At 48.4% G+C, this 72,089-nt stretch overlaps 1 protein-coding gene and 2 non-coding genes across 8 annotated transcripts; all 3 read left to right on the forward strand.

The window, feature by feature from the left end:
- Positions 1–17,458: 17,458 nt before the first annotated feature.
- Positions 17,459–59,649, forward strand: CHD4 (chromodomain helicase DNA binding protein 4). 6 transcript variants are annotated; one of them, XM_063962423.1, is made up of 40 exons: positions 17,459–17,586; positions 18,949–19,111; positions 34,074–34,192; positions 34,361–34,546; positions 35,098–35,216; positions 35,319–35,563; positions 35,800–35,924; positions 36,013–36,148; positions 36,228–36,412; positions 36,492–36,728; positions 47,860–48,054; positions 48,201–48,409; positions 48,813–48,944; positions 49,027–49,123; positions 49,205–49,396; positions 49,618–49,818; positions 49,904–50,041; positions 50,143–50,264; positions 50,384–50,557; positions 50,647–50,788; positions 50,921–51,052; positions 51,342–51,459; positions 51,766–51,890; positions 51,968–52,202; positions 52,288–52,463; positions 53,292–53,472; positions 53,565–53,651; positions 53,769–53,857; positions 54,120–54,253; positions 54,338–54,482; positions 54,970–55,135; positions 55,444–55,526; positions 55,626–55,770; positions 56,009–56,056; positions 57,043–57,168; positions 57,566–57,674; positions 57,958–58,090; positions 58,344–58,542; positions 58,865–59,028; positions 59,138–59,649. In XM_063962423.1, exons 2-40 carry the CDS (start codon positions 19,069–19,071, stop codon positions 59,153–59,155), a joined length of 5,610 nt encoding a protein of 1,869 aa, XP_063818493.1. In that variant the 5' UTR covers positions 17,459–17,586; positions 18,949–19,068; the 3' UTR covers positions 59,156–59,649. The 6 variants fall into 6 exon arrangements, with proteins under 6 accessions (XP_063818493.1, XP_063818497.1, XP_063818495.1 ...); XM_063962427.1 differs by having other exon boundaries at positions 59,141–59,649; XM_063962425.1 differs by having other exon boundaries at positions 58,344–58,539.
- LOC134899993 (small Cajal body-specific RNA 11) lies at positions 53,032–53,172 on the forward strand. Its single transcript, XR_010173517.1, has one exon. It is a non-coding gene; the product is annotated as a small Cajal body-specific RNA 11 (non-coding RNA).
- LOC134899994 (small Cajal body-specific RNA 11) lies at positions 55,229–55,366 on the forward strand. The gene has a single exon (XR_010173518.1). It is a non-coding gene; the product is annotated as a small Cajal body-specific RNA 11 (non-coding RNA).
- Positions 59,650–72,089: the final 12,440 nt, after the last annotated feature.

Below are 72,089 nucleotides of genomic sequence, written 5' to 3' on the forward strand. Positions count from 1 at the left end.
GGCCAGGGCCTCAGCCGTTCCTTGCCACTCCGTGTGGTAAATGGCATATTGGCAAGTTTACGCTTCTCCTCCGACAATTTTATTTTAGGTTTTGGAGTCCTTTTTTTACTGATATTTGGTGTTTTGGATTTGACATGCTCTGTACTATGACATTGGGCATCGGCCTTGGCAGACGACGTTGCTGGCATTTCATCGTCTCGGCCATGACTAGTGGCAGCAGCTTCAGCACGAGGTGGAAGTGGATCTTGATCTTTCCCTAATTTTGGAACCTCAACATTTTTGTTCTCCATATTTTAATAGGCACAACTAAAAGGCACCTCAGGTAAACAATGGAGATGGATGGATACTAGTATACAATTATGGATGGACTGCCGAGTGCCGACACAGAGGTAGCTACAGCCGTGGACTACTGTACTGTGTCTGCTGCTAATATAGACTGGTTGATAAAGAGATGTAGTATGTATGTATAAAGAAGAAAGAAAAAAAAATCACGGGTAGGTGGTATACAATTATGGACGGACTGCCGAGTGCCGACACAGAGGTAGCTACAGCCGTGGACTACCGTACTGTACTGTGTCTGCTGCTAATATAGACTGGTTGATAAAGAGATGTAGTATGTATGTATAAAGAAGAAAGAAAAAAAAAACACGGGTAGGTGGTATACAATTATGGATGGACTGCCGAGTGCCGACACAGAGGTAGCTACAGCCGTGGACTACTGTACTGTGTCTGCTGCTAATATAGACTGGTTGATAAAGAGATGTAGTATGTATGTATAAAGAAGAAAGAAAAAAAAACCACGGGTAGGTGGTATACAATTATGGATGGACTGCCGAGTGCCGACACAGAGGTAGCTACAGCCGTGGACTACCGTACTGTACTGTGTCTGCTGCTAATATAGACTGGTTGATAAAGAGATGTAGTATGTATGTATAAAGAAGAAAGAAAAAAAAACCACGGGTAGGTGGTATACAATTATGGATGGACTGCCGAGTGCCGACACAGAGGTAGCTACAGCCGTGGACTACTGTACTGTGTCTGCTGCTAATATAGACTGGTTGATAAAGAGATGTAGTATGTATGTATAAAGAAGAAAGAAAAAAAACCACGGGTAGGTGGTATACAATTATGGGTGGACTGCCGAGTGCCGACACAGAGGTAGCTACAGCCGTGGACTACTGTACTGTGTCTGCTGCTAATATAGACTGGTTGATAAAGAGATGTAGTATGTATGTATAAAGAAGAAAGAAAAAAAAACCACGGGTAGGTGGTATACAATTATGGATGGACTGCCGAGTGCCGACACAGAGGTAGCTACAGCCGTGGACTACTGTACTGTGTCTGCTGCTATTATAGACTGGTTGATAAAGAGATGTAGTATGTATGTATAAAGAAGAAAGAAAAAAAAAACACGGGTAGGTGGTATACAATTATGGATGGACTGCCGAGTGCCGACACAGAGGTAGCTACAGCTGTGGACTACTGTACTGTGTCTGCTGCTAATATAGACTGGTTGATAAAGAGATGTAGTATGTATGTATAAAGAAGAAAGAAAAAAAAACCACGGGTAGGTGGTATACAATTATGGATGGACTGCCGAGTGCCGACACAGAGGTAGCTACAGCCGTGGACTACTGTACTGTGTCTGCTGCTAATATAGACTGGTTGATAAAGAGATGTAGTATGTATGTATAAAGAAGAAAGAAAAAAAAACACGGGTAGGTGGTATACAATTATGGACGGACTGCCGAGTGCCGACACAGAGGTAGCTACAGCCGTGGACTACCGTACTGTACTGTGTCTGCTGCTAATATAGACTGGTTGATAATGAGATGTAGTATGTATGTATAAAGAAGAAAGAAAAAAAAACCACGGGTAGGTGGTATACAATTATGGATGGACTGCCGAGTGCCGACACAGAGGTAGCTACAGCCGTGAACTACCGTACTGTGTCTGCTGCGACTGGATGATAAATAATGATATAAAAAATATATATATATCACTACTGCAGCCGGACAGGTATATATTATATAATGACGGACCTGCTGGACACTGTCTGTCAGCAGAATGAGTTTTTTATAGAATAAAAAAAAAAAAACACCACACAAGTCACACGACGAGTGTTTCACTTTTTCAGGCAATCACAATATAGTATACTACTAACTATACTGGTGGTCAGTGTGGTCAGGTCACTGGTCAGTCACACTGGCAGTGGCACTCCTGCAGCAAAAGTGTGCACTGTTTAATTTTAATAATATGTACTCCTGGCTCCTGCTATAACCTATAACTGGCACTGCTCCCCAGTCTCCCCCACAATTATAAGCTGTGTGAGCACAGTCAGATATATACATAGATGATGCAGCACACTGGGCTGAGCAGTGCACACAGATATGGTATGTGACTGAGTCACTGTGTATCGTTTTTTTCAGGCAGAGAACGGATTATATTAAATAAAACTGCACTGTCTGGTGGTCACTGTGGTCAGTCACTACTAAACTCTGCACTCTCTACAGTACTCCTAAGCTCCAGTAAATCAAGTGTCTCTGTCTCAAATCAATCTCACTCTCTCTCTTCTAATCTAAATGGAGAGGACGCCAGCCACGTCCTCTCCCTATCAATCTCAATGCACGTGTGAAAATGGCGGCGACGCGCGGCTCCTTATATAGAATCCGAGTCTCGCGATAGAATCCGAGCCTCGCGAGAATCCGACAGCGTCATGATGACGTTCGGGCGCGCTCGGGTTAACCGAGCAAGGCGGGAAGATCCGAGTCGCTCGGACCGTGAAAAAAAACATGAAGTTCGGGCGGGTTCGGATTCCGAGGAACCGAACCCGCTCATCTCTAGTATATAGTAATGTGAACTAGGGGTACTGTATTGCATAATGTGTACTGGCAGTCCTACAATGTGACATACTACGGTCTATAAAATAAACAAGGGCAGTTCTATGGGGGATAACATTAACTAAGTCACTACTATAGTTCAGTACGTAAACTAAGGCACTATTATGGGGCATATAATGAATAACTGCTGCAGATAGGTGTCTCTATAGAAGCATTGGGACAGAAAACTTCAAAATGTTGCTATGGGGCTCACAAATTTCTGGCTACGTCCCTGTCTATACATAACTAGACTTGGATCCTGATTACTGAGAGCAGCACCTATAGTCTCAGGCCCCGGTTAATGAGAGCAAAACCTATACATGACTAGACTCAGGTCCTGGTTACCCAGAGCAGCACCTATACATAACTAGACTTGGCTCCTGGTTACTGAGAGCTGCACCTATACATAACTAGACTTGGGTCCCAGTTACTGAGAGCAGCACCTATAGTCTCAGGCCCTGGTTAATGAGAGCACCACCTATACGTGGCTAGACAAGGGTCCTAGTTACTGAGAGCAGCACCTATACATAACTAGTCTCAGGCCCTGGTTAATGAGAGCACCACCTATACGTGGCTAGACACGGGTCCTAGTTACTGAGAGCAGCACTTATACATAACTAGTCTCAGGTCCTGGTTATTGAGAGCAGCACCTTTAGTCTAAGGCCCTGGTTACTGAGACCAGCACCTATGCATGACTGGACACCGGTCCTGGTTACAGAAAGTAGCACCCATACATAACTAGACTTGGCTCCTGGTTACTGAAAGCTGCACCTATACATAACTAGACTTGACTCCTAGTTACTGAGAGCAGCACCTATACATAACTATACTCTGGTCCTGGTCACTCAGAGCAGCACCTATACATAACTAGACTCTGGTTCTGTTTACTGAGAGCAGCACCTATAAGTAACTAGACTTGGTTCCTGGTTACTGAGAGCAGCACCTATACATAACTAGACTCGGGTCCTGGTTACACAGAGCAGCACCTATACATGACTAGACTCGTGTCCTGGTTACTGAGAGCAACACCTATACATGACTATACTCTGCTCCTGGTCACTCAGAGCAGCACCTATACATAACTAGACTCTGGTTCTGTTTACTGATAGCAGCACCTATAAGTAACTAGACTTGGTTCCTGGTTACTGAGAGCAGCACCTATACATAACTAGACTCGGGTCCTGGTTACTGAGAGCAACACCGATACATGACTAGACTCAGGTCCTGGTTACTCAGAGCAGCACCTATACATAACTAGACTCAGGCTCTGGTTACTGAGAGCAGCACCAATACCTGACTAGACAGCGGTCCTGGTTACTGAGAGCAGCACCTATCCATAAATATACTTGGCTCCTGGTTACTGAGAGCTGCACCTATACATGACTAGACTCAAGTCCCGGTTACTCAGAGCAGCACCTATACATAACAAGACTTGGGTCCACCTATAGTCTCAGGTCCTGGTTACTGAGAGCAGCACCTGTAGTCAGCCCTGGTTACTGAGACCAGCACCTTTACATGACTAGACACCGATCCTGGTTACAGAAAGTAGCACCTATACATAACTAGATTTGGCTCCTGGTTACTGAAAGCTGCACCTATACATAACTAGACTTGGCTCCTAGTTACTGAAAGCAGCACCTATACATAACTATACTCTGGTCCTGGTCACTCAGAGCAGCACCTACACATAACTAGACTCTGGTTCTGTTTACTGAGAGCAGCACCTCTAAGTGACTAGACTTGGTTCCTGGTTACTGAGAGCAGCACCTATACATAACTAGACTCGGGTCCTGGTTACTGAGAGCAACACCTATACATGGCTAGACTCAGGTCCTGGTTACTCAGAGCAGCACCTATACATAACTAGACTCAGGCTCTGGTTACTGAGAGCAGCACCAATACCTAACTAGACACCAATCCTGGTTACTGAGGTCAGCACCTATACATAACTAGACTTGGCTCCTGGTTAGTGAGAGCAGCAAATATAGTCTCAGGCCCTGGTTAATGAGAGCATCACCTATACGTGATTAGACATGGGTCCTGGTGACTAACAGCAGCACCTATACATAACTAGACTTGAGTCCTGGTTACTGAGAGCAGCACCTATACATGACTAGACTCTGGTCCTGGTTACTCAGAGCAGCACCTATACATAAATAGACTCTGGTTCTGGTTACTGAGAGCAGCACCTATACATAACTAGACTTAGGTTCTGGTTACTGAGAGCAGTACCTATACGTGACTAGACATAGGTTCTGGCTACTGAGAGCAGCACCTATACATAACTAGACTCGGGTCCTGGTTACTGAGAGCAACACCTATACATGACTAGACTCGGGTCCTGGTTAATGAGAGCACCACCTATACGTGAGTAGATACCGATCCTGGTTACTGAGAGCAGCACCTATACATAACTAACTCAGGTCCTGGTTAATGAGAGCAGCACCTATACATAAATATACTTGGCTCCTGGTTATTGAGAGCCGCACCTATACATGACTAGACTCAAGTCCTGGTTACTCAGAGCAGCACCTATACATAACAAGACTTGGGTCCACCTTTAGTCTCAGGTCCTGGTTACTGAGAGCAGCACCTGTAGTCAGCCCTGGTTACTGAGACCAGCACCTTTACATGACTAGACACCGATCCTGGTTACAGAAAGTAGCACCTATACATAACTAGACTTGGCTCCTGGTTACTGAAAGCTGCACCTATACATAACTAGACTTGGCTCCTAGTTACTGAAAGCAGCACCTATACATAACTATACTCTGGTCCTGGTCACTCAGAGCAACACCTACATAACTAGACTCTGGTTCTGTTTACTGAGAGCACCACCTATATGTGACTAGACTCGGGTCCTGGTTACTGAGAGCAGCACCTATATAACTAGACTCTGGTTCTGTTTACTGAGAGCACCACCTATATGTGACTAGACTCGGGACCTGGTTACTGAGAGTAGCACCTATACATAACTAGACTCAGGTTCTGGTTACTGAGAGCAACACCTATATATAACTAGACTCGGGTCCTGGTTACTGAGATCTGCACCTATACATAACTAATAAACATATACCAAATAAGCCAATTATGAAAATTCAGTACAGGCGCTATAGATATAGAATATCCACACTAATATATTTAACTTATTTTTGCAGCTCTCACACAGTGATCTGAAACAAATGAAAAGATAAATAAAATGAATATATAGACTTGACTATATAAGAGAGCGCGAAAATAATATAATATGAAAACAATTTATTATGATTAATAAGTCCAATTGGTAAATAGATAAAAATTTGTTATAATAATAAAACCACATCACATCACTTGAACCATTATAAACCAGTAGACTTATGTCCATGACCAGTCCCAATTTAAACGTATTTATAGATGTCCAAAGATTCTTACATGGACAAAGATGTAAATAAATGTCCCGGACCAATGAATGGCTCCCTGTATTGAAGAATAAATGTGGATGTATACCTTATTGAGGGTACTGGCCTTTTAGATATAGTGGAGATATATGCCCGAATAGAGCTTGACACTCTGCTGGATATGATTTAATAATCCTCCTCATCCATGTAGTGCAGTCACAGCCCCCGTGATTGGTACATAAAATATCTCACCGCTAGCATTTTTGTGCCTCCCGTCCTTTGAACTCCAAACGGTGCACTTGTAGCCGTGGAATGCAGGGAGACGCTGCCAGACCCTATGGCACAAGGGCTGAGGCAGCGATGTAGAAGACGGTGAATCCCGGACTGGGGCAGCGCAGCCGCAAGCAGCACGGGCAGTCTGCAGATGATTCGTCCCTGACTGGGACAGAGTGGCCGGCAACGAAAAAGGTGATCTGCAAGGAGGTGGATCCCAAAGCTGGGATGAAGCAGCTCTCCGCGGCACAGGTAATCACCACAGTGGCAATGCCGGTTTTGAAAGCTGGTAACAAGTTGGGTGAAGTGGCTATCACCTTTACGCGTTTCTCCGACGTAGCTGGCTGTCGGTTTCCTCAGAAGGTAATCCTGATACTAGGGAGTCCCAGGTATTTAAAGGCATTATCCACCAATCGGTGCTGATTAAGCCCATATGTTAATTATCAACAGGTGCTCCCTCATCCTGCAGGTCAACCCCATGCAGGTGTATAACAGGAATTTTAATTAGAACGTGTGGTTTTCATTGTATCAATGGTTAAATAGTACAGAAATTTACATACAATGCACATTACATAGAATTATACATATAACCATCTAAACCATTATGAATAAAAAAAGGGGAAACAATACATTTCCATCCTAAATGATAATATGTGTATCACGGAGAGAAATAGAAACAATTTAAATGGGTCTTTTTTCAGGGTTAAGTACAACTTCCAGCATACTCATAATTAGTGGAGCTGCTGTGGCTCAGCACACTAATGGCCAGTACCAGTGAGCACTAAGGTGCAAGTTCGAATCTCACCTGTGTACCATTTTTAAAATATATATATATATATGTTTAAAAAAGAGAATACACTTTTTTCTATGGTTAATATCAATTATTATCAAGTATTAATTTCTTCTTTTATTATTTTAGTTGCTGTTATTGTACATCTCCCCGAATTTGGCCCAACATCACTTATACAATAATTGCTACATATAATCCTAATGATAAGTGAACAGAGAATATATATGGGAGAACATAATTAATGGTTGCGCTCCCATTATGCCAATGCAAAAAAATAATAAGATACATAGTAAAAAATTAAAATACTAACGTAACAATCCCTAGAGAGGAAATGTTATGTAAATGGATTCAATCTTGTCAAAGTCGAAAAATATTGCAGTACACACATCACGTACAAACAACACACAGATGGCCTCCGCGCGTGTACTTGTTCTGCTGTGCGTGCACATATTTGCAATTTGCGTATGGTCGCTCCCACGGTCGTGCGCATCAGCGCGTGGTATGGGTATTTACGGTAGAGTTTGTGAACGCATGGAGAGCTATCAAAACACATTACATATTTAATCCAAATAGTGCACAATGTACACATAGTCCCCCTGCATCACATCAGAAATTAACATCAGTTTAAATGGTAACAGAACAAAGGGATTCACCTTTACAGGATAGGAGGGGACAGAACAAGGTTACAAGGTGGTGTTTGGTATCCAGCTGTAGGGTATTTTAAGGGAGACATTCCAGTGTTGGTTTGAGGAAGATCGCATGTTCCTGCGGATAGTTATGTGCAGAAGCAGAATATAGATATAAACTGTATTTACTGTACATTATGTATGCGGCGGGAATCCAGAGGAGACCACCCACAAGAGCAGTTGGGAAAGACATCGCCTACCTATTCAAACCGACCTATGACCTCTCCTGTACTGTAAAAGAGCATTCCTGTGTCCAATGGACAAAGGGATTACAGTATCCATTGTATTGCTTTTGGAAGAATTGTATAAATAAAGCCTGCTGCAACCTGGTCACACACAAGACTCACAAAGTTATATATTTGATGACCAAGTACCGGGCCGGGAAGCGCAAGCGAATCTACTCCAGTATGTACCATTGAATGTAGCCATTTACTCTGTTATTTTGTATTGTATTATATGTATTGTAACCCCCTTTCAGCAATAATCCACTGTGGTGTCGGAACCCAGCGGTTAATTCACAATTGGTGTCATGTCTTCATTGCCCTGCTAAGGTTTAAAGCGTATTATCATTGCATTGCATTACTGTAAAGGTTTAAAGTGTATCTTTGGGTGTACGCGCGCTGTGTGTACTTTGTACCCCCAGCGCGGCGTTTGTACGCTAAGTCCGTACAGTGTGACGGGACTCCGTACGCAAACAGTGTATAAAGTACGTAGCGTGTGTACTAGGTTTAGCGGCCGCAGCGGCTCCATGGTAAAGCGTATTCTAAGTGTAGTCCTAATTCTGTAGTTTTGCTGGGGTGCGCTCCCTGGGTCACTACGGGTAATAGTCCTTTGTGTGGAAAGGGAAAGTTCTCCGCACTGGACAGTTGATCAGCAGTACTTCCTTGGTACAATAAAGTACAATGTCCTCAAAGAAAGAAATAATAGATAGTGAAGTCCCGTAGGGATCAATTTGATTATCAAAAATTTCAATCACATAGGGATATGATGTAAAGGAAATTTTAATCCGCCTCGGTGTGGCGGACCTACGTACCGGACTTAATGGGGTGTCAACAGTGTCCACCCAATTACGCTTGTAGTATCCCTTCCTTTTCAAATAAGGTTCTTTCCTAGTCCACCTAGTCTCAGTGTTTGGTCACTTCCATTGATCTGGAGAATTTCAGAACAATCCCGTGATCCCAATATTGTGTTTTTCTAAAAAACCAGGGAAAATTCTATTTTTGGAATCTCTGATCAAACCGCTTCACCAGAAATCAGGAAGCACATAAATTCCAAGTGCCTGCAGTGATCCTATCTCTCCAGTGCCAAACAGTGAGAATCGATTCTCATCTCATATCGATGACATATTTAGTCTGACAATCTATACTACTTTGTGCTTCAAACTGAGTCCCGTGTGTGTGTGAATATACATAAGTAGCTCCATTCATGATAAATTGGCACGTGATGCACCTCTTTCTCCTGTATTTAAAGCACCCAATCGATTTTACAGATTTTTGTAACCAGGAATTTTTATTACTATTATTATTACTGTTGGTAACCAAATTGGAGCCCAGGGATCTATAATGACTAGGCGCTAAAAAGATTTGTAAATTTGATGCCTTCTTAAAAGTAACATACGGTTTTTCTTCCAAAATAGTGGACAGAATCCTATCTGTTTTTAATATAGGATAGTTTTTATTAATGATCTTCTTAAGTTCTCTGGAACACATATTGAACTTGGTAATGAATCTGGGTTGTTGTAAATCAGTGTCAGGTGTATATTCCACATCTAATTTAGATGCCAAAAGTGATTCCCTATCTCTAGAACGAGTTTCCATTAGAGCTTCTTCCACTAATTTAGCTGGATACCCCTGCTCTCTAAAAGAGGTAGCAAGTTCTGCGGCCTGTGTCTCAAATTGTTCTAACTGAGAACAATTGCGACGTATCCTAAGATATTGGCTTTTAGGTATATTATTAAGCCATGGGCGGAAGTGACAACTTCTATAGTTCAAAAAATTATTGGTATCAACCTCTTTACGGAAGGTGGATGTGACTAAGCTATCATGCTCAATTCTAATATCTATATCCAAAAAATTAATATGTGATGAGTGCGCAGTACTGGTGAACCGTAAACCAAAATCATTAGAGTTAAGATATGTGTGAAAGGAAACCGTGGATTGTAAATCTCCATCCCAAATAAAAAACAGGTCGTCGATGTAGCGACCATATAGCACCAGGTTCGCCCCAAAGGCCCCCCCTTATATAGTCAAGTCTATATATCCATTCTATACATAACTAGACTTGGCTCCTGGTTACTGAGAGCTGCACCTATACATAGGTAGACTTGGGTCCTAGTTACTGAGAGCAGCACCTATAGTCTCAGGCCCTGGTTAATGAGAGCACCACCTATACGTGGCTAGACACGGCTCCTGTTTACTGAGAGCAGCGCCTATACATAACTAGCCTTGGGTCCTGGTTACCGAGAGCAGTACCTATACATAACTAGACTCGGGTCCTGATTACTGAGAGCAACACCTATACATGACTAGACTCAAGTCCTGGTTATTCAGAGCAGCACCTATATATAACCAGACTCGGGTCCAACTATAGTCTCAGGTCCTGGTTACAGCGAGCAGCACCAGTAGTCTAAGGCCCTGGTTACTGAGGCCAGCACCTATACATGACTAGACACCGGTCCTGGTTACAGAAAGTAGCACCTATACATAACTAGACTTGGCTCCTGGTTACTGAAAGCTGCACCTATACATAACTAGACTTGGCTCCTAGTTACTGAGAGCAGCACCTATACATAACTATACTCTGGTCCTGGTCACTCAGAGCAGCACCTATACATAACTAGACTCTGGTTATGTTTACAGAGAGCAGCACCTATAAGTGACTAGACTTGGTTCCTGGTTACTGAGAGCAGCACCTATATATAACTAGACTCGGGTCCTGGTTACTGAGAGCAACACCTATACATGACTATACTCTGGTCCTGGTTACTGAGAGCACCACCTATACATGACTAGACACCGGTCCTGGTTACAGAAAGTAGCACCCATACATAACTAGACTTGGCTCCTGGTTACTGAAAGCTGCACCTATACATAACTAGACTTGGTTCCTAGTTACTGAGAGCAGCACCTATACATAACTATACTCTGGTCCTGGTCACTCAGATCAGCACCTATACATAACTAGACTCTGGTTCTGTTTACTGAGAGCAGCACCTATGAGTGACTAGACTTGGTTCCTGGTTACTGAGAGCAGCACCTATATATAACTATACTCGGGTCCTGGTTACTGAGAGCAACACCTATACATGACTATACTCTGGTCCTGGTTACTGAGAGCAGTACCTATACATAACTAGACTCAGGTTCTGGTTACTGAGAGCAGCATCTATACATAACTAGACTCGGGTCCTGGTTACTGAGAGCTGCACCTATACATAACTAGACTTGGCTCCTGGTTACTGAGAGCTGCACCTATACATAACTAGACCTGGATCCTAGTTACTGAGAGCAGCACCTATAGTCTCAGGGCCTGGTTAATGAGAGCACCTCCTATACGTGGCTAGACACGGCTCCTGTTTACTGAGAGCAGCACCTATACATAACTAGCCTTGGGTCCTTGTTACTGAGAGCAGCACCTATGCATGACTAGACACCGGTCCTGGTTACAGAAAGTAGCTCCTTTACATAACTAGACTTGGCTCCTGGTTACTGAAAGCTGCACCTATACATAACTAGACTTGGCTCCTAGTTACTTAGAGCAGCACCTATACATAACTATACTCTGGTCCTGGTCACTCAGATCAGCACCTATACATAACTAGACTCTGGTTCTGTTTAATGAGAGCAGCACCTATGAGTGACTAGACTTGGTTCCTGGTTACTGAGAGCAGCACCTATATATAACTATACTCGGGTCCTGGTTACTGAGAGCAACACCTATACATGACTATACTCTGGTCCTGGTTACTGAGAGCAGTACCTATACATAACTAGACTCAGGTTCTGGTTACTGAGAGCAGCACCTATACATAACTAGACTCGGGTCCTGGTTACTGAGAGCTGCACCTATACATAACTAGACTTGGCTCCTGGTTACTCAGAGCTGCACCTATACATAACTAGACCTGAGTCCTGGTTACTGAGAGCAGCACCTATAGTCTCAGGGCCTGGTTAATGAGAGCACCTCCTATACATGGCTAGACACGGCTCCTGTTTACTGAGAGCAGCACCTATACATAACTAGCCTTGGGTCCTTGTTACTGAGAGCAGCACCTATACATGACTAGACTCTGGTCCTGGTTACTGAGAGCAGCAGTTATACATAGCTAGACTCAGGTTCTGGTTACTGAGAGCAACACCTATACATGACTAGACTGGGGTCCCAGTTACTGAGAGCAGCACCTATAGTCTCAGGTCATGGTTACTGAGAGCAGTACCTATACATCAGTAGACTTGGCTCCTGGTTACAGAGAGCAGCACCTATACAAAACTAGACTTGGATACTGGTTGCTGAGAGCAGCACCTATAGTCTCAGGCCCTGCTTAATGAGAGCACCACCTATACGTGACTAGACATGGTTCCTGGTTACTGAGAGCAGTACCTATACATAACTAGACTCGGGTCCTGATTACTGAGAGCAACACCTATACATGACTAGACTGAAGTCCTGGTTACTCAGAGCAGCACCTATATATAACTAGACTCGGGTCCACCTATAGTCTCAGGTCCTGGTTACTGAGAGCAGCACCAGTAGTCTAAGGCCCTGGTTACTGAGACCAGCACCTATACATGACTAGACACCGGTCCTGGTTACAGAAAGTAGCACCTATACATAAATAGACTTGGCTCCTGGTTACTGAAACCTGCACCTATACATAACTAGACTTGGCTCCTAGTTACTGAGAGCAGCACCTATACATAACTATATTCTGGTCCTGGTCACTCAGAGCAGCATCTATACATAACTAGACTCTGGTTCTGTTTACTGAGAGCAGCACCTATAAGTAACTAGACTTGGTTCCTGGTTACTGAGAGCAGTACCTATACATAACTAGACTCAGGTCCTGGTTACTGAGAACAACACCTATATATGACTAGACTCAGGTCCTGGTTACTCAGAGCAGCACCTATACATAACTAGACTCAGGCTCTGGTTACTGAGAGCAGCACCAATAGCTGACTAGACACCGTCCTGGTTACTGAGAGCAGCACCTATACATAACTAAACTCGGTCCTGGATACTGAGAGCAACACCTATACATAACTAGACTTGGATCCTGGTTACTGAGAGCAGCACCTATAGTATCAGGCCCTGGTTAATGAGAGCACCACCTAAACGTGACTAGACATGAGTCCTGGTTACTGAGAGCAGCACCTATACATAACTAGACTCGGGTCCTGGTTAATGAGAGCAGCACCCATACATGACTAGACTCAGGTCCTGGTTACTCAGAGCAGCACGTATATATAACTAGACTTGGGTCCTGGTTACTGAGAGCAGCACCTATAATCTCAGGTCCTGGTTACTGAGAGCAGCACATGTAGTCTAAGACCCTTTTTTACTGAGACCAGCACCTATGTAATGGTTACTGAAAGCAGCACCTATACATAACTAGACTTGGCTCCTAGTTACTGAGAGCAGCAAATATAGTCCCAGGCCCTGGTTAATGAGATCATCACCTATACGTGATTAGACATGGGTCCTGGTGACTAAGAGCAGCACCTATACATAACTAGACTCGAGTCCTGGTTACTGAGAGCAGCACTTATACATGAGTAGACTCTGGTCCTGGTTACTCAGAGCAGCACCTATACATAAATATACTCTGGTTAGTGAGAGCAGTACCTATACGTGACTAGACATAGGTTCTGGCTACTGCGAGCAGCACCTGTACATAACTAGACTCGGGTCCTGGATACTGAGAGCAACACCTATACATGACTAGACTTGGATCCTGGATACTGAGAACAGTACCTATACATAAATAGACTTGGATCCTGATTACTGAGAGCAGCACCTATAGTCTCAGGACCTGGTTAATGAGAGCACCACCTATATGTGAGTAGACATGGGTCCTGGTTACTGAGAGCAGCACCCATACATAACTAGACTCAGGTCCTGGTTAATGAGAGCAGCACTCATACATGACTAGACTCAGGCCCTGGTTAATGAGAGCAACACCTATACATGACTAGTCTCAGGCCCTGGTTACTGAGAGCAGCCCCTATACATGACTAGTCTCAGGCCCTGGTTACTGAGAGCAGCGCCTATAGTCTCAGGCCCTGGTTAATGAGAGCACCACCTATATGTGACTAGACACGGGTCCTGGTTACTGAGAGCAGCACCTATTCATAATTAGACTCGGGTCCTGGTTACTGAGAGCAGTACCTATACATAACTAGACTCAGGTTCTGGTTACTGAGAGCAGCACCTATATATAACTAGACTCGGGTCCTGGTTACTGAGACCAGCACCTATACATGACTAGACACCGGTCCTGGTTACTGAAAGCAGCGCCTATACATAACTAGACTTTGCTCCTGGTTACTGAGAGCTGCACCTATACATAACTAGACTTGTCTCCTAGTTACCGAGAACACAACCTATTGTCTCAGGCCCTGGTTAATGAGAACACCACCTATACGTGACTAGACATGGTCCTGGTTACTGAGCGCACCACCTATTCATATTTAAACTCAGGTTCTTGTTACTGAGAGCAGCACCTGTAGTCTCAGGTCCTGGTTACTGAGAGCAGCACCTGTAGTCTAAGTCCCTGGTTACTAAGACCAGCACCTAGACATGACTAGACACTGGCCCTAGTTTCTGAGAGCAGCACCTATAGTCTCAGGCCATGGTTAATGAGAGCACCACCTATATGTGAATAGACTCGGGTCCTGGTTACTGAGAGCAGCACCTATACATAACTAGACTCAGGTTCTGGTTACTGAGAGCAGCACCTATACATATCTAGACTCGGTCCTGGTTCCTGAAAGCAACACCTATAGTGTCAAGTCCTGGTTCCTGAGAGCAGCACCTATAGTCCCAGGCCCTATTTAATGAAAGCAGCACCTATACATGACTAGACTCAGATCCTGGTTACTGAGAGCTGCACCTATACATGACTAGACTTGGGTCCTGGTTACTGAGAGCAGCACCTATAGCCTCAGGCCCTGGTTACTGAGAGCAGCACCTATACATGACTAGACTTGGGTCCTGGTTACTGAGATCAGCACCTATAGTGCCAGATCCTAGTTACTGAGAGCAGCACCTATACATGACTAGTCTCAGGCCCTGGTTACTGAGAGCAGCCCCTATACATGACTAGTCTCAGGCCCTGGTTACTGAGAGCAGCACCTATACATGACTAGACTTGAGCCCAGGTTACAGAGAGCAGTACCTATACATAACTAGACTAAGGTTCTGGTTACTGAGAGCAGCACCTATATATAACTAGACTCGGGTCCTGGTTACTGAGACCAGCACCTTTACATGACTAGACGCCGGTCCTGGTTACTGAAAGCAGCGCCTATACATAACTAGACGCCGGTCCTGGTTACTGAGAGCTGCACCTATGCATAACTAGACTTGTCTCCTAGTTACCGAGAACACAACCTATAGTCTCAGGCCCTGGTTAATGAGAGCACCACCTATACGTGACTAGACACCGGTCCTGGTTACTGAGAGCACCACCTATACATAATTAAACTCAGGTTCTGGTTACTGAGAGCAGCACCTATACATGACTAGGCTTGGGTCCTGGTTCCTGAGAGCAGCACCTATAGTCTCAGGTCCTGGTTACTGAGAGCAGCACCTGTAGTCTAAGTCCCTGGTTACTAAGATCAGCACCTAGACATGACTAGACACTGGTCCTGGTTACTGAGAGCTGCACCTATACATAACTAGACTTGTCTCCTAGTTTCTGATAGCAGCACCTATAGTCTCAGGCTATGGTTAATGAGAGCACCACCTATACGTGAATAGACTCAGGTCCTGGTTACTGAGAGCAGCACCTATACATAACTAGACTCGGGTTATGGTTATTGAGAGCAGCACCTATACATAACTAGACTCGGTCCTGGTTCCTGAGAGCAACACCTATAGTGTCAGGTCCTGGTTCCTGAGAGCAGCACCTATAGTCCCAGGACCTATTTAATGAAAGCAGCACCTATACATGACTAGACTCAGATCCTGGTTACTGAGAGCTGCACCTATACATGACTAGACTTGGGTCCTGGTTACTGAGAGCAGCACCTATAGTCTCAGGCCCTGGTTACTGACAGCTGCACCTATACAAGACTAGACTTGGGTCCTGGTTACTGAGATCAGCACCTATAGTGCCAGGTCCTGGTTACTGAGAGCAGCACCTATACATGACTAGTCTCAGGCCCTGGTTACTGAGAGCAGCACCTATACATGACTAGACTCGGGCCTTGGTTACTGAGAGCAGCACCTATACATGACTAGTCTCAGGCCCTGGTTACTGAGAGCAGCACCTATACATGACTAGTCTCAGGCCCTGGTTACTGAGAGCAGCACCTATACATGACTAGACTCGGGCCTTGGTTACTGAGAGCAGCACCTATACATGACTAGTCTCAGGCCCTGGTTACTGAGAGCAGCACCTATACATGACTAGTCTCAGGCCCTGGTTACTGAGAGCAGCACCTATACATGACTAGACTCGGGCCCTGGTTACTGAGAGCAGCACCTATACATGACAGACTTGGGCCCGGGGTACTGAGAGCAGCACCTATACATGACTACTCAGGCCCGGGTTCCTGAGAGCAGCACCTATGCATGACTTGACTCGGGTGCAGGGAGCTATGTCAGTCCTAGCTGTACAGAAGCACATTACTAGGGGAAGTAGCTATAGTATAGAGTATGTAGCAGTGGTCCAGGTGGTAATGAAGGATGCAGCAGTGAGGTAGTATCTGCCTCAGGTACCGGTGCCAGGCAGGTAGTAAGGGATGCAGCCCTGTGGCAGTGACTATGGCCAGGTCCCAGGGGTTTGGCACTGAGGGACACCTGGCAATGTGACTGAGGTGCTGTGTGTGACAGGGATGCCTTGTTATTATGGGATGCCAGGGATGAGACTGAGAGCATATTATGGGATGTCAGGCTCACTCTCCCCCCCACCCCACTTATTATGGGATATCAGGCTCCCTGAAGTTATTATGGGATGTCAGTGGACTATTATGGGATGTCAATCTCCCTCAGCTTATTATGGGATGCCAGGGCTGACTTATTATGGGATGCCAGATTCCCTCCTGTTACTAGGGCCCGTGCTATGCGATGAGGGAGACAGAGGGACTATTATGGGATGCCAGGCTCCCCGGGCTTATTATGGGATGCCTCAGCACGGGGAGTATTATGGGATATCTGACCAAGACGCGTTATTATGGGATGTCAGCAGGCCGCCCATCTCTAAGGGCAACGCTCTGGTCGCCGTGGTAACGGGGCGGGACGAGGGAAGGGGCGGGGCCTTCACCATCATTGCCGGTGTACAGGAGGAGAGGGAGCGGGAGTATATACCGTCAGGAGGGAACGTGCGGCTTTCTGTGCCCTGTATATACCGGCCCGAGGTGAGAGCCTGCCCGGGGGTGGGACGGGCACCCATGGGTGCGCTGCGGAGGGGCTGGGGGGTGGCGGCAGGGGCACTATAGGGGTCTGTGTGTATCCCGGCCTATTGTGTGCGCGCTTATAGCCTTGTGTATGTCCTGGGGGGGGGGAGGGGGAGCATTGCTCTCTATGTATGTGTGTGTGTATATGTATGTGTATATATATATATATATATATATATATTCCAGACCTATGCTAGCTGTCCCATGGCTGTAGAGCTATAGACCTACCCTAACTATCCCATGGCTGTATGTAGGTGGCCCATAGTGTGGCTGGCAGGGCCAGGGATTCCCCACAGGGAAGTCTGTCTGCAACTTCTGGCTCCCCAATGCACCCTGGAAGTTTTTCTCCCTATTGTCAGGCCTGTCCCGGGTCACCGCTATTGTGCTGTTGCTGCTCTGGCGGACTACTGATCCCAGCCAGCCTGACAAAGGGCCTGGGATATGCCTTTCATGGCTCCGGCAGCAGCGTCCCACGTACTCGCTATTGATGCCCCGAGCTACCTTAGCTTGGGATATAGGGATGTGCTTCTGCTCCAGCGGACTACTACCCCCAGCCAGCCTGACAAAGGGCCCGTGAGCTGCTCTCATGGCTCCGGCAGCAGTGTCCCATGTCCTCACTATTGATGCCCCGATCTACCTTAGCATGGGACATTGGGATGTGCAGCTGCTGCTCCGGCGGACTACTGACCCCAGCCAGCCTGACAAAGGGCCCGGGAGCTGCCTCTCATGGCTCTGGCAGTAGTTGTCCCACGTCCTCACTATTGATGCCCCGATCTACCTTAGCATGGGACATTGGGATGTGCAGCTGCTGCTCTGGTGGACTACTGACCCCAGCCAGCCTGACAAAGGGCCTGTGAGCTGCCTCTCATGGCTCTGGCAGTAGTGTCCCACGTCCCTCACTATTGATGCCCCCGATCTACCTTAGCATGGGACATTGAGATGTGCTGCTGCAGTGCCGCTCTCCCAGCAATATACTGGGTTGTTTGGGTTATGTTTGCTAAATGTCATTCTCTGTTACTGTGTGGCAGATTATAGGCTGCCGGTGCTTCATTACATGGTGCTTGGCGTGAGAGTAGTAGTGTGGTAACTGAAGATGCTATATGTGTTTAGGTGTGTGTGTGTATATATATATATATATATATATTATATATATATATATACACACACACACACACACACACACACACACACACACACACACACACACACACACTCTCTCTCCCTGGGACCTCTTGCTCTCTGTGCCCATGCGTGGTTCTGCATTGCTTTGCTCTGTGTATCTGTATGAGTCTTGCCATTTACAGCTCGTTGTCTCCATTGCAGCCTCCTCTCATGTGCCAGGCAGTGATCTCTCCGGCATTCCTTGGATATTAATTTCTGCTTCATTGTGCCGTTCGTTCTCCTCAATGGCCTCCGGACTGGGACCCTCCTCCCCGGGCAGTGATGGTTGAGATTGAAGTGATGCTGAACAGCGGCCTCCATCCAGGTAAGGATCTGCGCGTGATACATGCAGTGTAACGTGCTTGGATCAGAATGCCAGAAATTGGTTTCTTGCTACCGACTATACCTGATTGGAGATGCAAATCAGGGAACCCCCCCATATAGTTGCATCTTAAGAGCTGCAGGAATGCTTGTTTACTGGGAGAGGCCGAGGACTGGGATGGACATCGGTGGTAGTGAATGCTGGATGATTCTACCCTAGGGTGTCGCTACTCCTCACCCACTAAAACCTTAGCCACTTTTTGCCTAGCTGTGTAAGTCCAGAGCTTTGTGTCAGGTGAGTGACTCCCTATTAAATCTGTGGACCATAGTGCAGCCTTCGGTATGGGCAATCTAGGACTCCACTGATTCAGACATAACTTGGAACCTATAAAAGATCTAGAAGTTTTATATGTCTTGTAGAACAAATGTTAACTATTACAACATTTGCTGTTAGGGCATTATTCAGCTTCAGTCGCAATTTTGCTAACTCTGAAATCGTCGATTAGGCTCAAGCTATGACACAGGCAAACGTTTTCTGAAGTCCAACTGGAGATGGGGGGTTTTTTTGCTGAAAAAAATCTATCAATGCTTGAGTAATGTGTTTGACACTTCTCTGTCCTGTGACTGGCCAGCCTAATCAGCCATTGCTTTCATTATAAATCTGTGTACGGTTATGTAATATGCCACATAACCCTGGTGTGTAATATTCAGCTTGAATCCCCTCTTTGGGGGTTGCCGGTTCAGTGTGAAGTTCCAATGTGCAGACCTCTGTCCATTGCATCGGAGAAATCTCGCTCGTAGTTGTGCTCGCATTATGAGGAATGAGCTAAAAACAAATAAGATGTCTATGGGTCGATTCAATTTCGGCAACTTATGAATAGCGCCGGGAATTAGCTCCCGATGCTATTCAATTCAGCTGCTAGTTACCCGCAATTGTCGGGAATTCTTCTCTCATCCCGGGGGATGAGAGAAGAAACCCGACAAAAGTACTGCCTCGCGGCCGGCGCGAGGCTGATTCTGTCGGGAAATCAGCCTTGCGCCGTGGAGTTAAGTCGGAGAATGCCCGTTCTCCCGACAATTCAACCTGTTTAGTCGGCGAGAACGGGCCATCGCCGACTTAACTGGAGCTGAATTGAATAGCGGCGGGAGCTAATTCCCGGCGCTATTCATAAGTTGCCGAATTGAATCGACCCCTATGTCTAGAATTAGCCCATGAGACTCTTGAGGTATCTCTCAGCTAATTGTCACCACCACCTACGACTTTTCATTATACAGATGTGTCCTCATGCAAATAGCTTCAATGGGTGATATTCAATTGTTATATCGCGCCTAATGTGACGGAGGAAAGCGGGGCAATATTAAATTTTTGTTTATTGCAGCTATCGCGCCCATAGAGGTTAAACCTGACTAAACTTAATGGGTGTGACCGGGGGAGGCAAGGGTGGCGAGTTGAAATGCTGGCACCATCACGCCCAAACGTAGCAACAATTGAATTGCTCCATCGAGCGCCATTTTATGGCTGCCAGTGCAAAACAATTGAATAGCTGCCAATATTTCATGAGACACCTGGTGCATGTGAGCTGCAGGTCCTGTGCGACTCTGATACTGGTGGCCATCTTTCCGTGTCTTCACCTGAAACGCCAACAGGAGACTACGCTGATTAATTTTGTGTGACACAGGTGTGTGTTTGGGACGGCGTCTGTTTATGAAGCACAACCTAACTTAGTGCGGGGAAAAAGCTGCTGCATTGTAGCACTTCGTATACAGATTCAGGCTCAGTCACACACAGATATATGTGTCGCATATCAAATTAATCAGCGCAGGCTGCTGGTGCGTTCTAAGCATTGTGACTTGTACACATTTTCAAGTGAAAGGATGAGCAAGACACCTGGCCTAGCAGAGTGGTATGGACCTGGAGCGACAAGCTGGGGTGTTTGCAGCAATGATGTACGAGAGCACATTTTTTATACTGTGCCTGAGTGCTGTCCTTTATCTTGCCTGGTCGGGAGAAGTTGTTCTCTCTTCTATGTTGGGTGTATATGGTTCTGTCTGTGTAACGGGGGGGATATATACACCTATATGATACTGATGTAGATTGGGTTTGTGGGCTGATGCTTGTGTCTATATAGGTGTCTTGGCTGTGTACGTAACGTGTTTTGTGAATACTGAATTTTCCAGGCCTAGTAATTGCTGCTGTGGTCAGTGTGTGTATGTTCTTGTTACAGCTCTTTCGGAAATCAATGGCACTATATAAATACAGATAATATCTACTTGTATGTGGCTTGGATCAGTACTATAAAGAGACACCCTATCTGTAACCTGAAAGATGCAGTATTAGGGCCGTCTGCAGAGTATATTGTGTTTTATGATCTCTCTGGTGAATGATCCTTCTCGTCATTTAATAGTATATTGAGATTATAAGAAAAGTTAGGATTTGATAACCGCATAAAGGACAAATAAATGATACCTTTAATCTATTTACAACCTGGTAGTTAAGGTGTTATTGACTTGTAATATTACCGGAGGAGGCGTCTGGGGTTCCCAAATCCATACACGCTTCCTGGTTTTGGCGAATGTGAGGTACAGCTGCGGTATGGGTGGTTTTTGGGTGCTGCCATCTTGTCAAAGTAAAAAAGTAAAGCAGCCATTTACTGTCCTGTCCTAAAGAAACAAAAGCTACCCCCCCCCCTTGCAGAGCTGCGTGTGCAGTATGGGCGGGAGGGGCTGTCAGACACGGGGAAGCCCCCACCTCCCTCTGCATGTGCTTTTCTGCATCTCCTCCTCACATACAGGAACACTGGGCCGCAGGCCTGGATGTCGGCCTGTTCTCCGGCTCAGTGTCTTTCTGTCCTATTCTCCTAAAGGTACTGCTCTGCATGTACCTCTTTCTCCAGTATCTGTCCATGTCTCCTCCTCCTGTGCTCCCCCCTCCCCCCCATATGTGAGCTGCTGTCCCTGCCTTTCCCGGGCTTTTGTTCTACCCAGCAACTGCACAGTGACCTGAGGGCTGTCACATGTGACTGTCTCACCATATGCACTTAGCAGAATGCTGCAGTGTGACCGTCTCCCCATATACACCTGGGATAATACTGCACGATGACAGTCACCCCCATATACACCTGGGATAATACTGTACGGTGACCGTCTCCCCATATACACCTGGGATAATACTGTACGGTTGACAGTCTCCCCCATATACACCTGGGATAATACTGTACTGTGACAGTCTCCCCATATACACCTGGGATAATACTGTACGGTGACCGTCTCCCCATATACACCTGGGATAATACTGTACGGTGACCGTCTCCCCATATACACCTGGGATAATACTGTACGGTGACCGTCTCCCCATATACACCTGGGATAATACTGTACGGTGACCGTCTCCCCATATACACCTGGGATAATACTGTACGGTGACCGTCTCCCCATATACACCTGGGATAATACTGTACGGTGACCGTCTCTCCCCATATACACCTGGGATAATACTGTACTGTGACAGTCTCCCCATATACACCTGGGATAATACTGTACTGTGACAGTCTCCCCCATATACACCTGGGATAATACTGTACTGTGACAGTCTCCCCATATACACCTGGGATAATACTGTACTGTGACAGTCTCCCCATATACACCTAGGATAATACTGCACGATGACAGTCACCCCATATACACCTAGGATAATACTGCACGGTGACTGTCTCCCCATATACACCTGGGATAATACTGCCATGTGACTGTCTCCCCCATATACACCTGGGATAATACTGCCATGTGACTGTCCCCCCATACACACCTGGGATAATACTGCTGGGTGACTGTCCCCCCCCCCCCCCCCCCCCCCCCCATATACACCTGGGATAATACTGCCATGTGACTGTCTCCCCATATACACCTGGGATAATACTGCCAGGGTGACTGTACCCCCCATACACGCTTGGGATAATACTGCCGGGTGACTGTACCCCCATACACGCTTGGGGATAATACTGCTGGGTGACTGTCCACCCATACACGCTTGGGATAATACTGCCTGGGTGACTGTCCCCCCCCCCCCATACACACCTGGGATAATACTGTACGGTGACCGTCTCCCCATATACACCTGGGATAATACTGTACGGTGACCGTCTCCCCATATACACCTGGGATAATACTGTACGGTGACCGTCTCCCCATATACACCTGGGATAATACTGTACGGTGACCGTCTCCCCATATACACCTGGGATAATACTGTACGGTGACCGTCTCCCCATATACACCTGGGCTAATACTGCATGGTGACCGTCTCCCCATATACACCTGGGCTAATACTGCATGGTGACAGTCTCCCCATATACACCTGGGATAATACTGCATGATGACCGTCTCCCCCATATACACCTGAGATAATACTGTACGGTGACCGTCTCCCCATATACACCTGGGATAATACTGTACGGTGACCGTCTCCCCATATACACCTGGGATAATACTGTACGGTGACAGTCTCCCCATATACACCTGGGATAATACTGTAACGGTGACCGTCTCCCCATATACACCTGGGATAATACTGTACGGTGACCGTCTCCCCATATACACCTGGGATAATACTGTACGGTGACCGTCTCCCCCATATACACCCTGGGCTAATACTGCATGGTGACCGTCTCCCCCATATACACCTGGGGCTAATACTGCATGATGACAGTCTCCCCATATACACCTGGGATAATACTGCATGATGACCGTCTCCCCATATACACCTGAGATAATACTGTACGGTGACCGTCTCCCCATATACACCTGGGATAATACTGTACGGTGACCGTCTCCCCATATACACCTGGGATAATACTGTAACGGTGACCGTCTCCCCATATACACCTGGGATAATACTGTAACGGTGACCGTCTCCCCATATACACCTGGGATAATACTGTACGGTGACCGTCTCCCCATATACACCTGGGATAATACTGTACGGTGACCGTCTCCCCATATACACCTGGGATAATACTGTACGGTGACCGTCCTCCCCATATACACCTGGGATAATACTGTACGGTGACGTCTCCCCATATACACCTGGGATAATACTGTACGGTGACAGTTCTCCCCATATACACCTGGGATAATACTGTATGGTTGACTGTCCCCCCCCCCCACCCCCCCCCCCCCCCCCCCATACACACCTGGGGTAACACTGTATGGTTGACTGTCCCCCCCCCCCCCCCCCCCCCCCATACACACCTGGCGGGTAACACTGTATGGTTGACTGTCCCTCCCCATATACACCTGGGATAATACTTGTGGGTGACTGCCCCCCTCCCCCCACCACCCCATACACACCTGGGATAATACTTGTGGGTGACCGTCCCCCCCCCCCCATATACACCTGGGATAATACTGCCGGGTGACCGTCCCCCCCCCCCCCCCCCCCATATACACCTGGGATAATACTGCCGTGTGACCGTCCTCCCCCCCCCCCCCCCCCCCCATATACACCTGGGATAATACTGCCGGGTGACCGTCCCCCCCCCCCCCCCCCCCCCCCATATACACCTGGGATAATACTGCCGGGTGACCGTCCCCCCCCCCATATACACCTGGGATAATACTGCCGGGTGACCCGTCCCCCCCCCCCCCATATACACCTGGGATAATACTGCCGGGTGACCGTCCCCCCCCCACCCATATACACCTGGGATAATACTGCCGGGTGACCGTCCCCCCCCCCCCCCCCCATATACACCTGGGATAATACTGCCGGATGACCGTCCCCCCCCCCATATACACCTGGGATAATACTGCCGGGTGACCGTCCCCCCCCCATATACACCTGGGATAATACTGCCGGGTGACCGTCCCCCCCCCATATACACCTGGGATAATACTGCCCGGGTAACTGCCCCCCCCTCTCCCCCCACCCCATACGCACCTGAGATAATACTTGCTGGTGACCATCTCCCCATATACACCTGGGATAATACTTGTGGGTGACCCGTCTCCCCCATATACACCTGGGCTAATACTGCATGATGACAGTCTCCCCATATACACCTGGGATAATACTGCATGATGACAGTCTCCCCCATATACACCCTGGGATAATACTGTACGGTGACCGTCTCCCCATATACACCTGGGATAATACTGTACGGTGACCGTCTCCCCCATATACACCTGGGATAATACTGTACGGTGACCGTCTCCCCATATACACCTGGGATAATACTTGTGGGTGACCGTCTCCCCATATACAACCTGGGATAATACTGCATGATGACAGTCTCCCCATATACACCTGGGATAATACTGCAGTGTGACCGTCTCCCCGTATACACCTAGGGATAATACTGCACGATGACAGTCACCCCCATACACACCTGGGATAATACTGTATGGTGACCGTCTCCCCATACACACCTGGGATAATACTGCCATGTGACTGTCTCCCCATATACACCTGGGATAATACTGTCATGTGACTGTCCCCCCCCCCATACACACCTGGGATAATACTGCTGGGTGACTGTCCCCCCCATATACACCTGGGATAATACTGCCATGTGACTGTCTCCTCCCCATATACACCTGGGATAATACTGCCGGGTGACTGTACCCCCATACACACCTGGGACCTGGGATAATACTGCCGGGTGACTGTCTCCCCATATACACCTGGGATAATACTGCCATGTGACTGTCTCCCCATACACACCTGGGATAATACTGTACGGTGACCGTCTCCCCATATACACCTGGGATAATACTGTACGGTGACCGTCTCCCCATATACACCTGGGATAATACTGTACGGTGACCGTCTCCCCATATACACCTGGGATAATACTGTACGGTGACCGTCTCCCCATATACACCTGGGATAATACTGTACGGTGACCGTCTCCCCATATACACCTGGGATAATACTGTACGGTGACCGTCTCCCCATATACACCTGGGATAATACTGTACGGTGACCGTCTCCCCATATACACCTGGGATAATACTGTACGGTGACCGTCTCCCCATATACACCTGGGATAATACTGTACGGTGACCGTCTCCCCATATACACCTGGGATAATACTGTACGGTGACCGTCTCCCCATATACACCTGGGATAATACTGTACGGTGACCGTCTCCCCATATACACCTGGGATAATACTGTACGGTGACCGTCTCCCCATATACACCTGGGGTAACACTGTATGGTTGACTGTCCCCCCATACACACCTGGGGTAACACTGTATGGTTGACTGTCCCTCCCCATAAACACCTGGGATAATACTTGTGGGTGACTGCCCCCCTCCCCCCCACCCCATACACACCTGGGATAATACTTGTGGGTGACCGTCTCCCCATACACACCTGGGATAATACTTGCGGGTGACCGTCCCCCCCCATATACACCTGGGATAATACTGCCGGGTGACCATCCCCCCATATACACCTGGGATAATACTGCCGGGTGACCGTCTCCCCCCCCCCCCCCCCCCCCCCCCCCCCATATACACCTTGGATAATACTGCCGGGTGACTGCCCCCCTCCCCCCCGCCCCATACACACCTGGGATAATACTTGCTGGTGACCATCTCCCCATATACACCTGGGATAATACTTGTGGGTGACCGTCTCCCCATACACACCTGGGATAATACTTGCTATATATAGGGCAGTACAGATGGTGTAATGGTTAGCATTACTGCCACACAGCACTGGTGTCACGGGTTTGAGTCCCACCATGGACCTGTGTGGAGTTTGTATGTTCTCCCTGTGCGTGTGTGGGTTTCCTCCCACAATACAAAAATATACTGTACTGGTATTGTAGGTTAATTTACTCCTAACAAAAATGAACCCGAGTGAGTGTGTAGATGTTTAGGGCAGACTAGATGGGCCAAGTGGTTCTTATCTGCTTTCACATTACACCTTATAAAAATACTGCACGATAACGGTCTCGCCATATACACCTAGAATGATACTGCAGTATCATTTTATTTATGAATTCATTAACCTTTATATAGTGTGTGCACATTACACCACACTATAGAGACTTATTGCAGATGTTCATATTTGTTCCTGTCCCAGTGGAGCTTACACCTAGAATAACATTGCGCTGCGGCTGTCCCACCATATACACCTATAATAACACTGCACGGCGGCTGTCTCACCGTATACACCTACAATAACACTGCACGGCGGCTGTCTCACCGTATACACCTATAATTACACTGCAGGTTGGCTTTCGCCATATAGACCTAGAATAATACTGCACGGCGGCTGTCTCACTGTATACACCTATAATACTGCAGGGTGACTCTCGCCATATACACCTGGGATACACCGTGTTAAGTCTTGGTTAGGACTGTGATATGACTGGTGTCTCCGCATCTACGCAGTGTGACTCACCATTTACAGCTAGAATAATACGGGCATGTGACTGCCGCCATTTACTCCAGGAATCAGATGCAGATTGTGTCTGGTGTCTCGCTAGGTCATCTGATATGACTGCTGACTCTCCTATATACACGTAATAGAGACTGATGTGAATGTCATCTTGCTGGGCACACCTGGATATGAATGCTGGTGTGAGTGGTCTATGGTTGAGCACACATGGAATAACACCTGCCCGTACACCTGGCATCAGATGCTGGTGTGAGTGGTGCCTCGCTGGGTACACCTGGCATCAGATGCTGGTTCGAGTGGTGCCTCGCTAGGTCCACCTGGAATCGGATGCTGGTGTGAGTGGTGCCTCGCTAGGTCCACCTGGAATCGGATGCTGGTGTGAGTGGTGCCTCGCTGGGTACACTTGGAATCGGATGCTGGTGTGAGTGGTGCCTCGCTGGGATACACTTGGAATTGGATGCAGGTGTGAGTGGTGCCTCGCTGGGTACACCTGGAATCAGATGCTGGTGTGAGTGGTGTTTTGCTAGGTTCACCTGGAATCGGATGCTGGTGTGAGTGGTGCCTCGCTGGATACACCTGGAATCAGATGCTGGTGTGAGTGGTGTTTTGCTAGGTTCACCTGGAATCGGATGCTGGTGTGAGTGGTGCCTCGCTGGGTACACCTGGAATCAGATGCTGGTGTGAGTGGTGCCTCGCTGGGTACACCTGGAATCAGATGCTGGTGTGAGTGGTGTTTTGCTAGGTTCACCTGGAATCGGATGCTGGTGTGAGTGGTGCCTCGCTGGGTACACCTGGAATCAGATGCTGGTGTGAGTGGTGCCTCGCTGGGTACACCTGGAATCAGATGCTGGTGTGAGTGGTGTTTTGCTAGGTTCACCTGGAATCTGATGCTGGTGTGAGTGGTGTTTTGCTAGGTTCACCTGGAATCAGATGCTGGTGTGAGTGGTGCCTCGCTGGGTATACCTGGAATCGGATGCTGGTGTGAGTGGTGCCTCGCTGGGTACACTTGGAATTGGATGCTGGTGTGAGTGGTGCCTCGCTGGGTACACCTGGAATCGGATGCTGGTGTGAGTGGTTTCTCGTTGAGTAAATCTGCATATTGGACCCTGATGTGAGTGGTCTCTGGCTGGGTACGCCTGGATGTTGGACTGTGGTGTGCGTGGTCTCTGGCTGGGTACGCCTTGATATCTGACCTTGGTGTGATTTGGTTTCTGGCAGAGGACACGTGAATGGTCTTTCGCTGGGTACGCTAGGATATTGGACCCTGGGGTGAGTGGACTATGACTGGGTACACCTGGATATTGGACCTGTGGTAATTGGTCTCTTGTTGGGTATACCTGGATATCGGACCCTGGTGTTAGTTGTCTCTGGCTGGGTACACCTTAATATTGGACTCTCGTGTGAGTGGTCTCTCACTGGGTACGCTTGGATATTGGACCCTGGGGTGAGTGGTCTCTGGCTGAAGATACCTAGATATTGGACCCTGGGGTGAGTGGTCTGTGGCTGGGTACACCTGGATATGGATACACAGAATGGTTGTTGCTCAGATCCGTTTATTGGTCCATAACAGGTGCATGTAAAGAAGGGATTCATTTAGACTAGGAATAACAAACAAGTGCCCCAGCACATAGCAATGGACCAGTAAAAGACCTAAGCCTACATGTAGTAATGAAGAGATCTCTTACATACATTTGCTAACATATGGTAAGCCACCAGACATGGCAAGGCCCCCCTGCTCTGGTGGTCCTACACTACATGATAATAGCACTGGCTTTGGGTCATACATTTATGTATTTTTAAATTGAGAGCCAACTTACTTGTAGTGACCACAAGATCCTCCCATTATGTCACTACAAGGATCAGCATACCCTAACACTACTGATCTCATCCATGCCTCTCGGAACAGGCTGGAAGATGCTTAAATCAATTTATTTGTCCATCACTTGTGCCCACCCTAATGTGAGTGGTCTCTGGCTGGGTATGCCTGATTATTGGACCCTGGGGTCAGGGGTCTCTGGCTGGGTACGCCTGATTATTGGACCCTGGGGTCAGGGGTCTCTGGCTGGGTACGCCTGGGTAGTGGACCCGGTGTCAGGGGTCTCTGGCTGGGTACGCCTGGATAGTGGACCCGGTGTCAGGGGTCTCTGGCTGGGTACGCCTGATTATTGGACCCTGGGGTCAGGGGTCTCTGGCTGGGTACGCCTGGATAGTGGACCCGGTGTCAGGGGTCTCTGGCTGGGTATGCCTGGGTAGTGGACCCGGTGTCAGGGGTCTCTGGCTGGGTACGCCTGATTATTGGACCCTGGGGTCAGGGGTCTCTGGCTGGGTACGCCTGGATAGTGGACCCGGTGTCAGGGGTCTCTGGCTGGGTATGCCTGGGTAGTGGACCCGGTGTCAGGGGTCTCTGGCTGGGTACGCCTGGGTAGTGGACCCGGTGTCAGGGGTCTCTGGCTGGGTACGCCTGGGTAGTGGACCCGGTGTCAGGGGTCTCTGGCTGGGTACGCCTGGATAGTGGACCCGGTGTCAGGGGTCTCTGGCTGGGTATGCCTGGATAGTGGACCCGGGGTCAGGGGTCTCTGGCTGGGTACGCCTGATTATTGGACCCTGGGGTCAGGGGTCTCTGGCTGGGTACGCCTGGATAGTGGACCCGGTGTCGGGTCTCTGGCTGGGTATGCCTGGGTAGTGGACCCGGTGTCAGGGGTCTCTGGCTGGGTATGCCTGGGTAGTGGACCCGGTGTCAGGGGTCTCTGGCTGGGTACGCCTGGATAGTGGACCCGGTGTCAGGGGTTTCTGGCTGGGTATGCCTGGATAGTGGACCAGGGGTCTCTGGCTGGGTACGCCTGGATAGTGGACCCTGGGGTCAGGGGCATCTGGCTGGGTATGCCTGGGTAGTGGACCCGGTGTCGGGGGTCTCTGGCTGGGTACGCCTGGGTAGTGGACACTGGGGTCAGGGGTCTCTGGCTGGGTATGCCTGGATAGTGGACCCGGTGTCAGGTGTCTCTGGCTGGGTAGTGGACACTGGGGTCAGGGGTCTCTGGCTGGGTATGCCCGGATAGTGGACCCGGTCTCAGGGGTCTCTGGCTGGCTATGCCTTGATAGTGGACCCGGGGTCAGGTGTCTCTGGCTGGGTATGCCTGGGTAGTGGACCCGGGGTCAGGTGTCTCTGGCTGGGTACGCCTGGGTAGTGGACCCGGTGTCAGGGGTCTCTGGCTGGGTACGCCTGGGTAGTGGACCTGGGGTCAGGGGTCTCTGGCTGGGTATGCCTGGGTAGTGGACCCGGGGTCACGGGTCTCTGGCTGGGTACGCCTGGATAGTGGACCCTGGGGTCAGGGGCATCTGGCTGGGTACGCCTGGATAGTGGACCCGGGGTCACGGGTCTCTGGCTGGGTACGCCTGGGGTCAGGGGCATCTGGCTGGGTACGCTTGGATAGTGGACCCTGGGGTCAGGGGCATCTGGCTGGGTACACCTGGATAGTGGACCCTGGTGTAATTAGCCAGATGTCATGTTGATGCGTACGCAGGTGTCCTGGTATACATGAGATCAATCCTCTGACTATAGAATCCTGCAGCGTGTCTGTTACTAGGGGATGAACTGCTGTTACTGAGGACACTGGCGGCGGTCCTGACCCTTGAGAAGGAAGCTGCACACCCTTTACTTGAGTCTGCTCTTACTGCCCATCTCGTCCCCTGCTGCGTGCCATGGTATTTGAGCCCTAGCCTGACTAGTATCTCAGCGGCCACTTGTGCGTACCAGAGCGTGACAAATATACCAGTGTGCCATGCTCCTCTTTCTATCGCTGTATTCCTTGAATGGGATGTAGTCTGCATCCCAGCGGCTGTGATGCCGGCAGTCCTGTGACAGAGCCCGGAATACCGACACCACTGAGGTGACTGGCGCCAAAACCCTGACGGCCGACTTCCCAAAGGTAAGTATTGGGGTTCGGGGGGGGGGGGGGGGGGGGGGGTGTATAGGGTCAGGTACTAAGGAGGGGTTATTTTTATAACTCGCAGTAAAATGTGGTGTGACTCGGTTTTCTGACCCAACTAGTGATAACCGCCGGCATAACACGCGGTACTGAATGATGGTGGGTATGAGGCCTTGGTCATTGATCCCTACAGGTGTAAACGGCGCTCAGTCCTGCTTTGGCTGGCATCCTTTTCATAATCCCACAATAAGGAGTAACCCACACTCATGCAGAGATGTGACTGGAATGATTATACACTGCTGCATATGGCCATTGTGTGCAGCGTGCGTGTCCTAGAAGTAGGATGATATAGCATGGTGCAGCACTGCTCACGTGCCATCTGCGCCAGCGCTTCCTGCCAGGTCAGCACAGCTGGATCTAGTAAATCACACAAACAAAATGGCTGCAGCCCTGCAAGGAATGGCCCCTCTCTCTCTGTTTGTCCTGGATGTCTTCCCGTCTCTGACCAGTGGCAGCGCAGGCTGATAAATCTGTCTGATCTGCCTCTGCTCGTGTCCCAGAAGAGATTGTGTGTGTGTGTGCATAACGCTGTCGTCACCGTGTCCTCTGCCCCACCCCCCTCCCTGCTCTAACCCACACGCACCCCCTCCTCCCTCCCTAATGTAGAGGTGTTCCTTTATCATCTCTGCAATTCCTCTTATGTGGTGTTACTAGATTAACACCCCTCCTTCCAGTGTTCCAATGCACATTCCTCATTCTGCTGGTCCACTTTATATCTAAACTACAGTTCTGCTAACAGAAAATGTCTAGGAGTAACCTCCACACACAAATGTTACCTGACCGGAATATGTCAGATCAGCCTGGGAGCTTTCCTCGTGCATGGCAGACCTCCTGTCCTCATCAATGGCTAAGATCAGGTTGTAGCAAAACAGATTGTAACACACATGCGATATCTCGTGTTCTACAAAGACGTGGGGTCATTCGCAAGGTTTTGAATCTTTATATTTTTTTAATCTATCACTTCAATGTGTACCCTGGTTTTAGTTGCTCTTTAAATCTGTATTGTTATTACTAGCTGTAAATTACTGATCGCATAACCTCCGAGGGGTGGGAGTGGTCCTCTGTCTTGCCAGGTTTGACCTCGTTTTCTGCCTTCCTGGCGTGTCTATGTGTGGGTCATGCTTTCCCAGGTACTAGAGCAGAGGGTCATTACTACCAACAGGATTCGCCTCTCCCACCTCCCTCGTATATGGCCGCCACACTGGTATTCACCCAGACCCCCCCCCACAGAGGACACACACACACACACACACACACACACACACACACACACACACACACACACACACACACACACACACACACACTCTTAACACCACCGCATGTGCCCCCCATCACTCCTACACAGACACACCTCACACCTCCCTGTAAACTAGTGGGTGCTGGGACCTGTCCTTCTCTTTCCGCCTATCATATAATATATGTGGAGGCCAGTTAACCCTACTCTGCTCATTTGCTCCTAAACCACACTTGCCCCCCTCTTTCACATAACCCCATGACCAGGTGTATAGGAAGCACAGACAAGTCTCCTTTCATCCAGTTGATCATCCACATCTGGTTGTGACAACAAGAGTAACCATTAGGGAGGCCAATCCCGGGCCGTTTTTTCAATCCCGGGATTCGGGATTGAAAAACGGTCGATTCCCGGGATTGCAGTAGGGACCAGTGAAGGTTGTAGGGAGCAGCGCTGGAGGGAGGGTGTAGGTAGGGAGGGTGTAGGTAGTGGTGCGGGAGGTAGGGAGGGTGTAGGTAGTGGTGCGGGAGGTAGGGAGGGTGTAGGTAGTGGTGCGGGAGGTAGGGAGGGTGTAGGTAGTGGTGCGGGAGGTAGGGAGGGTGTAGGTAGTGGTGCGGGAGGTAGGGAGGTTGTAGGTAGTGGTGCGGGAGGTAGGGAGGGTGTAGGTAGCGGTGCGGGAGGTAGGGAGGGTGTAGGTAGCAGTGCGGGAGGGTGGGTGTAGGTAGTGGTGCGGGAGAGAGGATGTAGGTAGCGGCGCGGAAGGGTTGGTAGCGGCGCGAGAGGGAGGGTGGGTGTAAGTAATGACACTTACTATTAGGCGGGCGGCCGTGGCAGCCATGGACTCACTGAACGAGGGAGCATTTCAAATGAAGCGCCGGCCGCCAGCCAACCAGAGCTGGCATACTGGCAGTCAATCAGGGAAGCGGTCGCAGCAGTGGCTCCTGATTGGCTGCCGCGGCAGCTTCCCTGATTGGCTGCCGAGCTGCCAGCTCTGATTGGCTGGCGGCCGGCGCTACATTTGAAGTGCTGCCGCGTTCAGCTTGTCCATGGCTGCCGCGGCCGCCCGCCTAATAGTAAGTGTCATTACTTACACCCACCCTCCCGCACATGTGCACTGTAATCCCTTGAATCCCGGGATTGGAAGCTCCAATCCCGGGATTCAAATCCCGGCATTTTTGGGCCCAAATCCCGGGATCCCGACGATCCCGGGATTGGCCTCCCTAGTAACCATAGAACATGTTGGAGGAGCTTACATGTGTTGCTTGTGTCTAACCCCCCACCCCCACCCCGGTTCCTGCTCACTGTATTATGTGACATTTAAACTCTCTTCCTTCCAGACGATGACGATTTGGACGAGGATCTGTCTGATGTGGAAACTCCTAAAGTAAAGAAAAAAAAGAAACCCAAAAAACCTCGTGAATCCAAAGTAACCAAGGGGAAGAGACAGAAAAAGGAGGTGAGTGTACAGACACTGTGCCTTGAAGTGGCGGTGTCTGTATGGAGCACACTGTGGGCTGGGGTTCGGTTTTTGGCCATGAAGAACTGATGGGTAAATGGAGGAGGGATTACAGGGATTGTGTTTGTCCCGGAGCTTCGTAAGAGATGCTGCTTGTTTCCTTTCCAGGATGTAGATGACAGCTCAGGCGAAGGGAATGATTTTGGGGAAGATGACGGGGGCCTTGCACGTTCCGATAGTGAGGGCAGTGATTACACACCTGGTAAGAAGAAGAAGAAAAAGTTGTCACAGAAGAAGGAAAAGAAAATGAAGGTGAAGCGAGAAGAGGAGGAAGATGACGATGATGATTCTAAAGTAAGTGGAGCTGAGTGTATAAAGGCTTCACATGTGCAGAGCAGCCTTTTTTCTTCACACTCTGTAATATACAGCTTTATACATGTTATTAGACGATCATGCCCACAGCTACTGTATACAGTACTTATGGTAAGGGTAATATGATGTCCCAATTGATGCAGTTCTCTGGTGAATCTGGCTGTTAGTTTGACATGCTGCAATGCTTCTTGTAGTCCAATGGCAGCTGCACATTTATAGGGTATACGACCAATTTCATGAATTAAATGGGCGGTATGGAGAATGGTGTCTGGCAGTAAACACCGGTGCGAAATATTCTCCATTGCCATAGATAGGAGTGCTGAACTAATATCATTAGCTCACTCTTGTACAGAGACTAGGGACAAAGGTAATATGGAGAGGGGGCTTATGGCTACTGATAGAGATGTCATTGAGTTGTCTTCTGCCCCCCCCACACGCCGGTGTTTGTACATGTTTTGGAGGTGCCCTGTTATGCTGCAGCACTATTAGCATTTACCCCATAGTCTGGTATTCAATGCTCTGTTGTCTGACAGGAACCAAAGTCTTCAGGGCAACTTTTAGAAGACTGGGGGATGGAAGATATCGATCATGTGTTCACGGAGGATGACTACAGAACTCTGACTAACTACAAGGCTTTCAGTCAGTTCGTCAGGTATACCCTTTCTCTTCTTTCTGTGTATCTGGCCACACAGGCTCACCCCACCACTGCCCCCACTTCCACTCTGGTTACGACTCCCATTCCTTCTTCGTTTAGGCCTCTCATAGCAGCGAAGAACCCTAAAATCGCTGTCTCTAAGATGATGATGGTTCTAGGAGCTAAGTGGAGAGAGTTCAGTACCAACAATCCCCTGAAGGGCAGCTCCGGAGCATCTGTGGCTGCTGCAGCCGCTGCCGCTGTGGCCGTGGTTGAAAGTATGGTCGCTTCTACTGAGGTAACGATCCCACCTCCACCACCAGCTGAAGTTCCCCTGCGCAAGGCAAAGACGAAGGAAGGAAAAGGTGACTGAACATACAAGTGACTGGGTTAAGTGAGAGGAGCGTGGGTGGATGAGGATTAGCGGTTGGGAATCGGGAATGTAGTTGTCGGTGGGACAGCGACCTTAGCGAAGGGTGATGATTGAAGGGAAAATTTTCCTGCAGTAGAACTAGAAACGACATTAAAGTTGGGATCGGTAGGCAAGTAATTGAGTAAATTTATGCGGTGCTTTATATTACAGTTTTTTTTTTTTTTCTAGGACCCAATGCCAGGAAGAAACCAAAGATTGTCCGGCCCCCAGAGACTAAGAAAACTAAAGCCAAGAAAGTGGCCCCTTTGAAGATCAAACTTGCGGGCTTTGGTTCAAAACGCAAGCGCTCCTCTGTGAGTATCTTTTTAATGGGGAACAGGGGGTTGGTAAGGGTCTTGGGTTTGCGGTGTCTGGTTCCATCGTGTCTGTTCTCTCCATCAGAGCGAGGAGGAGGACCTCGACGTGGACTCTGACTATGACGAAGGCAGCATGAACAGCTTGTCCGTATCTGATGGATCCACCAGCAAGAGCAGCCGAAGCCGCAAGAGACTAAAGGCCGCCAAGAAGAAAAAGAAAGGTGACTGCTCAAACCTTTTTGGACTTTAGCAACTGTACGCAATGGACAGCAATGAATAATGAAGTTCTTCTCTTCCCAGGTGAAGAGGAACCAATACCTGGTGGCATAGATGGCTACGAGACAGACCACCAAGACTATTGCGAGGTTTGTCAGCAAGGGGGAGAGATCATCTTGTGTGACACATGTCCCCGAGCTTACCATATGGTTTGCCTAGACCCAGACATGGACAAAGCGCCTGAGGGCAAATGGAGTTGTCCTCATTGCGTAAGTGATGCGCTCCATTATCTGTGTAATACCGTGCTTGGGGATTGGGGAGTCCTAACTGGTCTTTCTCGTGTCTTAGGAAAAAGAGGGAGTGCAGTGGGAGGCCAAAGAGGATATCTCTGAGTGCGATGAGGATTTGGATGAGACTGTAGGCGACCCTGAAGAGGAGGACCACCATATGGAGTTCTGTCGTGTCTGTAAAGATGGAGGGGAACTACTTTGTTGTGACGCCTGTCCCTCATCCTATCATATTCATTGTCTAAATCCACCACTGCCTGAGATACCCAATGGAGAGTGGCTGTGTCCTCGGTGCACCGTGAGTATTTTCACAATCCTGACCTTATTCCTCCACCATCCAATCTGGTGGACACTGTGAAGACTCTGGGTTTAGAGGGGAAGGCGACAAGGCACATTTTTCTTTCAGCCAATGGATGGCCACTGAGACTGTGGGTAGGGTGAGTGCAGGAGTCTTCCGGGCACCAAGTTGTCTTTCTGCATAGAGATTTAGGTTATTTCTCTAGCATCCATAAGGGATACTGGGGTCTTAGTATGATGGGGTATAGATGGGGTCCAAAGGAGCCGGTGCACTTTAAATTTCTTCAACTGGGTGTGCTGGCTCCTCCCCTCTATGCCCCCTCCTACAGGCAGTTTAGAAAAATGTGCCCTCAGGAGAGGATGCACACTCTGGAGCTCCAGAGGATTTTTCTTCATTTTATTTTAAACTTTGTTACTTTCTGTATGATTGGGCAACAACATACCTGCACCATGGGAGCTAAGCGGGGGGCGGGGCGGTTACCAGCCTCTGTAAGGCGTCAAAGCCGCTTCCCCACTGCAGGACCACCGTCCTGAGAGGTTTTGCCTTGCCTGAAGGTGACAAGAGTGGTGAGTACAAACCGGGGGCCCCGCTAGAGGGGTACCCCGATTCTTGGTGCGGCGAAATTGCGGGGGTGGCATCCGGGATCCCATAGCCCCCTAGTGTAAACTGGCCAGCAGTGGGTGAAAACAGGTTTTCTCCTTCATCCACTAGGGGCCACTGGAGCGTAGTTACAATGGGAAATAGTAGGCAGTAATTGGGAGCTGGCACTTTAAAATTCTAACACTGTGGCTAGCTCCTCCCCTACTATCTCCTTCTAAGCCAGTCTTAGTTAGTGCCCGAGGGAGCTGGTTCACTTGGGTTTTTAGCTGAAGAATTTTTTCTTTTTTCTTTATTATTTTTATTTTTCTTTCTTACACACACACAGACTGGCAGCTTTGCCACTGCCAGTCTGGACCGCGGGAGCTGCCGGCGGGGTCCCATCGCAGCTGCGTGCGGCTTGGGATGGGCCCCGGCTGAGGGAGACACTGAGCTCTCCTGAGCTGGCCGGACACCGCTGCGTGTCGGGGCCGCTCCACCAGCAGAAGATTCCGGCAGCATGGCAGCGGTGAGTGTTAGTGGCCGGACACCGCTGCATGCGGCGCGTGTCGGGGCCACTCCATCAGAGATCCTGCAAGCAGCGGTGAGTACAGACATCCATCCTCACCACCTGCTACCATAAACCCCCCTCCACTCATACGGTATGGGCTGTGTAAAGACAGTTTGCAGGACTAGAAAATTTATTTTAGTGGCACCTTTAGAATTTTATACTTCGGCGCCATTACTAGGGGGGCGGAGCTTAATCCCGCTCGGCAGGCTAAGCGGCTCGCAGGGCCGTTAGGGGATGCGGGGCGCTCCCCGCTAAGTTTGCGCGGGAGCTTGGTACTTTAAACATCGGAGCACTTGTGGCGGAGCTTTCTCCCGCTCTGCTCGGCGGGCTCAGCTTCCCGGCCGCGGCTCGTGTGACCGGCGGGGGAGGCAGGACGCTCCCCGCTGACTGGGTGCTGGAACGGTAAAGTTTTCAATTTGGGCGCCATAACGGGGGGCGGGGCTTACTCCCGTCTTGGACCTCGGCTCCCGGGCTACCACCTGCGGCTCTGTTGGTGCTGGCGGCCATTTCCTCTCTGCAGGGGAAACCTCTACCCGGACTCCACTGCTTGCTGTGATTGTCAGGGTCTTCTCATCACTGCAGTGAGTAGCTTTTCTCAATGTGTTCCTCCTGTGGCACACCACACTAATCGCAGGGACAACTGAGTGAATATATATATATATATATATATATATATATATATATATATTTTTGTACTGTGTGTATGTATGTGTGTGTGTGTGTGTGTGTGTGTGTATATATATATATATATATATATATATATATATATATATATATATATATATATATATATATATATATATATATATATATAGTTTGTTTTATATATAATATTATATTGGATTATATCTATATATGCATATATGATCAACTAGCACCGTTGATTTTAAAGTTAGGTGCCATAGTGGGGCTTAACCCTAACTCTCAGGTCAGTGCCCCTTTGTCAGGGGGGCTATGGCTGTTAATTCAACACAGAGTCCCCTGTTTATAGAATATGGAGTCAGCTCACTACTGCTCTATATCAGGGCACAGTTACGCTCACTGAATATTTACAATAAGATAGAACTACAAGCTCCACCGACATTTATTATAATAACACAGACCTGGGTTCACGTCCCACATATCTTCACCCTGCCACATTAATTTTCCCCCCGGCTTTACTCACAGGCTGGCCGCCATTTTGGGCAACCAGCGGAGCTTACTAAATTAGCAGTACACTACATACAGGGCGGGTGTTGTCACCCCTTTATTACTCCTTCGTTTCACTTGGTAATAATACTGTGTGTAATTTGGGGAATGTGTGTGGTATCAGCCAAATAGCCGCTGTGGCTCGGTACGCTTATAGAGGGGACATCTGAACACAGATTGAATTCTAACAATCACCAACTTTAAGGGAAATGTGCCTATCACTGCACGTTATAGTGCAGAGTTTATAGAGGGTTACACTTCTTTAACCTGTTTTTTTCTCTTTTCGTTTAACTAAACGTAACACCCAGGACAGGGAATTCCCTGTTATGTGTAGATTGTGCGGTGGAGCCATCTGCTTAGCCCTCAATGTAGCTGCAGGACGTTCCTGTTTGAACAGCTCAGCTTATGCAGGTAAGGTCACCGTTACCAGAGACCCCGTCCGTCATTTCTTCTTCCCAGGTCGACGCTGCGGATGAGAGACCTCTCTGGAAGGAGGCAATAGATGTCCGGGATACTGAGGATATCTGTTTTCGGTGGAGTCCGAACCAGGGTCTCTGGGTCCTCGAGACATCCGACTGCACGTTTTCAGGTTTATAAAAGGATCTTGCTAACCTCCATGTTACACGAGATACTGATTGTGTTTCGGTGGAGTCTGAACCAGTATCTCAGGATATTGAGGCGTATTGTACAGCAGTTCGTCTGGTGCTGCAGGTAAAGAGGTCGGACACTTCAGATCCCTCGGAGTTTGACGCCAAGGAAGAAATGACAGCGACTTGTTCAGTTTCGAATGAGCTGGGCATGCTCCGGTAGGTGGCCGGGAGACATCCGAATTCACAATTTCAGGTATCGAACAATGTTTGTTTGCCTATCCTTTTCCCGCAGATAGCAGGAAACGATATCAGACCTCTCCAGGGTATACCCCTCAATGTATCGCCGGTCCAACAGGCTGCCGTTTTCCTGGGGCAACCTTGCTGAGGGATCCATCTGAGAGACATATGCGACAGCAGGGGTTCGACCTTGTCCGGAGCAGGTAGGTTGTGGAACAATTGTCCTCTAGGTAACAGGATAATTCGCATCAGGATCAACTGATGCTTTGGGACAGATCAGAATCACGATTCTGCTTTATATTCTTTTGAGGTCTACATGTCTGTATACTCGGAACCTGCATTTTCGCTTGGGCTGTCTTAACCCGACGACCTCTGGGGCTGCGACAGTGACAGGTGAACATGGAATCCTAAGGGGCAGCTGGTTCAGGGGAAGGAACTTCCTGCATGATTTCTCGAACCATTGGGGGGAAGTCCACTTTTCTTTCCCCTACTGCTGCCCCAGCTCCAAGACGGACCTTTACCGGTCTTTCCTTTAGATCTTTCCGTGCCCTTTCAGGCTTTCGACTCCATGTCAGGGGCGGTATCTCCGTTGCCAAGGGATCTCATGGTAACAGGCTGAAGCAGAGGTTCAGCATCCTCTGTCCAGTCTGATTTTAGGTCATCCAACACACCCACCGCAGGTCAGACCTTCCTACCACCTGGAGGGTGCCAGGGTAAGCGCATGTCGGTGGTCCTACTGGGAGGACTGGGAAGGCTTGGGCGGTTACAGACTCTATTTTGGAGTCCAACCGTCTCAGGGGTCCCTCGGCATGGGTCGGCCGGTTTACGATGACAAGAGAGTCATACTTCAGGCGGCGCTACAGATGCTTCTAACCGCAAAGGGTGTTGATCCCTGTTTTCACAGATCATTTGAATCGGGGCATTTTTCAGGCCTTTGTTTTCTTTTCCCGTGCAGTCTGTGATTGCTAGTTTGAAGAAGAAAGGGGGTTTTACGCGTCCCTTGTCTTCAGGGATGCCTGTTTACTGAACTGCGTTGGGTTTCCTCATCTGGCTTTTCTCAGATTCGCATTACAGGATACTCATTTTCACTGTCAGTCCTTTCCTTTCAATTCGGTCTCTCTTCCGCTCCCACAGGGTTCAGGAAGATCACAGAATAGCTCTTTTTCAAAGGCAGGAAGTGACGTTTGTTCCCTAATTGGAAAATCTACTGCTGGAATCCCACTCTGCAGATTAGGTTGCTTCTGAATATCCGGAGTATCCAGGAGCTTCTGGTTCGACACGGGTCCAATTTATGCTCCTCATAGACGGTGCTCAACTCGGTCCGTCAGAGGGTTTTTCCTTCCTCGGGACCAGGTACTCTTTGTTCAGTCAAGTTGCGACGCGATGAGTGGTCGCCTACATTCCCCTCTGAGCGGAGGACAACAATCTTCTTTCCAGGTCAAGCCGCCAGGTCAGACTCCCGGGTGAGGGGACATTCCCCGGAGTTTTGTCAGCTGATCCGCTGTTGGCGGAGATTTCGGATCGACCTCAGGGCGTTCTGACTGACTCTTTTAACCCTTTACTACTCTCGGAAGTGAGCTCTGGCGGCAGTAGCCGAGGATGCCCTCAGGGCTCCTTGGAGTTTCTGGTTAGTCTATCTTGTCTCCTTTTTCTATTTCTACCTCACTTTCGGTAACACAGGAAGGGGGAGAATGCACACTAGTCCTCCCGGTGGCTCCGGTTTGGCCGCGCATGACTTAAAGATCCAGCCTGCACCTGTTGTCAGTGGAGGAGCCTTGGCTCCTACCTCTGCCGGACTGGTTTCGTTTAACGGCGTGACTGTTCACGAGACCTCAGAAGGGAGGAGTTCCCTAGTTCGGTTATGCCTACTGGGCCCTGATTTCGGAAGTCGGTTACCTCTTCTCGCTTTAGCCACTTTGGGAAACTTTATGGGGCATAGTGTGGATAACAGGGGTTTTCCCCCTTTTGGTTTACCATTCAGCCGTCATCTTTGGTTTCTCTGGGTGGTTTGCTCGGCTGCGCTTCAAACTACGTTGACCTGAATTTTAGGTCTCTGCTCTTTCGGTTTTTTTTCCAAAAAGAAATTAGCCTGGCGGCCGTAAGTTAGGGCTCTCTTTCAGGGAGTACTCTATTGGCAACTTCCCCTTTTCGACTGGGGTTACGGCTGAGCTTCAGACTGAGCGGTCGTTTTCTTCCAGGGGTGATGTCCGTTTTTCATATAAATCTGACACTGGTGTTTTCGGCCCTCTTTGAATGTTGTCCGGGCTCGCCGACTCTCTCTACAGAGGTCTTCGGCTATTCGACGAAGTGTTTTCTTCTTTGTTCTGTACGATGCTCCCGTACTAAATAGCCGGGGTCCCAGCATAAGCTGGGCCGTTGGATACATCTGACTTTCAGACAGTCTTATTGGCGGTTGCTTGGGAGCCTCCGTTTTCCATTTCAGCGCACTCTACGCGCGTTGTGGGACCTTCGTGGGCGGCTGCCCGTGGGGTCTCCATGACTACTTTACTTTGTCGGGTGGCTACTTGGTCGGGCCGACATGCGTTTGTCAAATTCTACAAGTTTCACACTTTTGCGGCCTCTGCATCACAGTTTGGCCGAGCGGTTTTACAGGTCTCTCAGCGCTCTCCCACCCGTTTTGGGAGCTCTGGGACATCCCCATTATAACTACGCTCCAGTGGCCCCTAGTGGATGAAGGAGAAATCAGGATTTTGGTACTTACCGATAAATCCCTTTCTCCGATTCCACAGGGGCCACTGGACGCCCGCCCAGCGCGGTTTCCTCCTTGTTTTTTGCTTGACGGTTTGTAGATCAATATATGACTGCTTGTTGAGTTCAGGTTATCCTGTTTTTTTGTTAGGTTCTGTTCCAGGTTTAGTTTGTGTAATCCTGGTTTACAGGGCGTCATTAACCTCCTCTACCTTACGGTTTGTTTATTCCAGCTCTCCTCGGGCACAGGTTTACGTAGACTGGCTTGGAGGGGAGATAGTAGGGGAGGAGCTAGCCACAGTGTTAAAATTTTAAAGTGCCAGCTCCCAATTACTGCCTACTATTTCCCATTGTAACTATGCTCCAGTGGCCCCTGTGGAATCGGAGAAAGGGATTTATCGGTAAGTACCAAAATCCTGATCTTACACTGCGCTCTACACCATAAGTAGACTTTGGCAGTATAAATATATGCATAGCTCCGGTGCCATTACAGGGGGTGGAGTTAACTCGGAGCGGGACCAGCAGCTTCTTGGTGCCTTCCTCTGCTTACAGCTGCAGTAGCAAGGCACACTGCTCCTCCAGAACACTCAGGATACTGGTACAGGGGTGTAATTAAGGGGGAGAGCCGCTATTGTATACAATATAGTGTCCTGAAAAGGGAAAACTCCAGTGTTACACTGAGATAAATACAGCCTGCAGTCTTCTTGGGTGTGCTGGTCTTTTTCTCTGGGTCTCCTACTCGCATACCAGTCTGGACAGGCTTGCTAAATATACGTGTGTCTTTTGGTTTTTTTTTTGTCTCCTGTAAACCTGGTAAAACACCAATTATGTAATACCAGATTCTCTCCCTCCGTGGATGATTCCTTATCGTGAACAATGCAGTCAGTCCTCCCAAGTTAGTGAGGAAGCGGTGGGGGAGGTTCAAGAGCCATCCTGGTTAGGTGCTATAAAAACCATGAGGGCTGATATGTCCTCTCAGCTCACTGCAAACAGTCAAGACACAGCAGTTGCAGCAGGCTGTAGCAGATCTGACTGCTAAAGCAGATGACAGACGGACCCCTCTCCCTAGCTCAGGGGGACACAAACGTGGGCTCCCTGACTTATTCTTAGAATCTGATGAAGAGGGACTGGATGAGGGGTTGAAGCTGGACCCTGTTACAGAGGATTCATCTCCAGCACAGGGGATTGAACCCCTCATACTTGCTATCAGGGATGTATTAGAGATCCCAATGGAAGACTATGCAGCACAGCAGTTGTTCTTCTCACAGGAAAAGGTTAGCGTCGCCTTCCTTGATTCTAAGAAATTAGATGACATGTTTAAGTTAGCCTGGAAAAATCCTGATAAATTCCACGTGACAAGGCGCTTTCTAAGTACTTTCCCATTTGCTCCGGATGGCAGGAAAAATTGGTAAGATCCCCCAGCTGTGAACGTGTCCGTCTCACGCCTATCTAAAAAGGTGTTATTACCAGTCCCGGGCACTTCTGCCTTTAAAGGTCCCTGGGAATAGGAAAATAGAGACTACATTAGTCTATTTACACAAAGGCCTGTGATAGCGGGTTGCTGGATGACACATGCCATTCACACATGGGCAGGCTAGATTCAAGAGGGCCTTGCGGGGATATGTATCTGGTGAATATGGTTACACTGACAAAACACATTCAGGATACTGCACGTGTCCTGTGTGATTCTATCAAGGAGATGGGCACTATTAATGCTAGGACTACTGCCATGGCAGTGTCTGCGCGCAGAGCTCTATGGCTGCGCCAGTGGATAGCAGATGCAGATTCCAAGCGCAGTGTGGAGTCTCTTCCTTTCTCAGGAGAGTGGCTCTTCGGGGTTGAGTTGGATACGTGGATTTCGAAAGCTACTGCGGGGAAATGCACATTTCTCCCCTCTGGGGCCCCACCAACCAGACGCTCCTACCCGTTCCATCTACACAGTCCTTTCGGACATCTAGATTTGGGTCAAGAATCAGAGGCGCCTCAAACGCTACAAGAGGCACCAGGGGCAAAACCAAAAAACCAGCAGCCGCTGGCTCTCAGGAACAAAGCACCAGCTCTGCTTCCACCAAGGCCTCAGCATGACTGTGTTCCCCCACCCCGAGGGAATCTCTAGATGGGAGCTCGGTTGCATCACTTCAGCCGCTTCTGGGAAAGTTCCTGCCAGGATACTTGGGTAAAGGAGCTAATTTCCCAGGGCTACAAGCTGGAGTTCGACAGTGCTCCTCCCCACCGATTTTTAAAATCACGCTTACCAGTTTTGGAGGATACGCGAGTTATACTGCAACAGGCCATCCTGAAATTGGTCCAGTCCCAAGTCATTGTGCCAGTACCACTGCAAAAACAGGGAAAGGGTTACTACTCCAACCTGTTTATAGTGCCAAAACCGGACGGTTCGGTGAGGCCCATTTTGAATCTAAAATCCTTGAACCCTTACTTAAAGGTCTTCAAGTTCAAGATGGAATCCTTGCAAGCAGTGATTGCGGGTCTGGAAGAACAGGAGTTCATGGTTTCACTAGATATAAAGGACGCTTATCTCCATATCCTGATTTGGCCACCTCACCAGGCTTACCTACGGTTTGCCCTGTTAAATGGTCACTACCAGTTCCAGGCACTACCCTTCGGCCTGTCCACAGCTCCGAGGGTTTTCACGAAGGTGATGGCGGAGATGTTTCAGCTCTGAGTCCAGGGGGTCAATATTGTCCCTTACCTAGACGATCTGTTGATAAAGGCGAAATCCAAGGAGCTTCTATTGCTCAATATAGACCACACTATTCAGCTTCTGTCACATCATGGGTGGATTCTAAATTTACAGAAGTCCCACCTGGAGCCTACTCGGCGGCTCCTGTTCCTGGGAATGTTTCTGGATACAGTGGCCCAGAAAGTATTCCTCCCAGAGGACAAGGCAAGGACACTGCAGGAGATGGTCCGAGCAGTTCTACGGCGAATCGGATCTCCATCTTTGCATAAGATTGTTGGGAAAGATGGTAGCCTCATACGAGGCAATCCAGTACGGAAGGTTCCATGCCAGAACATTTCAATTGGATCTCCTGAGCAAGTGGTCCGGATCACATCTTCAGATGCATCGGATCATACGTCTCATCACCTCAGGCCAGGATTTCCCTCCTGTGGTGGCTACAGTCCTCAAACTTACTGGAAGGTCGAAGTTTCGGGATTCAGGATTGGAATCTCCTCACGACTGACGCGAGTCTGAGAGGATGGGGAGCGATCATCCGAAGGGCTCAGTTCCAGGGCAGGTGGTCATCCCACGAAGCCCTGCTTCCGTTTAACATTCCGGAACTCCGGGCGATCTACAACGCTCTGCTTCAGGCCTCTCCTATACTCCGATGAGGTCATTCAAGTTCAGTCGGACAATGCCACGACCGTGGCATACATCAATCGACAAGGAAGAACAAAGAGCAGAGCCTGCATGCGAGATGTGTCCAGGATACTCCTCTGGGCAGAAAGAAACGCGAGAGTGATGTCGACCATCTGTATTCCGGGGGTGGACAACTGGGAAGCGGACTTCCTAAGTTGTCACGACCTACACCCGGGGGAGTGGAGCCTCCTCCCACAGTGACCGTTCGTCTACCCGGACTTACAGTGGCTTCGTTTGACGGCATGGCGGTTGAGTGGAACATCCTAGCTCTCAACGGCCTTTCCAAAAAGGTTATTGCAACCATGGTTCAGGCCAGAAAACCTGTGACGACAAAGCACTATCATCATCATATCTGGAGGAGATATGTTTCTTGGTGTGAGGAATGCAAGTATCCTCTGGCGGATTTTCACTTGGGAAGTTTCTTACATTTTCCTGCAGGCTGGAGCGGATATGGGCTTACGTCTGGGCTCTCTTAAGGTCCAGATTTCAGCCCTCTCAATCTTTTTCCAGAAGAAGTTGGCAGTGTTGCCAGAAGTTCAGACCTTCTTGCAAGGGATTCTTCACATACAACCTCCCTTTTGTGCCACCAACGGCACCCTGGGATCTTAATGTGGTAATGCAATTTCTACAGTCCTCCTGGTTTGAGCCTTTTGATGACAGTAAAAGACAAGTACCTCACGTGGAAGACTGTGCTGTTACTGGCCCTGGTTTCTGCTAGGCGTGTCTCAGAATTGGGGGCCTTATCGTGTAAAAGTCCATACTTGGTCTTTTTACGAAGACAGAGCAGAGCTCAGGACTAGGCAGCAGTTCCTGCCAAAGGTGGTCTCTGCGTTCCACTTGAACCAACCTATTGTGGTTCCGTCAGGTTCTGGCACTTGGCATTGGGTGCTGTGCGAGCCTTGAAAATCTACGTCAAGAGGACGGCTTGCAGCAGAGAGACTGATTCCCTGTTTGCGCTTTATGATGCGCAGAAAGAGTTGCCCTGCTTCTCAGCAGTCCATTGCTCGTTGGCTTAGGTTTCCTATCCAACAGGCCTATGTGTCTGCAGCCTTACCGGTTCCACGGTCTGAAGGCGCACTCTACAAGATCGGTGGGGTCTACCTTGGCGGCTGCCCGTGGAGTCTCGTCCTTGCAACTATGCTGAGCTGCTACCTGGTCGGGGAAGAACACCTTTGTGAAGTTCTACAAGTTTGATACCCTGGCCAAGGAGGATACCCAGTTTGGGCAGGCGGTGCTGCAGACGTCTCCGCACATTCCCGCCCGTTCTGGAAGCTTTGGGACGTCCCCATCTTACGAAGACCCCAGTATCCCTTATGGATGCTAGAGAAAATAGGATTTTAATTACCTACCGGTAAATCCTTTTCTCGTAGTCCATAAGGGATACTGGGCGCCCGCCTCAGTGCATTGACTTTCCTGCTGGTTTTTCTTTTGTAATAGTTTACCTGTTCAGTTATTGTTACCAGCTGTTGCTGGTCCGTTATGTTGGGGGTGTGCTGGTGTATATCTCGCCACTTGTTGTTGTTCTGTTCCTTCTCTCAAGTATGTCCATTCTCCTTCGGGCACAATTTTACCTAGACTGGCTGTGGGAGGGGGCATAGAGGGGAGGAGCCAGCACACCCAGTTAAAGAAATTTAAAGTGCACCGACTCCTTTGGACCCCATCGTTCTAAGACCCCAGTATCCCTTATGGTCTACGAGAAAAGGATTTACCGGTAGGTAATTAAAATCCTATTTTCATTCATTTTTATTGCATTTTGGATTCCTGCATCTTGGTCCCTGTTTCTCAGTGTGCACACGGAGCTGGATTTTTTTTTATAATCATTAAGATACTTTTTATCATTACTATGTGTAATAGATTTGTATGCTTGTTCTCTATCCCTAGTGCCCTTCCCTTAAGGGTAAAATCCAGAAGATATTGATATGGAAATGGGGACAGCCACCTTCTCCCTCTTCAACGCACAAACTAGCAGATCCCACAGCTATTCTAAAGCCTTTGGAAGGGCGTCCAGAGCGAGAGTTTTTTGTAAAGTGGCAGGGGATGTCCTATCTGCACTGCTCTTGGGTTACCGAACTGCAGGTAAATGGCATTTACTCCGTCGGGGGGCTTTATAGAACGATGTAGCATTGTAGAAATACGTGTGCATAAAATTGTGGGGGAATTTAATGTACAGTGGCGTTTCATCTTCCTCACCTGCTGCCCTCGCCCTTCCTCTGCTCTCACAGTTGGAGCTGCACTGTCAAGTGATGTTCAGGAACTACCAGCGGAAAAACGACATGGACGAGCCTCCTGCTGGGGATTACGGAGTAGACGAAGAAGAAAAGAGCCGCAAAAGAAAAAATAAAGATCCAAAGTATCTGGAGATGGAGGAGAAATTCTATCGTTATGGCATCAAGCCGGAGTGGATGATGATTCATCGAGTCTTGAACCACAGGTAAAACGCGTTGGTGAAGCAGTAATCTACAAGAGACCTCTCCTTTTACGGTTGAGCACTCGACTGGAGTGAAACGTTTGAGAATGGCTCTCCAGTTTTTGGCCTTCTGGTTGGCAGATGAATGATCATGTGATCTAGCTCTTTGTTATCATATACAGGGCAGGTGACGCATACCTGGATTATAGATCCCGTTACCACTGCTTACCTCAGATGGGTTTACGGACCGTGCTTTCTGAGGAAATTCACAGAACATATTTAAAATGTTTATAACCCTGTAGACTACTTGGCCTTTTTTTCTTTGGCAATAAATGAATTGCCGTAATGTAAAGGGGAGTTTTTTTTATTTTTATTTTTTATGAAAACTGTTACTGGTGACTGAACTTTCTCTTGTGTCTCTACCTAGTGTTGACAAGAAGGGAAATGTCCATTACCTGATCAAGTGGAGGGACCTTCAATATGACCAGGCATCCTGGGAGATGGAAGATGTAGACATTCAGGATTATGACATGTACAAACAGGGCTACTGGAACCACAGGTAGGTTTTAAAAAGTGGCCGGTAACCTGTTGCCTGCTAATTCCTTTGCGCATCCGTCTATATCTCGTTTTTCTGTGACTAGGGAGCTGATGTGTGGAGATGAAGGACGGCCTGGTAAAAAGGCGAAGAAACTTAAATTAAGGAAACTTGAGCGACCACCAGACACCCCAACCGTTGATGTGAGTTTTCTAGGGCGTGTCGTACAGCCGGAGATTTGTGCCGTTTTCCTGCTTTGATGCTCATGCTCTCTTCTCTCTCAGCCCACAGTGAAGTATGATCGGCAGCAAGACTACTTGGACATAACCGGAGGCACACTGCATCCGTACCAGCTAGAGGGATTAAATTGGCTGCGTTTCTCATGGGCACAGGGCACAGACACCATTCTCGCTGATGAAATGGGGCTGGGAAAAACCGTTCAGACCGCAGTATTCTTGTATTCTCTTTATAAAGAGGTAAGTCTGTCTGAACCTCATTGATGTCCTAGCAACCAGTCTTCTGACCACCATATCAGATGCTGGCTCACAGCAATCATCCGTTGAGAATCTCCCAACATTCTCAATGTCTTAATATAATCGTTCATCTATTTGTTTTTTTTCCTCCACACTTAAGTGGCTGCTTTCTGACCTAATCACCACCATTGACATGATCCTCCTTTTATACTATTTATTGCCAGGGTCACTCCAAAGGTCCATTCTTGGTCAGTGCCCCACTCTCCACCATCATTAACTGGGAGCGAGAGTTTGAAATGTGGGCCCCTGACATGTATGTTGTCACATATGTCGGAGACAAGGACAGCCGTGCGGTCATTCGGGAGAACGAGTTTTCGTTTGAAGACAATGCCATCCGTGGCGGCAAGAAAGCCTCACGTATGAAGGTAGGTGACTCGATCTGTCTGTATGGACCCGCACTTCAGAGGGAGAGCTTGGAGGTCTTACCGCTCCTCTTTATTTATCCTACAGAAAGAGGCATCGGTGAAGTTTCATGTGCTGCTCACTTCCTACGAACTTATTACCATCGACATGGCTGTCCTGGGATCCATAGACTGGGCCTGTCTGGTGGTTGATGAAGCTCATCGTCTGAAAAACAACCAGTCCAAAGTAAGGAGGCTGTAGGACATGGCTCAGCAATTGCTTGGAAGAATGTGCACTTTATTTATTTTTTTCACAGCTAAGTTTTTGTTTTTTCTTTTGTCTGAAAGTTTTTCAGAGTCCTGAATGGATACAGTCTTCAGCACAAGCTGCTCCTGACCGGAACCCCTCTGCAAAACAATCTCGAGGAATTGTTCCACTTGCTCAATTTCTTGACTCCAGAGCGATTCAAGTACGTAGCCCTGCGACAGTATCCGCTCTCTTCTGTTGGGCATCTTATTTTAACCATAAAGTAGAGCTTAAAGGAGTACTGTTAAAGGTGGGTTTTTAACCATTGATTGCTCTCTACAGTAACCTGGAGGGTTTCTTGGAGGAATTTGCAGACATTGCGAAGGAAGATCAAATCAAGAAGCTCCACGACATGTTGGGTCCTCACATGCTGAGAAGATTGAAGGCTGATGTCTTCAAGAACATGCCTTCGAAGACTGAGCTGATTGTCCGTGTGGAGCTTAGCCCCATGCAGAAGTGAGTAATGACGGGAGGATTTTGGTGTCATGTTGACTTGCTTTGCATCGATGCCTTGGTGTACATTACTAATACGTCCTTGATTTCAGGAAATATTACAAGTTCATCCTCACTAGAAACTTTGAAGCTCTAAACACTCGAGGAGGTGGCAACCAAGTGTCTCTGCTCAATGTGGTGATGGACCTCAAGAAATGCTGCAACCACCCATATCTCTTCCCAGTAGCTGCTATGGTAAGAGGGGAGACTGTTATGCCATGTGCCTCCACAATGGGTCCATGAGGGTTTGCGGTGTGCTTGATATTTAAATATACTTCCCCTTAATTCCAAACTGGGTTGTTTGTATTTTATTTTATTTTTTTGCAGGAAGCACCCAAGATGCCCAATGGAATGTATGATGGTAGCGCCCTCATCAGAGGAGCCGGGAAGTTACTGCTGCTGCAGAAGATGTTGAGGAAGCTGAAGGATGATGGACACAGAGTGCTCATCTTCTCCCAGGTTAGCGCCACTTCCTCCCATATCTGATATTCATAGCCGTGCCAGTCTTTCTAGACTTGTAGGCGCGTACCAGAATTCTCAGCAGATTTTGAATTTTTGGAGAATGTGAATACAGTTTTGGACTAAATGGAGCAACTGTATATACCCCTGACTTATAACTGTGATAATAGTGTTTGTTTAAAAAAAACTAAATAAAAACCGAACAAACTAGTTTTTATACATCTGCTACTTGAGTGCTGTAGAAGTATACTGTAGGAGCTCTGTTTTGACCTCCCACCTCTTTGTCTAGATGACCAAGATGTTAGACTTGTTGGAAGACTTCCTTGAGCATGAGGGGTATAAATATGAGCGAATAGATGGAGGAATTACTGGAAACATGCGACAAGAGGCCATTGATCGATTTAATGGTGAGTATCTGGTGGTTTTGTGCCTGGAACCTGGTGAACTAATGGGTTCTTTATGACATTTACAGTGTATGGCGTCTGTTCACCTAAAACATCTGTCCCTGTAGCCTAACTGATCTGAAATGTGTATAGTTAACGAGACCCAAATGGTCCGTCTCCACAATATTTAACAGGGATCTATACTCATTTAGAGGGGAAAAAAAACTTTATTTTTGGTTGGCGGAGAAAGGTTATTAAATTATTGGCACCTTTTTTGTGTTGTCGTTCTCCTCCTCTTTGGTCCTGTAAGTGTCTTCTTGTATCCTGTAGCTCCTGGTGCCCAGCAGTTCTGTTTCCTCCTGTCCACCCGTGCTGGAGGTTTGGGAATTAATCTGGCCACAGCAGACACTGTGATCATTTATGACTCTGATTGGAATCCTCACAACGATATTCAGGTAAGGAAGAATCCACTCCTCTGTGGAGAGGACCGCGTCCCCCATTCTTGTGCTGACCATTTTTTTTCCACCCATAGGCTTTCAGCAGAGCTCACCGTATTGGACAAAACAAAAAGGTCATGATCTACCGGTTTGTGACTCGCGCCTCGGTAGAAGAGAGGATCACTCAGGTAGCCAAAAAGAAGATGATGCTCACTCATTTAGTCGTACGACCGGGTCTCGGCTCCAAAACCGGCTCCATGTCGAAGCAGGAACTGGACGACATCCTGAAGTTTGGTACTGAAGAGCTTTTCAAGGATGAAGCCACAGAAGGTAGGTCATGCTAGTAATGCCACAGGAAGAGACCCTGGAGATGTGCAATGGGAGTGACTTCTAACCATTAACTCTGTCATCACAGGTGGTGAAAACAAGGAGGGTGAGGACATCAGCGTCATTCACTATGATGACAAAGCCATATCTAGACTGCTTGACAGGAACCAGGATGAGATAGAAGACACCGAAATACAAGGAATGAATGAGTATCTGAGTTCCTTTAAAGTGGCGCAATACGTTGTCCGAGAGGAAGAGATGGCAGTAAGTGACTTGGATATGTGTCCACATTCATACGCTTTGTGTGGTTGGTTGGGACTAGGCTGGCCAATCCCGGGATTGGGAACGGCGGGATCCCGGCCTAAAATTGCCTGGGATTCGGTCCCGGGATTGGAACTTCCAATTCCAGGGATTTCAGGATTGGCCATCACCTTTTAGTTATTTCTATGCCGGACAGTGTTGTTGCCTTCAGGAGGCTCAGACGCTGCCCGGCTCCCCCTCGTCTGGGTGGTACACGCTGTGTGACGTGAGAGGTCACTTTGCGCAGCCAGCTGCCCGCCAGCCGGACCTCCCCGCCACAGTACACTGACTGCCCCTGCCGGACCACACCGCCGCCCTGCACCTCCAGCCTCTCTCCCGTCTTGTTTAGGGTTAGTTATGTGGGTTGGGCAGGGAGGGGAGGGGGGGATTTGGACAGTGAAAAGAAGCCAATCCCGGGATTGATAATTTTTCTATCCAGATTCCAGGGATTGAAAAAGTGGCATGGGTTTTGCCACCCTAGTTGGGACTGATGGGTTTATCTATTATGCGCATGTGTAACCTCATGCCTCATCTGTCCAGCTCTCACCACACTGTTCCCCCTCTATATCCAGCATGATTAGATGGGGGCCACAGCTGGACGTACACTAACCCTGTCTGTTTAGGAGGGCCACACAGAGAAATGTGCACTCCCTTAAAGGCTTGACTGGACATTTTAAGTAGAACAGGGCTCGTTTTTGTGCTACAGTATTGTTCATTGCATCATCGGTGCAGACACACAAGTTGGTTGTAAAGCTTGGTAAGAGGTAATATGTATTGTGGTTTTTTGTTTAGGATGAAGAGGAGGTAGTTCGTGAGATCATCAAGCAGGAGGAGAGCGTGGATCCCGACTACTGGGAGAAGCTTCTCCGACACCACTACGAGCAACAACAGGAAGACTTGGCTCGGAATCTGGGTAAAGGAAAGAGAATTCGTAAGCAAGTTAACTACAATGATGGCAGCCAAGAGGACAGAGGTAAGGGTCTTCTACGAATGCATGGGGAATATGTATTTGTTCCTCCCCATCAAATGCGAACTGGCACACTGACGTCTCTATTTCACCTGCAGACTGGCAGGATGATCAGTCCGATAACCAATCGGATTATTCTGTGGCGTCCGAAGAAGGAGATGAAGATTTCGATGAGCGCTCAGAGGGTTTGTATTTTTTACAACATTCTTTTGTTTTTATAATGGATTTCCTACTTCTGCAACAACTGCTCTGTCCGCTCTGTGCTGCTGCACACAAACCTCTTTATCTGTTTATCTGTACAGCAGCTCGTCGGCCTAACAGAAAAGGTTTGCGGAACGATAAGGATAAACCTCTTCCACCGCTCCTGGCTCGTGTTGGAGGCAACATTGAGGTATGAACAATTTGTAGGATCCGTTGGCGTGGAGGTACTGTTGTGAAACGGGCTTCAAATTCTGCAGCGCAGTACTAGATGAGGCCTTGTATGACCATCAGATTTGCATCCTTCTGCGTTTTTTCTTCAGGGTCCATAGGCATTCACAGGGAAGACATTGGGGTACTGGGGCAGCGTTCTAAGTTAAAATGTTTGCTGTACAAGTGGTGGCTTACCAGTAGAGTTTGGATTGTTAGCTGACATGTTTCTCCAATTTCTTCAGGTACTAGGTTTCAATGCCCGGCAGCGAAAGGCTTTCCTGAACGCCATTATGCGTTATGGCATGCCACCGCAGGATGCTTTCACTACCCAATGGCTCGTCAGAGATCTGCGCGGGAAGTCAGAGAAGGAATTTAAGTAAGAGAATCTGCGCTCCTTTTAAATGGAACGTGTACCGTCTCCTTGCCAAGTGTTCTCAAGCCTCTTGTCTATATCTCCTAGGGCATATGTGTCACTGTTCATGCGTCATCTGTGTGAGCCAGGAGCAGATGGAGCGGAAACCTTTGCAGATGGAGTCCCGAGAGAAGGTCTCTCTCGCCAGCATGTATTAACAAGAATTGGTGTAATGTCTCTCATTCGTAAGAAGGTGAGATTGCAGCGTCCCGTTTCAATGTAAATTGCTGTTATGGGGCTTACAGGAGACTGACCTCAAATTTTCTCAGCATTTTGCACTGTTCTAGATTGTCTATACGGACTATGAGCAAACTCAGGCGGCTGTCGCCCTTTGCCTATCTTGCGTGTAGAGCCCTAACTGGATCTCGATACACCACACCTCAGACTATTGTATTGGTTATCCTACATCCATAAGATAGCAGAGAAGGGAGGTCTAGTCCTTTTCCTGGACCGCAAACGCCTGCAAGCTTTCTCACTAGCACAGAAACTAGACTGCATCCTTAAATACATTACATGCCTAGAAAGAGTGATTTAGAGGTTCTCTATAAATTCCCATATATAATGACAATATGCAATTAATGTACAAGCGAAGCACAGAACTTGTTGCAGGGCTGAATGAGCCAGAATTGTAGCAACATTGTCTTTTAGTTGATCTCTGATCACATATTTGTCCTAACCAGGTTCAAGAATTTGAGCACGTTAATGGGCGCTGGAGTATGCCGGAACTTGCCGAGTCCGAGGAGAACAAGAAAACCTCTCCAATCGACTCTCCCTCTCCCAAAACTCCCACCCCATCAACGCCAGGAGACACGCAGCCTAATACCCCAGCTCCACCTGTAGCAAATGGTAAGTTTTGGTGCTCAACATCTGTCTAATTCAGGGGAGTCATAAGCTTCTATAGAAGCTCCAAAATCTGTGTTCTGTAATGACTTTGCATTCTCGTCCTACCCACATGACAGACATTCCCCCTTTCATGCCTATGATTGTGGGGGCCACGGTTGGACGTACAGTAAACCTGTCTGTTTAGGAGGGCTGCACACAGATAGGTGCTCTCCCTTAAAGGCTTGACAGAACATGCAGAGCTGGATTAGGGAGCCTGTTGTCTGACGCATACTTTGCTTGTATGGCTGTTTAATCCTGCTACCTATCCACAGAAGAGGGTGTGAAACCTGAAGAGGGGGCCATAAAGGAGGAAAGTGCAGAACCTGAAGTGAAAGCTCCTGAGGAAAACAGTGAGGTGAGTGTAGATAATGGTGTTCTCCCCACACGATCCGGCGTGTCTTTCAAAACTCTCCACTTTACTACCTCTGCTTTTTTTTCTTTTCTTTATTATCAGAGCACCCCACCGGTACCAGAGACCCGTTCTCCTCCGGCCGCTCAGACGGAGGTGAAGCCAGAGGAGGCTGAGACTCCGGCTCCGGAGAAGCCTCCAGCTCCGGAGAAGCCTCCAGCAGTGGAACCCGTGGAGCCTGAACCGAAAGGTGAGGAAATAAGATAGTAGTACTGATCCTGCTTGAGGGTAACCTGGCATCAGTCTGTCCAGTATTTAACATGCTGCCCTCCAGATGCTGTGGAACTGCACATCCCAGCATGCCCTACCACCGTTTTTGAATGCCATAATAGAAAAACTATGGAAAGGCATTCTGGGATGTGTATCCCACAGCAACTAGAGGGCTACATAGTTACTACCCCCGGTCTAAGGCTTTCCTTCTTTTGCAGCAGAGCCAGAGAAAGTGGATGAAGTGATCACTGTTGATGACAAGAAAGGTTAGTATTCCTGTCCTCTTTCCTGTGGCCCATGCTGTAATACACGTTCCTGTCCTCTGTCCTGTGCCCCTTGCTGTAATACACATTCCTGTCCTGTGCCCCTTGCTGTAATATATCTCTGTCCTGTGCTCCATGCTGTAATACACATTCCTGTCCCCCTTGCTGTAATATACAGATGTGTCCACATACATCTTTGCTATATCCCGCCATGTATGGCATGGTTTTGCATGCCATACACTCAGAGATTTAGCCATGCCTTGTGATTTGTCTTAATTTGCTCCTTTTAATATACTACTTTATACATATTCTATTATGGCAAACAAAAATTTTAAAATCCGTCCACTAGCTACTTGTGAAAAAAAGCTGAGCCGTGTTTTGCATGTTGTGCCAAATTTAGCAAAATAGCAAAGATGTAAGTGGACACATCTGTATCTCTGTCCTGTGCCCCATGCTGTAATACATGTTGCTGTCCTCTGTCCTGTGCCCCTTGCTGTAATATATGTCCCTGTCCTCTGCCCCTGTCCTGTACCCCATGCTGTATTCTTGTCCATGCTCTCTGCCCTGTGCTGTAATACATGCTTCATCCTGTGCATGCGTGCTGTAATGCATGTGCCCAGTGCTGTCCCTATCCTCTACATATGTCCTGTGCCCCATACTGTAATTCGTGTTCCTGTCCTCTGCATCTGTCCTGGGCTCCATGCTGTAATGCGTGTTCCTGGGCTCCGTGCTGTAATGCGTGTTCCTGGGCTCCGTTGGGTGTTCCTGGGCTCCATGCTGTAATGCGTGTTTCTGTCCTCTGCATCTGCCCTGGGCCCCATGCTGTAATACGGGTCCCTGCCCTGGGCCCCATGCTGTAATACGGGTCCCTGCCCTGGGCCCCATGCTGTAATACGGGTCCCTGCCCTGGGCCCCATGCTGTAATACGGGTCCCTGCCCTGGGCCCCATGCTGTAATACATGTTCCTTACACGCCTGCTTTTCTTCTAGATGAGGAGAAGCCAGTTGCATTACAGAATGGAGAAACGCCTAAAGAAGCCACAGAGGAGAAGATTAGGAAAGCTGCAGCCACTAAGCAAAGATTCATGTTCAACATCGCAGATGGTGGCTTCACAGGTAAGGCCAGGGCTGAACGAGAGCTACAGTGCTGCACAGTATAAAGGAGGAATATGTAGACCTTTACATTCAGGAGGTTGTGTGGGTGGGTGTATGTGGTCCTCCAACATGGGACATGCTAATATTCTCCCATTCCAGTATGATGGGGGAGTACGCCTGACTTCATCTAAATCTATATACACCATAAACACGCCTGTTTGCCTCACTGTAAATATTTGGTTCTGTTTGCCCTGTGTAGTCCTCGGCATTTCACCAACAATAGTCACTGAGCTGTGTGGCAGCCTGTGGCTCCGCATGTGTGGTGCTACAGAAGTCTCCACTCTTCCTCTACAGCTGATGAAGGGCTGGTTCCCTCCCTCTGACCTGGCACCCACTCTGTACTCTCTCTCTCCCGCAGAGCTCCATTCCTTATGGCAGAACGAAGAGAGAGCCGCAACCGTTACCAAGAAGACGTACGAGATCTGGCACCGAAGGCACGATTACTGGCTGTTGTCCGGTATTATAAAGTATCCTTTGTCCGAACTATGGAAGGGCCTCAGTGACCCTGCTTTGTGTAATCTGTACCGGCAGTGAGCACAGCGATGTACAGGTGCAGTAGTGTGTTCCGTGTCTTCTGCAGCACATCTGCCTGTTGGTGCACCTAGGTGATGGCAGTTGTTGGCGTTGCTACTTCTGGGACTTGTATTGTTTTTTCCCTTGTTGGGTTTCTTCCGACTGTTAGTTGTGTATAAATGGAAAGCAGGACTGTGAGCATTTGTAAGTTAGCATTTTCCTGAGCGCCGCTCTCAGCCATGGCTATGCACGCTGGCAGGACATCCAGAACGACGTGCGATACGCCATCCTCAACGAACCCTTCAAAGGTGAAGTAAATCGGGGCAACTTCCTGGAGATCAAAAACAAGTTTCTAGCCCGGCGGTTTAAAGTAAGTCTGGCTTTCTCTTACGCACCGTTATATTGTCACGTTCTCCTCTCCTTCAGCAGTCTGGGGTTACTTTCCATCAACAGGCGGCAGGGCGGGCTTCCTGCTGACCTTTAGCCATAGGGCAATCCTACGTTCCTTCCCCTGGGAAGATGCTGCTCTTTTCGCCCTGGGGTCACCCTGCTCTTTGAGTAGAGCATGCTGGGTAATCTCCTTATGGATGGAATTTGCTGACACTCTTCTCTTTCCCACCTAGCTTCTTGAACAGGCACTTGTCATAGAGGAGCAGCTGAGACGAGCTGCGTATCTCAACATGTCCGAAGATCCCTCCCACCCATCCATGGCTCTGAATACGAGGTTCGCAGAGGTGGAGTGTTTGGCAGAAAGTCACCAGCACTTATCTAAAGAGTCTATGGCGGGGAACAAGCCAGCAAATGCCGTTCTACACAAAGGTAGTGACTGTGTCTACCGAGCTCGTTTCTCTTACATCCATCCTCCTCCGTCACCTACACATGACTCATTGTATTGTTAGATGACCAAGGTTATGTTTGTTGTACATACTGTGCTGCTTGTTTCCATGCTCGGGGGTGAGATTTCTATTCCTTGCATCCTCTTGCCTCCCTATGCTACCAATGTACAAGAGTAAATAAATGTGAAACACCCAATGTTCTTCTGATCGTTCTTAGAGCTTTTCTTGAGAAGGACGCTGTTTAATTCCTTAGTGTAAGTAGGCTGTCTCTTTCCTTTCTAACCGTATCGTTCCGTCTGTCCTCGCAGTACTTAAGCAGTTGGAAGAACTGTTGAGTGATATGAAGGCAGATGTTACCCGACTCCCAGCTACCATTGCCCGAATTCCTCCCGTGGCTGTCCGACTGCAAATGTCAGAGCGGAACATTTTGAGCCGACTGGCAAGCCGAGGCGGAGAACCCCAACCCCAGCAGGTTAGTTGCTACCAAATCCTAGTACTCGTTCTTGAAATACTAAATGCCTGTCGTTCAAAGTGCACGCCGTTCTTTAAACTAAGTTCTAACAGAAGTATCTCTTCTCCAGCAGATGGCTCAGCAATAACAATCCCCCTCCTCTGGTCAGGAGAGCAAAGCGTCCACCCACCCCAAACATTCCCAACTAAGCGCAAGAGGGCCCGGGGAAGGGCACCGTGCAACATCCAGGGAAAAGACTCGGCAGAGCGGAAACCGCACTCCCGGAACTTATTATGGGGTCACAGGAATCTTGGCAAGATGTCGCTGTGACCGCAAAAGCCTGAAGGATGATCCTATGATGGTGCTGCTGCTTCACAATGGGGTCCACCCCTCCCGTCAGGGGTTCAGGGTCACATCAAGTACCCCTCAAAGGCCAGAAACTTGCCCTGTGCACAGGTGCAAATTGCATCCTGGAATCAGAAGGAAATAACTTTTTTTTTTGTTTTGTCTTTAATTTTATTTGCTCCAATCCCCTCACACTGCCCGAGGGGGGCAGGAGGGGTGTCACCCAGGACAGACACCCTACCTCCATTCTTTTTAATACAGAACGCGTTGTCGTATAATAAAACACAAAAATACTAACTGCTTCTCTTGCTGAGTTCTGTATGCTGGTGGGTTGGCGGGCAGAGGAGGGTAGGTGGTGCACCTGTTGCAAATGTTGGCCTGCATTTGGCTCCTATGTTGAATGAAGTTTACAGTGGAGGAGCCAAAATTCAGCCACATCTCCTCATGGACCCCGTGATGTTATAACGCCTAATAGTCCGCATTATGCTGAATATTGATCCAACTTACAAAATGACTGCCTCGTGCTGTGTGTAAGGCCGGGTGTTATATGGTAAGTATCTGAGAATGAGTGAAGGCCCTGGATGAATCATATGTTGATGTTCCTTCCTACTAGGTCAGAGTACAAGGCTGTGTGCTGGGCAACAGCACATTGCTTGCATTTAAAGCATATTCCACATCAAGGGTAAGCAACTTCCAGATGCTGTGGAACTACACATCCAACCATGGCCTGTCCAAATTGTAGCATACCCTAACAGCAAAACTATGGAAGAGCATGCTGGGATGTATAGTGCCACAGCAGCTGGAGTACCATAGATTGTCAACCCCAAAATATTGGGGGATATTAATAAACCTTGGGACAGAAATAAAATAGTGTTACCCATAAAAACTAACCAGGTGATTAGTGCCCTAGAAAGTTATAATCCGATCGTGATTTTCTTCAGACGGTCGTCCACAGATATGCTTAGAGCACTATGGTTTTGTGACATGTGACAGTCTTTGTGGTCTTGCGTAGGGTACTATATACGTGCCCCGGTTTCAGTAGACTAATGCGGCAGAATTATTAACCAGGAGAAGTGATAAAGTAGTGATATGCGCAAGGTGATAACGCACCAGCCAATCATGGTGTATTTGAGAAATGACAGGAGCTGATTGGCTGGTGTGTTATCACCTTGCACTTATCACTGCGTTATCACTTCTCCAGGTTAATACATCTGCCCCATTGTCCGTTATTGTGTAGAAGCTACATGTGATCTGTGAACTGGTAATTGCTGCTTAGTTTATATAAAGAAGATTAACAAATTTGAATTGGTATATGTAGTCCACGGACTTCATTATCTGTAGCTCAGTATTGGATGACACCTGGTATGAACTTTCTGTTGTATAGACTATATACCAGGAGTATTCAACATGCGACCTCTGGATTCTATGGAACTACACTTCCCAGCATGCCCTGCCACAGTTTTGCTGTTAGGGCATGCTGGTATGTGTAGTTCCACAGCAGCTGGATGGCCACAAGTTGAATACCCCTGATACATTCTATTCTTTAGAATACAAGATCATTCAATACCTTAAGCTGGAACCATTAAATAGAAAATGCAAACTGCACTCCATTCCAGATTTAGCACGGCTGGGTAGCTAATCATTCTGTACGTCCTGACAACACCAGGACGGAGAACGTTCTCCACAGTGCCTTGTGACTGGCTCACTATTCAGGCATCTTTCCAGAATGAAATAAAAATGCTCTCATTATACTTAAAATAAACAAAATCCTTAATTTAGTAAAAGTCTGGCAGTAACTGGCTGAAACACATGAAAGTGTCCCACCGTGCCCAGTGATCTGTAGACAAGAAAGGCTTTTGTTTATCTGTAGAACAGGCGTTGCCCTTGTTTTATGCACTTGAATTTCCAATTGTATCGGCTTCCTGTGTCTGGGATGCTGCTGTGACAAGCCCATTGCTAAGATGAAAGGCACAATTTAAAAAAATAAGATTTTAAACCTACCGGTAAATCTTTTTCTCCTAGTCCATAGAGGATGCTGGGGACTCCGTAAGGACCATGGGGTATAGACGGGCTCCGCAGGAGACATGGGCACTATAAAGAACTTTAGAATGGGTGTGCACGGAGAGTCACACACAAGGGGGGAGAAGTGTGCCCATAACAGCAGCAGTATGAACGCTGCATGGGTTATACAACAGCATAGGCTATTAAGCCTTTTTCTCTGACGTCCTAAGTGGATGCTGGGACTCCGTAAGGACCATGGGGAATAGCGGCTCCGCAGGAGACTAGGCACAACTAAAAGAAAGCTTTAGACTACTGGTGTGCACTGGCTCCTCCCACTATGACCCTCCTCCAGACTTCAGTTAGAATCTTGTGCCCGGCTGAGCTGGATGCACACTTGGGGCTCTCCTGAGCTCCTAGAAAGAAAGTATATTTTAGGTTTTTTATTTTACAGTGAGATCTGCTGGCAACAGACTCACTGCAGGGGCGGGGCCATCTCCCTCAGCACACTGGCGCCATTTTTCCCTCACAGCTCCGCTGGAAGGACGCTCCCTGGCTCTCCCCTGCAGTGTCAAGCTACATAAGGGTAAAAAAGAGGGGGGGCACTAAATTTAGGCGCAGTATATATAATATAAGCAGCTATAAGGGAAAAACACTCATTTATAGTGGGATCCCTGTGTTATATAGCGCTCTGGTGTGTGCTGGCATACTCTCTCTCTGTCTCCCCCAAAGGGCTTTGTGGGGTCCTGTCCTCTGTCAGAGCATTCCCTGTGTGTATGCGGTGTGTCGGTACGGCTGTGTCGACATATTTGATGAGGAGGCTTATGTGGAGGCGGAACAGATGCCGATAAATGTGATGTCACCCCCTGCGGGGTCGACACCTGAGTGGATGGTGCTGTGGAAGGAATTACGAGACGGTGTCGACTCCTTACATAAAAGGTTTGACGACATACCAAATGTGGGACAGCCGGCTTCTCAGCCTGTGCCTGCCCAGGCGTCTCAAAAGCCATCAGGGGCTCTAAAACGCCCGCTACCTCAGATGGCAGACACAGATGTCGACACGGATACTGACTCCAGTGTCGACGACGATGAGACTAATGTAACTTCCAATAGGGCCACACGTTACATGATTGAGGCAATGAAAAATGTGTTACACATTTCTGATGTTACCCCGGGTACCACAAAAAACGGTATTATGTTTGGAGAGAAAAAACTACCAGTGGTTTTTCCTCCATCTGAAGAATTAAATGAAGTGTGTGAAGAAGCGTGGGCTTCCCCTGATAAGAAACTGGTAATTTCTAAGAGGTTACTAATGGCGTACCCTTTCCCGCCAGAGGATAGGTCACGTTGGGAAACATCCCCTAGGGTGGATAAAGCGCTCACACGCTTGTCAAAGAAGGTGGCACTACCGTCTCCGGATACGGCCGCCCTGAAGGAATCTGCTGATAGAAAGCAGGAGGCTATCCTGAAGTATGTATGTGTATATGTATATGTATGTATGTATGTATGTATGTATGTATATATATATATATATATATATATATATATATATATATATATATATATATATATATATATATATATATACACACACAGGTGTTATACTGAGACCAGCTATTGCTTCAGCATGGATGTGCAGTGCTGCAGCTGCGTGGTCAGATTCCCTGTCGGAAAATATTGATACCCTAGACAGGGACACTATATTGCTAACCGTAGAGCATATTAAAGACGCACTCTTCTACATGAGGGATGCACAGAGGGATATTTGCCGGCTGGCATCTAAAATAAGTGCAATGTCCATTTCTGCCAGGAGAGGGTTATGGACTCGGCAGTGGACAGGAGATGCAGATTCTAAAAGGCACATGGAAGTTTTGCCTTATAAGGGTGAGGAGTTGTTCGGGGATGGTCTCTCGGACCTCGTTACCACAGCAACGGCTGGGAAGTCTACATTTTTACCCCATGTTCCCTCACAGCCAAAGAAAGCACCGTAATGGTCCTTTCGGCCCAATAAGGGCAAGCGGGTTAGGGGCGCGTCCTTTCTGCCCAGAGGTAGAGGGAAAAAGCTGCAGCATACAGCCAGTTCCCAGGAGCAAAAGTCCTCCCCCGCTTCCTCTAAGTCCACAGCATGACGCTGGGGCTCCACAGGCGGAGCCAGGTACGGTGGGGGCCCTTCTCAAAAATTTCAGCAATCAGTGGGCTCGCTCATGGGTGGATCCCTGGATCTTTCAAGTAGTATCTCAGGGGTACAAGCTGGAATTCGAGACGTGTCCCCCCCCCCCCCCCCCCCCCCCCCCCCGCCGTTTCCTCAAATCTGCCTTACCAACAACTCCCTCAGGCTGGGAGGCAGTGTTACAGGCAATTCACAAGCTGTATTCACAACAGGTGATAGTAAAGGTGCCCCTACTTCAACAAGGACGGGGTTACTATTCCACAATGTTTGTGGTACCGAAACCGGACGGTTCGGTGAGACCCATTTTAAATTTGAAATCCTTGAACACGTATCTAAAAAAATTCAAGTTCAAGATGGAATCGCTCAGGGCGGTTATTGCAAGCCTGGACGAGGGGGATTACATGGTATCACTGGACATCAAGGATGCTCTACCTGCATGTCCCCATTTACCATCCTCACCAGGAGTACCTCAGATTTGTGGTACAGGATTGTCATTACCAATTCCAGACGTTGCCGTTCGGTCTATCCACGGCTCCGAGGGTCTTTACCAAGGTAATGGCCGAAATGATGATACTCCTTCGAAAGAAGGGAGCTTTAATTATCCCGTACTTGGACGATCTCCTGATAAAGGCGAGGTCCAGGGAGCAGTTGTTGGTCGGGGTAGCACTATCTCGGGAGGTGCTACAACAGCACGGCTGGATTCTAAATATTCCAAAGTCACAGCTGATCCCTACGACACGTCTACTGTTCCTGGGGATGGTTCTGGACACAGAACAGAAAAAAGTGTTTCTGCCGGAGGAGAAGGCCAAGGAGCTGTCATCTCTAGTCAGAGGCCTCCTAAAACCAAAACAGGTGTCGGTGCATCACTGCACGCGGATCCTGGGAAAGATGGTAGCTTCCTACGAAGCAATTCCATTCGGCAGGTTCCATGCAAGAACCTTTCAGTGGGACCTGTTGGACAAGTGGTCCGGATCGCATCTTCAGATGCATCGGCTGATAACCCTGTCTCCAAGGACCGGGGTGTCTCTGCTGTGGTGGCTGCAGAGTGCTCATCTTCAAGAGGGCCGCAGATTCGGCATACAGGACTGGGTCCTGGTGACCACGGATGCCAGCCTTCGAGGCTGGGGGGCAGTCACACAGGGAAGAAACTTCCAAGGACTTTGGTCAAGTCAGGAGACTTCCCTGCACATAAATATTCTGGAACTGAGGGCCATATACAATGCCCTAAGTCAGGCAAAACCCCTGCTTCAAAACCAGCCGGTACTGATCCAGTCAGACAACATCACGGCGGTCGCCCATGTAAACCGACAGGGCGGCACGAGAAGCAGGACGGTGATGGCAGAAGCCACAAGGATTCTCCGATGGGCGGAAAATCACGTGTTGGCACTGTCAGCAGTGTTCATTCCGGGAGTGGACAACTGAGAAGCAGACTTCCTCAGCAGGCACGACCTCCACCCGGGAGAGTGGGGACTTCATCCAGAAGTCTTCCAACTGATTGTAAACCGTTGGGAAAGGCCACTGGTGGACATGATGGCGTCCCGCCTAAACAAAAAGTTAGAAAAGTATTGCGCCAGGTCAAGAGACCTGCAGGCGATAGCTGTGGACGCTCTAGTGACACCGTGGGTGTACCGGTCTGTTTGTGTTCCCTCCTCTTCCTCTCATACCAAAGGTACTGAGGATAATAAGGAGAAGAGGAGTAAGAACTATACTCATTGTTCCGGATTGGCCAAGAATAGCTTGGTACCCGGAACTTCAAGAAATGATCTCAGTGGACCCATGGCCTCTGCCGCTCAGACAGGACCTGCTGCAGCAGGGGCCCTGTCTGTTCCAAGACTTACCGTGGCTGCGTTTGACGGCATGGCGGTTGAACACCGGATCCTGAAGGAAAAGGGCATTCCGGAGGAAGTCATTCCTACGCTGATTAAAGCTAGGAAAGAAGTAACTGCAAACCATTATCACCGCATATGGCGAAAATATGTTGCGTGGTGTGAGGCCAGGAAGGCCCCAACGGAAGAATTTCAGCTGGGCCGTTTCCTGCACTTTCTACAGTCAGGGGTGACTATGGGCCTAAAATTGGGTTCCATTAAGGTCCAGATTTCGGCTCTATCGATTTTCTTCCAGAGAGAACTGGCTTTACTACCTGAAGTTCAAACTTTTGTTAAGGGAGTGCTGCATATTCAGCCCCCTTTTGTGCCTCCAGTGGCACCTTGGGATCTCAACGTGGTGTTGGATTTCCTAAAGTCACATTGGTTTGAGCCACTTAAAACCGTGGAATTTAAATATCTCACGTGGAAAGTGGTCATGTTGTTGGCCTTGGCTTCGGCCAGGCGTGTATCAGAAATGGCGGCTTTGTCATGTAAAGCCCTTATCTGATTTTCCATATGGATAGGGCAGAATTGAGGACTCGTCCCCAATTTCTCCCTAAGGTGGTATCAGCCTTTCATCTGAACCAACCTATCGTGGTGCCTGCGGCTACTAAAGACTTGGAGGCTTCCAAGTCGTTGGATGTAGTCAGGGCCCTGAAAATTTATGTTTCCAGGACAGCTGGAGTCAGAAAGACTGACTCGCTATTTATCCTGTATGCGCCCAACAAGTTGGGTGCACCTGCTTCAAAGCAGACTATTGCTCGCTGGATCTGTAGTACGATTCAGCTTGCACATTCTGCGGCTGGGCTGCCGCATCCTAAATCAGTGAAAGCCCATTCCACGAGGAAGGTGGGCTCTTCTTGGGCGGCTGCCCGAGGGGTCTCGGCTCTACAACTTTGCCGAGCAGCTACTTGGTCGGGGTCAAACACATTTGCTAAATTCTACAAGTTTGACACCCTGGCTGAGGAGGACCTAGAGTTTGCCCATTCGGTGCTGCAGAGTCATCCGCGCTCTCCCGCCCGTTTGGGAGCTTTGGTATAATCCCCATGGTCCTTACGGAGTCCCAGCATCCACTTAGGACGTCAGAGAAAATAAGAATTTACTCACCGGTAATTCTATTTCTCGTAGTCCGTAGTGGATGCTGGGCGCCCATCCCAAGTGCGGATTGTCTGCAATACTTGTATATAGTTATTGTTTAACTAAAGGGTTATTGTTGAGCCATCTGTTGAGGGGCTCAGTTGTTAACAGTATGATAACTGGGTATTGTATCACGAGTTATACGGTGTTATTGGTGTGGCTGGTATGAGTCTTACCCGGGATTCAAAATCCTTCCTTATTGTGTCAGCTCTTCCGGGCACAGTATCCTAACTGAAGTCTGGAGGAGGGTCATAGTGGGAGGAGCCAGTGCACACCAGTAGTCTAAAGCTTTCTTTTAGTTGTGCCCAGTCTCCTGCGGAGCCGCTATTCCCCATGGTCCTTACGGAGTCCCAGCATCCACTACGGACTACGAGAAATAGAATTACCTGTGAGTAAATTCTTATTTTTAATTATATCTGTTTGCAAAAGTTAAACCCTGTACTGTGTTTTAACCATAAGCATGGCATGGGGGCCATTTTGACCATGCTTCCTGTTCTTCCTGTTGTGATTCCAGAACGTTCCTGTACTAAATCTCTACTCCACCGGAGGCGCAGGGGTGTTAGTGGGAATCTGGTATCAGATTTCATATAGTACTGGCCACGTGCACTGCTCTCGGCCAGATAGATAGATAGATAGAGATATATATATATATATATATATATATATATATATATATATATATACCTTAGTACTAATTTACTGAGTCGTGCAAGTTGTCTGTCTGTATAATGAGTAAGGCACCAGCAAAACCTAAAAAGCAGTTTCACTGCAATGTCAGTAAGACTACGAATACAATTTCGGCTCCGGTTTCAATGCCGGTGTCATCCCCGGACACTCCATGGGCTATGCTAGCAGATGTCATGGCTGCATTGCAATCAGACTTGGCCGCCGCTCGACAAGAGCAGGAAGCGGCAAGATCTGAGTCTAGGGTGAGACCGCTAGAACTACCGGAGGGGTCTCAGCCTTGCCAAAATTCCAAGTCCACTTTGGGTAGAAGGGATAAATTTCATTTGTCTTATGATTTACCAGTTTCTGCTATGTTGCATTCTGACTGTTCTATGCCAGACCTCATTGCGCGAAATGAGGGTGAGGAGGGCGAAGTGGACCAGCAGTGAGATAGTGAAGTTTTTGACAGCCCAGGCATTCATAATCTCATCAGAGCGGTCCCTTCAGTCTCTGAACTTTACAGAAACTGAGGAGCCTCTGACAAATGATGAAGTTGTCTTTACTTAACGACAGAGAACTCCAATGTGTTTTCCTGTTTCGGAATCTCTTAATAAGATGTTACTGGAAACACGAAAGAATCCGGATTAACTGTTTTTTATACCTCGCAGATTTAAGTCTAGTTACCCGTTTCCAGAGTCTGTGACAGCTACATGGGAGAATCCGCCATTGGTGGATTCGTCTGTGTCTAAACTTACAAAAGACCATTCATACCGTAAAATAGTAGCTATGCTAAAGTCCAGCAGGAGTGTTGCTTAGACCTGGGTTGGTTGGCATTTGGGTAACTAAGGCGCTAATGGTATGGATAACAACTCAAGTCTGCCTTATACTTCTCGCTGATCAAATCTGGGAAGCTGCTGATTATCTATGTACAGCTTCTACTGACGTCTGTCAGCTCACTTCTCGCCTTTCATCGTCGCTAGTTACAGCACTACGAGCACTCTGGCTGCGTTCTTGGCAAGCGGTGGCGGAGGTCAGAGGTATAGAGGCGTTACCTTACGTTGGCGAGAAGTTGTTTGGTCCTGAATTGGTCAAATGGATTTCTGAGGCCACGGGAGGAAAGTCTGTTTCTTACCATTGCCTCCAACGGTACCTAGACGGAAAAACTCTGGCCCGGCGAACAAACCAACCAGTCGTCAAGACGCTAAGGTCACTGACAAGCCAGTGGCATGACGGACTCCCAGCCCATCTTGGATCTCCACTTGTGGGAGCACGCCTTCAGAAGTTCCAGTTGGCGTGGTTCCAGACGTCCACAGATGAGTGGATCCGCAATTTAGTGTTAAAAGGTTACAAAATTGAGTTCGACTGTCTCCCGCCACTGCGGTTTTTCAAGACAGGACTGCCTGTGTCGGATGACAAGAGGGCGGTTCTGCAAATTGCCATTCAGTCTCTGCTGGATTCAGCAGTTTTGATTCCGGTCCCTGTACACCAACAAGGTCAGGGTTATTATTCCAGTCTGTTTGTGGTACCAAAGCCGGCTGGCTCGGTCAGGCCAATATTGAACTTGAAGGGCCTCAATCAGTACGTCACTTACTACAGATTCAAGATGGAATCTCTGCGGTCAGTAATTGCAGGTTTAGAGCCACAGAAATCAGGATTTTGGTACTTACCGATAAATCCCTTTCTCAGATTCCACAGGGGCCACTGGAGTGTAGTTACAATGGGGAGATAGTAGGTGGTATTGGTAGCTGGCACTTTAAAAATTCTCACACTGTGGCTAGCTCCTCCCCTACTATCTCCCCTCCAAGCCAGTCTACGTTAAACTGTGCCCGAGGAGAGCTGTAATAAACAAACCGTAAGGTAGAGGAGGTTAGCGACGCCCTGTAAACCAGGCGAACACAAACTAAACCTGGAACAGAACCTGACAAAAACCAGGCTAGCCTGAACCCAACAAGCAGTCATATGGTGATCTGCAATCGTTAATCAAACAAAAATCAGGAGAAACAGTGCTGGGCGGGCGTCCAGTGGCCCCTGTGGAATCGGAGAAAGGGATTTATCGGTAAGTACCAAAATCCTGATTTCTCCTTCATCCACTAGGGGCCACTGGAGTGTAGTTACAATGGGGACGTCCCAGAGCTCCCAAAAAACGGGTGGGAAAGCGCTGAGAGTCCTGTAAAAACTGCTCGGCCAAACAGTGATGCAGAGGCCGTAAAAGTGTCAAACTTGTAGAATTTGACAAAACGAATGTCGGTTTGACCAAGTAGCCGCCCGACAAAATATTCATGGAGACCCCGCGGGCGGCTGCCCACGAAGGTCTTACAATGCGCGTAAAGCGCGCTGAAATGGAAAACGGAGGCTCCCTAGTAACCGCCAAGAAGACTGTCTGATGATCAGATGTATCCAACTGTCCAGCATATGCTGGGACCCCGGCTATTTAGTACGGGAGCATCGTCCAGAGCAAAGAAGAAAAAAACACTTCATCGAATAGCCTGAGACCTCTGTAGAGAGAGTTGACGAGCCCTGACAACATTCAGAGAGGATTGAAAACCACTAGTGTCAGATTTATATGAAAAATGGACATCCCCTCTGGAAGAAACGACCGCTGAGGCCGAAGCATAGCCAGGGTAGTTGCCAGTAGAGTACTCCCTGAACAAGAGGCCGAACTTACGGCCGCTAGGCTAATATCATTTGGAAGAAAAGCGAAAAAGGCAGAGACCTAAAATTCCGGTCAGTGTGGTTTGAAGCGCAGCGGAGCAAAAAAACCTCCCAGAGAAACCAAAGATGAATGGTAACTGGAAGAAGGGGGAAAAACCCCTTTTATCTTCATTATGTCCCATAAAGTTTTCCCAAAGTGGCAAAAGCGAGAAGAGGTAACAGATTTCTGAAATCGGGGCCCAGTAGGCCTAACCGAACTAGGGAACTCCTCCCTTCTGAGGTCTCGTGAACAGTCACACGGGTAACCGAAACCAGTGTAAAATTGAACAAGGAGAAAAAAGGAGCCTGTTGAAGTAGACAGTCCAGTCGAGGTAGGAGCCAAGGCTCCTCTACTGACAACAGGCGTATCTGTATCTTCAAGTCATGCGTGGCCCAACCAGCGCCACCGAGAGGACTAGCACGCATAATCCCCTCCTGTGTTACTGAACATGAAGTAGAAATAGAAAAGGAGGCAGGATAGAATAACCAGAAAACTCCCCGGAGCCCTGAGGGCCTCCACGGCTACTGCCGTCCAAGAGTAATAAAGGGTTAAAGAGTCAGTCAGAACGCCCTGAGGTCGATCCGAAATCTCCGCCCACAGCGGACCAGCTGACAAAACTCCGGGGCATGTTCCCTCACCCAGGAGTCTGACCTGGTGGCTTGATCTGGAAACAAGATTGTTGTCCCCCGCTCCGAGAGGAATGGAGGCGACCACTCATTGCGTCGCAACTTGACTGAAGAAATAGAGTCTCTGGTGCCGAGGAATGAAAAATCCTCTGACGGACCGTGTTGAGAAACGTCTATGCGGAGCATAAATTGGATCTGTGTCGAATCAGAAGCTCGTGGATCCTCCGGATATTCAGAAGCCACCTAATGTACAGAGTGGGATAGTAGCAGTAAATTGTCCCATTAGGGAACCAACGTCACCCACTGCCCTTGAAAAAGAGTTATTCTGTTATCTTCCTAAACTCTGTGGGAGCGGAAGAGAGAAGAGTAAAGGACTTACAGTGAAAATGAGAATCCTGTTAAGGGGGAATCTGAGAAAAGCCTGTCCAACGGAAATCAGTAAACAGGCATCTCTGAAGACAAGGGACACGTAAAACTCCCTTTCTTGTTTAAACTAGCAATCACAGACTAAAAGGATTGTAAGGCCAGAATAGGCCTGTCCGAGCCACTTGGCTTCGGAACGTGAAAAGAAAACAAAGGCCTGAGAACTGTCCTAATTCAAATGATATGTGAAAAACAGGGATCAACACCCTTTGCGGTTAGAAACCTATGGAGCGCAGCCTGCAGTATGACTCTCTTGTCATCGTAAATCAGCCGACCCATGCCGAGGGACTCCTGAGACGGTTGTAACCGCCCAAGCCTTCTCCCATCGACCTGCGCCTACCCTGGGACCCTGCAGGTGGTAGAAAAGTCTGTGTAATGGGTGTATAGGATGACATAAAATCAGACTGGACCGAGGATGTTGAACCTCTGCTTCAGCCTTTTTACCCTGAGAACCCCTGGGGACTAAGATATCACCCGTGTGGAGTCAAAAGCCTGAAAGGGCACGGAAAAATCTAAAGGGAAGACCAGTAAAGGTCTGTCTTGGAGCTGGGGCAGTAGTAGGAGAAATCAAAGTGGACCTACCTCCATTGGTTCAAGAAATCCTGCAGAAAGTTCCTTCCCCAGAACCATCTGCCCCGTAGGATTTCATGTTTACTTGTCACTGTCGCAGCCCCAGAGGTCGTCGGGTTAAGACAGCCCAAGCGAAGATGCAGGGTCCGAGTCTGTAGACATGGAGACCTCCAAGGAACATAAAGCAGAATCGTGATTCTGACCTGTATCAAAGTATCAATTGATCCTGATGCGAAGCATCCTGTAACCTAGAGGACAATTGTTCCCCAACCTACCTGCTCCGGACACGGTAGAACCATGCTGCCGCATATGTCGATGGATCCCTGAGCAAGGTTGCCTCAGGAAAACGGCGGCTTGATGGACCGGCGATACACCGAGGTGTATACCCTAGAGAGGTTCTGATACCATCTCCTGCCATCTGCGGGGAAAAGATAGGAAAACAAACCTTGTTTGATACCTGATATTGTGTATTCGGGTGTCTGTCGGCCGCCTACCGGAGCCTGCCCAGCTCATCCGAAACTGAACCAGTCGCTGTCATTTTCGTCAATGGCGTGGAACCCTGATGGACTTGACGTGTCCTCCTCCTTTAC

This window comes from Pseudophryne corroboree, chromosome 3 (assembly GCF_028390025.1).
Source record: "Pseudophryne corroboree isolate aPseCor3 chromosome 3, aPseCor3.hap2, whole genome shotgun sequence".
Taxonomy (NCBI): domain Eukaryota; kingdom Metazoa; phylum Chordata; class Amphibia; order Anura; family Myobatrachidae; genus Pseudophryne; species Pseudophryne corroboree.

Coding starts and splice junctions, on each gene's coding strand:
- CHD4 (XM_063962423.1), top strand. CDS start 19,069: ATGGTTGAGATTGAAGTGATGCTGAACAGCGGCCTCCATCCAG. Junction 35,564..35,799: donor AAAGACGAAGGAAGGAAAAG/GTGACTGAACAT, acceptor TTTTTTTTCTAG/GACCCAATGCCAGGAAGAAA. Junction 52,464..53,291: donor TCCGAGAGGAAGAGATGGCA/GTAAGTGACTTG, acceptor TTTTTTGTTTAG/GATGAAGAGGAGGTAGTTCG.